At 37.9% G+C, this 67323-nt stretch overlaps 2 protein-coding genes across 3 annotated transcripts in view; both read left to right on the top strand.

The window, feature by feature from the left end:
- Nucleotides 1-6741: 6741 nt before the first annotated feature.
- On the top strand, nt 6742-29147 carry LOC145772140 (uncharacterized). 2 transcript variants are annotated; one of them, XM_082583981.1, is made up of 13 exons: nt 6742-6887; nt 7106-7336; nt 10316-11638; nt 12039-12131; nt 12297-12389; nt 12691-12786; nt 13815-13985; nt 14111-14200; nt 14563-14673; nt 18765-18839; nt 28264-28529; nt 28776-28958; nt 29047-29147. In XM_082583981.1, exons 1-13 carry the CDS (start codon nt 6824-6826, stop codon nt 29095-29097), a joined length of 2847 nt encoding a protein of 948 aa, XP_082440107.1. In that variant the 5' UTR covers nt 6742-6823; the 3' UTR covers nt 29098-29147. The 2 variants fall into 2 exon arrangements, with proteins under 2 accessions (XP_082440107.1, XP_082440108.1); XM_082583982.1 differs by lacking the exon at nt 14563-14673.
- A 23580-nt stretch (nt 29148-52727) lies between these two features.
- The window catches only part of LOC145771531 (uncharacterized), a 16121-nt gene continuing 1525 nt past the window's right edge, over nt 52728-67323 (top strand). The window contains exons 1-14 of the mRNA XM_082583227.1: nt 52728-52853; nt 57590-57683; nt 58155-58249; nt 58580-58713; nt 59104-59217; nt 60423-60560; nt 60909-61067; nt 61554-61667; nt 62854-62982; nt 63591-63695; nt 64398-64556; nt 65324-65428; nt 65589-66111; nt 66377-66435. Coding sequence (XP_082439353.1) covers nt 52781-52853; nt 57590-57683; nt 58155-58249; nt 58580-58713; nt 59104-59217; nt 60423-60560; nt 60909-61067; nt 61554-61667; nt 62854-62982; nt 63591-63695; nt 64398-64556; nt 65324-65428; nt 65589-66111; nt 66377-66435 — 2001 coding nt within the window. The 5' untranslated portion in view covers nt 52728-52780. The remainder of the gene's footprint in view (nt 52854-57589; nt 57684-58154; nt 58250-58579; nt 58714-59103; nt 59218-60422; nt 60561-60908; nt 61068-61553; nt 61668-62853; nt 62983-63590; nt 63696-64397; nt 64557-65323; nt 65429-65588; nt 66112-66376; nt 66436-67323) is intronic.

The following is a 67323-nucleotide window of genomic DNA, read 5'->3' as shown; positions in this document are numbered from 1 at the left end:
CATGTCCACCTTCAGGCATGCCTTTAAGTGTCCTGCCAAAGACACAGCCGCATGCTCTTGAGTGGTGTTGAACCGGAGACCTTTCGATTGCCGTTCCAGGGCTCTCACCACTAGGCTATGCAGCCGACCGAAAATGGTAAGGTTTTATTACAAATGCGTTTATTGGATATTGGGTAAAGTTTTGAATATCATATAGGCCTAGAAACTAGACCAATTATAGCTTTAAAATAAATTTTCGTAATAATGCAATATAGCTTAGACTTTAGGTGAACTATAAATTGTTTTTCTTCTGCACTCAAGCTTCAATTGAATTTCGATTACTGCAGTTTGTCACTTTTGTTGTGCTTTACACTGCTTACACACACAATTATTGCGTTTCCATGCCCAGTTTTTCTTTGCTGTTGCACCCAGGGCCGTAGAAAGGATAATTTGGGCCCGATACCAATGAGGCGCAAATTAAGACACTTAAGAAAAATGCACTATATCCAAATATTACGCAACAATTTCAAAATTTCCGGCTTTTTTAAGGGCACGGGCCCCTAAAATCATCCCGAAACCTGATCCGAAAGCACCTCCTGGACCTCTCTGTCAACACTACTGGTGGCACATTATAATGCAAACGTTGAGCGGTTTTTTTACTGAGTCAGTGGACAAAAGAAAGAAACGAAATGGCCTTTGAGACGATGGAAGAGATTTTAACATTTTGGAATTTTCTATGCATTTTTAAAGTCCAAGAAAAGCTAATTGAAAAACATCAGATCTTCGGAAAAGTACGAGCAAGAGAGTGTATAGGGGATTGTTTAATGTTTATTTATAGCCTAAACTGCATAATGTCCTTGGAGCGTGTTAAAAAATAATTTTTTGCCATTTTTCCTTTTCATCGATGTTAATGCTTAGCTGAAAACTGGCATTTGGTCAAATATGGTAACCGTAGGCTTGAATGTTAAGCAAAGTTAAATGTTAAAATAAATGTAAAAAGGTGTCCCAGCATCAAAAAACGTCATTTCCTTGGTTTTCTATCATATGTGACTTTTGCCAACCTGTAATGCAATTGATAGGTTTTGGCAACTCCTGTCCGGGATATTTTATTGGTTATGAAATATTTCAACAAGTTTTACATTTTTACGAACCCTCAAGTTGTCCGTAAAAGTCTTTGAATTTGCAGCATGATTGATAAATTACCATATTTAAACAACGCTTGTGGTTTAATTTGTATAATAAGTTCGAACGTTTGCTTAAGTACCTGTTGTGATGTGACAATACAGAACATAGGCTACTTCTCAAAGAGAAAGCAATTATGCAGACTTAGACAACCAGAATTTTTTTTAGCTTTTTGAAATTAGATTAGAGTTATAATTACAGCTATTATAATTTTTACAAATTAGATTATACTTAAAATTAGATCTAGCTAAGTTTTCGCAAACCAGAGTAAAATTTAAACTAGATTAGAATTAGTTTGACACAGTTATCACATATCTTTTTTTATTTGGATGAAAACGCTAATATGGAAAATCATGGGCAACTCTGGAAATTAGAACTAGAATTAGAGTAAACAAGTTTTTACCAAATTAGGTTAGAATTACTAACGTTTTGCTCTCATTAGAGCAACTAGAATGATCTAGCTGTCCATTATGACATTGCAGAAGTCTGTTGCGAAAGGCCTCGATCATTCTTTGTATTGTCATCACAAAATGATATTGCAACCGTCTTATCAACGTCAAGCTACAACATTGTAACGTATAAAATAAATAATTGTATGAGAATGCAGCTAGGTACTGTGGTTATAAAGGACAAGATTACAAATTATATTCTACTGCATGGCTCATTATGTTTCCGTTTGGTGATACTATGAAATAAAATCTCAGATAAAAGAAATTGTAAAGAGTCGTGACCATTTTGAGGCTTTCAAAAGGGATCCGCCAAGACAAAAAGTTTAAAAACCACCATGGCCACCTAAAGATACGGCCTGATTTGTCACATTTTGCAGAAATTTCCAGGTTTTTCTAACTTTGGGCGAACGTTTAAATAAATTTTTCTAAAAATTAGATTTTTACGCTTTCTTTATTCTTTTCCCCAGATGACACAATAGGTTTTAACATCCTCACATGTTGAAAAACAAAGAAAATTTGATTTCGAAGATTTTAGTCAGACTGTTAATTTTCAATAACAGTCTGATTCAGCGTTTTTCACCTTACTTTTTCTCATTTGCTACTGCTTCCCCAAGGCAACAAAAAAGTTTTATGTCATTAGGAAACCACTAAAAGTAAAAACATCTCAAAAAATGTCAGTCAAGCACTAGCAGTAGCTGTAATCAAAATCTGCAAAATGTGACAAATCAGGCCACATCTCCAGGTGGCCATGAAACCACTGATTTAGACCACTATCCGCTTAATAAGAAAAACCACAGAAGTGCATTTAGAGACGAAACAATTTTTTTGTCTTAACTTTTTAAAAACATGAAATATTGTTAAAGTTTTCTCCATTGCAATGTCTTTAACTTTTTGGCATGTGTGAGAATGGATATTTAAGTATTTTCGTCAACACAGACGACAGATCACTGTCACAACTCCCTTTACATAACAAAAACAAACGGACTTGCTGTTGTCAATTCGATAGGATCGCTTGGTTTCAATGGCTCTTTGGTAATTTGAACTTCCTCATTGTGTTTAAAATAATGGAGGTCGCACGTTTCCAGTGACCTGATAAGGAAACAACATTGTCAAAGAAAAATTAAAGTTGGAATTGAAAGTTTCGACTCAATTCAATCGTGACATGTTAGCTTGACTTCTATGGGAATCATGGATTCCTAATATAATTAAAGCTGATGTTTGAATCTTTGTTTCTCAGTAATTTAATCTTGCTGTGTGTAGAGTCATGGACTCTTTCATTGTGAGGTCATTCCGCTTATAGTTGGTAGAGTGTCATACAATGCCATACTTTGTGTAAAGAATCCACGCTTTGTATAGGAATCAACGTCGTCGGGTTTGTCAACTTTCCAATAACTTTATAATCCAGGGACAATATAACGTTGCTTTATTGTGTCACAATAAACATGACGCTAACAAACCAAACTTTACTTGGTGGATGCTATGGCTGAACAACTAAACCAGATCATCTTCTCAAGATTATAAATTTGAACTTACCTTCCAAGGTTGATTGTGAGTGCAGAGCAACAATGCAATTAAACAAGAACAATGCATCTAAAGCACTTTCGTCACTACTGACGATTGTTACGGAACAAGTACGAAATATCCCTAGTCCCACCACAGGAAACCTTGTGACACGAGCCAATTATTACGTTTGAGTGATCTTGAATATGGAACCACTTTTATATCTAGTGATGAAATACATCAAACTTAATATAGCTCACATTGATTCTTTTGTCCGACTATTTAATATTTTAGTAACTGAGTAGGAAAATCGTATCCATGCAAAACATAGGGACATAATCGGTCTACCTTAAAGAATTCGATAAGACCAGGCCTGGAATCGAACCATGCTCTAAGCGGCCACTCTCCAGGTCAGCATTTCTTGCTAGAAATCATCGTGGAATTATTTTTGGTGTTGAGTGGATTTTTTTTTAATTTGAAAAGTGCGTCATGTGGAGAGAATCGTTTAAACTTTTATCATTTTCTTTTTTCAAATTGAATTTCGAGTTAAATAACAAGAGCTATTTGTTCAATCTGTTCATCAAAGTCCCAATTCTTTCCTATCGACTTGCACAAATAGAATTTATAAAATTTCCTAGTTGTTTTAAAATATACATTAGTAATAGTATGCTAGGGCTAGACCGAACTCAGTTTTTTGCGTATTAAATCCAAGTGACTTGGAAAGTATGTAAAAATAAATCTACATCAAACATAGTTATTACACTCTAAAACCTCTACAGCTGCGGTTCCCAACCTGGGGTCCGTGAGAAAGCATTTGGGGGTCCATGATTACCTTGATAAATTTTGGGGAAAAAAAAACGAAAAGCGATCTTTTTACTTTCATTTCTCTCTTTAAATGCAAATGTGTCAAGCTCAAGCCCGCGAGAATAAACTTTACCGGTATGCATTAAAATAAATCTATGCTGCTGCCTACAGTGTGTACTGTGTACACTGTACATTGACCTTAAACTACATTTACCACAACGCATGTCGATTACAGGCAAATCAGGATTGGCTCGTCTATTACGTAATAGAAAGCATGCGGTGCAACCAAAGTTTACCTCATAGTGGCGGAAGCAACACCACCGCTTGCAGTTGGAGACGTTGGGTCACCTTAATATTCAAATACTGCTAACATTTCTTGAACAATTCATTCATTTTCTTGTTTGAGCAACTGTTTAACCTGATATGTGCCGCAGGAGTCATAGTGGCAATGCAACATAACACAGTACAGTAGTTGAGTAGCATAATTGTTACAATAGTCAATGGTAGGTTAATTGAGTTTCAGGCAAAATTTTGGTAGGGGTCCGCAGAATTAATAATTTGTCTGATGGGGTCCGTGACAGCAAAAAGGTTGGGAACCACTGCTCTACAGCCTGTTTCACTCTAAAAGAGGATCTTTAGAAGGTCCTTATTAAAACAGAATAATTCTATGTAAAAATTCTAATGATTCCATTTGAATAAAAACCTTCTGATGATCCCCTTTTTAGGGTGGAACAGGCTGTGTAGAGGTTTTAGAAAGTAATAGTTGTATTTGATGTAATTCGCTCTGCTTGGCATTTTGCTTGGCATTGAGCCCTTCTTTGTCATATTAATAGTATTCATTGTTTAAAAGTAAATCAAATTGTATTTATTTATCTTCTGCAGTTGTTCAAGGTTGTATAAGTACGATATGTATTGGTTTAGTGATTTAAGTTTACTTTATGGCAGGAAAAAAATGCATGAAATAGAGATGAAAAACATGTGTACAAAGGTTGTTAAAATCGTTGCACCTTTTTACACGTAGCGTCTTGACTTAACTTAGTGACTTGGTTGTTCAGCATAATATTTTCAAAAATAAGTTACAGTGTTAACAACCCTGAGTTAAACCAACATCGTCATTGGATGAGAAATCATTCTTCGAAGCTCTCGAAACAAATTAAGTTGGGTTGCCCTGATCTACAATTTTGTAACACTTAGTTATAGATGAAGTTGGGTAGTCTTTTTTTAAAACACTCCTTAGCAATAATTAATAGTTTGTAGATGCTTCGACAAAGCGTTTTATATGCAATGCCATGCATTTTATTGTTCAAGGTGCTTTTCGTGCTTTAACATTCCCACGCATTTCGTTCTTGTTTCGATAGAATAACAAAATTAAAATAAAAAAGTAAAAAATTAAAAAATTTTACAATGAAACAACGTGTTGTAAAACTTTGCGATATTATTATGAACCATTTGCATTTGACAAGAATATCCACCATATTCGAATCAACATACTAACAAAATTACACACAAATTAAATGGCATACAGTTTAACACACAGCAGCGAAGCAAAAGTAGCCAGAAGACACTTCAGCACAAACACTGGCAGATACAATGGACTGCGGAAAGCTTAGTAAAACTTAACGGATTTTTCTCATTAAAAAATGAAAGCAATAAGTGAAGAACAAAAAAGTAGCACGTGGCGCATGTCATTGCAGTGTTCAAAAATTCGTTTTGTACAAAGTGCCAGAGGACATTAAAACTTTAAAGTGACGAAGAAAACCAGAGGATAATTATTAAAATATCATATTGCATAATAGAGCATTTAAAAAGGAATTAAAGTTATCAGCTTCAATGAGGTTGGAGTGTGAACGCCAAAAACCTTTTGTTTTTGTTTACGCAAGGAACGTTTGTCAATAATTTTAACTCATTTCAAAACACAGGAGATTTGCACAAGGCGCAGTGGCTTAAGCAGGTTTTTTAAGAAGTGAGTAGTTCAATTTTTTTAAGATAATTATAATTTTTTAATGTAGGTCTATTCTATGTTTTTTAATTTTGATTTTTCTACATCATTTTTGTCATCACTTACTGTATTGTCAGATGTCCGATGTTATTTTTGCAATTTATTTTTCATCTTAAACAAATAGCGGCTCTAAAATTTCAACAAATTAAAGTTTGTTGCTTCTCAACAAATCAAAGAAGAGGCAGTTGGGTCACAATCTACAAATTTTCTTCTTTCGGCTTCCGGCTTTTATTTTGAACTTCCGGCTTTTAAATTTAAACATTTTATTTAAATTTTTATGTTTGTTTGCAATTCAAACCTAAAATTGTAAATAAAATGTTTCAACGTTGACCAACATTACAACTACATAAAGCAGAGTATCATTTTGTTTTTGTCTGTGAGGTAAAACCTTTTCACCAAAAGTATTTCATTTTTTCTATTGTTTGCCTGGCCACGTCTTAATCACGTGACATTCGACTATAAAACGCGAGCTGCTGAGGACTTCTGCGCAGTGGACTAGTTGGTAGCTGCTGAGGGCTTCTGCGCAGTGGACTAGTAGGTAGCTGCTGAGGGCTTCTGCGCAGTGGACTAGTTGTTGGTTTAGCTTCGAATCTACTGGTGGTCAAACCAAAACAGTGCAAGAAAAACAACACATGTTGCTGTTTCTATTGTAAGTAGCGATGATAAGTCAGAGTCGAGTGGTTAGAAGCTTAGCAGCACTACGACCCTAGAAGATTACGCTTAAAAGTTACGAGAGCCTCTCAAAGTTATTATTCAAACAAAGAGTTCATTCTGATGTGCTCAATCAAACTTTATAATTGCTTGTCTTTTTCATGAGGAAAACGGCGTTATAACCATTTAGAATTAAATTTTGTAGCATCAACTACTAAGTTTTAGTATTCTGTTCCGTCGACTTCCACGAATTAAAAACATGTCACATTCTAGCAACGACGAACAAAATTCATACGTTCCAAGTGAGGAAGTGGTGGATGAAGGTGAGTTTGATTTGATGGTTGCTCTAATATGTTAATAATTTTGATAGCATTTTACGTATCTTAGCCTACACATTTTAAAATATGTTGCTTCATTTCATTGAAAGAAAACAAACTTACAACCGCCATGATCCTGACATCAAGTCATCAACATCTTCTTTTGTTAAATTCAAGTCTCACATGTTAATTGTCAAAACAATATTTAATAAGTTTTTTTACAGGACAAGCTCAGCAACAACTGACTGTCCATCAGCATGTTGATCAAGGAGTGGTCCATTTTGATCAGCGACAGCATCTACGATCTTTCCAGGCTGATCAGCGACAGTATCATGCCCATCATCATCATCATCAGCATATAGATCGAGTGATCAAACAGGTTGACAAACGACAGTTTCATACAACGATGATCTACAATTTGCCCGAGCAAAGTTGTGTTCCATCTGGAGATGAAGGTTTGTATTGTTTATATGTGATTGGAATAGTTTTCATAATTACGGTAATAATTTCTCGGTTGTTAAAGCATCAGAGCATTAAGCTCAATGATGATAAACAAAGGAGGTTTTCAAACTGTTGCTATTCTGCCATATTTTAATTGAAAAGTTTTATAAGTAGATTTAATTGTCAAGAAATCTTGCTTCATCATCAACTGTAACTATGCCAAGTTATGTTACAAATCAAATCAAAAGATCTTTTAATCTTCGTATCAACGGAAGCTCAAAAGATGCAGCAAAATGTTATAACAATTAGCAAAATATATCGTTGATTTTATTGCAAGGCTGGAATGATACAAAAAAAACTTTATAAAGTCCCTTAATAGACCTTTCCTGCAGCTCTGTGCAATGAAGCGTGACGTGGAAAACAATCACGCTGGCTGCTTCATTTGCAAGCACTACATTGCTTGTGAATACTTAAAAACTTGTTTTGCAGTTTGTAGAGTCTTTATAAAAACGTGGAATCAACGTTAAAGAAACTAAGAACTAACAGTTGTATTTTATTCAAGTTACTTTTATAAGAAAAACAAGCCAAGTGATATAATGATAAGCCACTTACTTACAGTATTAATAGGCTCTCGTAACTGCGCATAAGCTATGGTGCTTGAAAGAACTGTTGGTAATGTATTACTATGTAGGTGTGAAAGCAAAATGCGGTTGGTTTACAACTCTGATAAACTTGAAGTTCCTTCCTGCGTTACTGTGTCTTTTTAATAATAAGTGAGAATTATTGTCTTATTTGCTATAATAAGTAGCCTAGGCTAAGTAGCCTATAATATTAAACAATATAATATTGTTTAACAATATAATATTGTTTAATATTATAAAATATAATATTGATATAAAATAATATTGGTTTGATTTGGTTATGAATGTTTATCCTCGGACTGACAAGGCCTCAAAGCCTTGATAGGTTATTCCTGGTAGTTTTACATGCTTGTAGAGGCTCTTGACGCAGGGCCGGTTACCGAGATTGGCAGAGTGAAGTTTTTCGATTGTTGAAGTGTTCTTGCCGGGAAATTATTCCATTCACTAGGTGCCGCTGAATGGAGAGCAGTCCTTAGAATGTCTTGCTCAAGCGCACACCCCGAGAGTCGAACTTGCGCCGCGTAATCTTAAGCCGGGCGCGTAACCACTGAGCTGACGGGGAGAACAATTATTATGGCATATTACCGATCGGTAAGAAATTTTCAGTATTTGTTTTGTTACAAATGTATAATTCTTAACTTCTTCTTCTTCTTCGATACTTTGGTGGTGTGGGTTTCTTGCAGGAGTAATGCTGTCACGTTATGCTTTTGTGTGAGATGTTCCAACATGTCGCATTTGGCTTTGGTAAGGCCTTCAACGTTGGCCTTCTAACTAAGGCCTTCAACGTTTCTCTCATTGGACACTGGGGCCGAGGGTTTATCCTTTTACCACCCCAGGTGCCCTGTGAGTTGTGGTCTCTGATTGTTGCCATTCGCTTCATTAATTTGAATTACTAGGACTCACCACGAGGAGGTTGGCAACATGAGTCCCAATTCTTAACTAATAACTTAACAGTCTTTCAATCAAATTGCCACGTGTTCTGCTTTGTTAGTGCTACGTTGTATGTTTGTTTTTTGCTATGTGTATTTGTTTAAAGGGCGGGGAAACCCAAATTAACTTTGCGAGTTTTTTGTTTCAGCGTGATGTCATTGTGTACAACATGAGTTTTAGCAATAAAAAAATCCAAACTTTGTTGCCCTCGTCTCGCTAAGGCCGCTTTTGTTTGATACCCGTTTGCGAGGTCTCGTTGCGCATCAAGCTGTGATTCTGTTCGCTGTGACGTCACAAGGTACATATAGTTGTGGCCAAAAGTTTAAGACCAGACGTGATTTATGACGATTTTTGCATTACTTCAAAATACTGCATCAGATATAAGATGATGCATAAAGATGATGCAACTGAAACAATATATGATGCAGTATTTTGAAGTAATGCAAAAATCGTCATAAATCAAGTCTGGTCTTAAACTTTTGGTCACAACTATATGTACCTTGTGACGTCACAACGAACAGAATCACAGCTTGATGCGCGCGAGACCTCGCAAACGGGTATCAAACAAAAGCGGCCTTAGCGAGACGAGGGCAACAAAATTTGGATTTTTTTTTTTGCTAAAACGCATGTTGTACACAATGATATCACACTGAAACAAAAAACTCGCAAAAAGTGAATTTGGGTTTCCCCGCCCTTTAATGCTTTGTTTGTGTCTAAGATTTGTGCTTCTGTTTATCACTGCTCTTCTGAACATTAGTTCTTTTCTCTTTTAAACACATCTGCACGTTGTGGTACGTAATCTTCCTCAGTTGTCAGTTCACTTGTGTGCAAGATAAACAATTGTTCAGATTAGACTATGTTTTTGTTGTTATGTGGTGTGTTGCTTTAGTACTAATTCGTAAAAAATGTAATATTTTCTTGGCTTGATAAGAGCAATAGGTGTAGCCGACAACGTTCGCTATTTCATTTTAATTTTTGTTTGTTATAATGTTAACTGTTGTGGTGATGCTCAGCTATGTCTATTTATGGTCATAGACGTAACCTCTCTACCCAAATTGAAACACAAACACGATTTAAAGTTTCTCCTCTAAAAGAAACGAAATATTTTTGTTTCGAACAGTCCTGTTTTTAAACGTGGTTGTTTAGTAAAATTGCTAAAAACCGTTTCTTCAGGCTTACAATTTGCAATATCCTTCACAAATGTTTTGAATATTGTATTGAAAAACTGGGAAACGTAAAACACATAACGTGTTGAACAAGCTTATTAAGTCAGAATCGTAACTTTACTTGGCCATATCTGTTTAGAGATTTTACCAAGCTTCCAATATTTGCTGGACCATAACTCACTCAAAGTCTAATCAAAAAGACCAGTCGCCAATTCAAAAGTAATTTTTAAAAATATAATTTTTTTCTGCTTTTTAGGTTCAACAAAAGAATTAAAGAAGCTGCAACAAGCAGCCCGCAAACAATATCATCCCAAATATGACGTCGATCTGTCCAGCTTTGACGTTTCTCCAGAGGGTGTTCCAGAAATTTATTGTGAAATGTATAAAGTTGATTTTTATCAAGGAAGGTTTATTCCTGACGATGACAAGTACAATCCAAAAAGTCAAGGAATTAAATTAAACAAATCCGACCAAGCAGTAACAATCGATCAATTGGTTTATGATATTCAAACCAACAGTTTTGTGTCGGTAATTGGATATCCTGGGTCAGGAAAAACAACCTTATCGAAACGCCTGGCAAGAAGACTTGCTAAAAGCGAAAATGTTCTCGTCCTAAGGAAGCTTTTTATGGACATGAATGACCACAACACACGATTGACATTGAAAGAGTTTCTGTTGGGAGATTGCAACTACAACTTAACCAACCAAGAACAGAATTCTGTTTTTGAATGGATGACAGCCAATCCGGAAAACTGCTTTATTATTTTTGATGGGCTTGATCAGGTAAGTTGGAACTTGAAAGAAAATGTTGAAGAATCCAACTACAATACTCCACTTCAATATTGGAAACTTGTCTCAAATCTGTGTCTGAAAAGATTTCTTCAAAATTGTCACTTGATATTCACTTCTCGACCACACGCCATGCTTCATATTCATCAAACATGCCGGCCCAAACGCACTTACTTTATTCATGATCTGACTCCTGAAAATATGAAAACGTTATTCGACGCCTTAGTCAACGACCAACAACAATCCGAGATGATTTGGAACAATCTTACAGTAAAAACTTCCCATTTGAAGTCCATATGCCACAACCCTCTGATGCTGCAACTCTACGTGAGAGCATCTCTTGGTTCGTCACAGCTCGCTGATATATCCACGATGACCAGAATATTTCATATTGTATTGTTGAATCTTAAAACCTCAGGACACGCTAGGATTTCGATATCAGACGATATTGTCATCAGACTTTCCAAAATCGCGTATGAAGCAACAAAAAAAGGAATCGTCTTAATCACAAAAGACGATCTTGAAACAGAACATCTCTCCAGTCAGGAAGTTCAAGATCTTGTCGTCACTCTATTGGGAGCAAATAGAGAATATGCACTTTTGGAAGGGCAGCAACGGTTATATTTCAGTCACCAGACCTTCCAAGAGTATTTCAGTGCTTTATACATCTGTCGTAAAATGTCATTAACCGATTTTAGGTCTTTTGTTCAAAATAACCTGCTGAAGGGCCACTGGGCTGTTGTTGCACAATTTACATCAGGACTCCTTTTGGATCCGTTTATAAACAAAGGTTAATTTTTATTTCATCTGCAGTTTATTTATCGTACCACTAACAACAAATCTAACCATAGAGTTTTTTTTTTCGTCACACAGGCCAAGTCAAGATATAATTTGTTAACTTTATGGAGAAATCCATTGTAATAATTGATATTTCTTTCTACAAATTAACATTGGCAATTGGACCCTTGATGTTATTTGTGAATGAGCGCTCAGACGATTATGTAATTAATATTTTTTTGATTTTGTCAGTTATATTTTCTCAATCTTGTGTTTTCTTAACTTTATGTTAGAAGAGGCACAAGTGTTACACAGCTAGTACATTGCGGCAATAAAAAATATTTGCTTGTTTGTCTGGTATAACTAAATGATGTCTATTGCACAAACAACAAAATATTTTTTCAAATTTACAGATCAATCGGGCAGTGCAATGAACCAACCGCCTTCAGTCGAGTTTACGTCAGCACTGACGCAACCATCAACTTCGTCTTCACAAATTGCTTCAAGTAGGAATATCGACTAGATAATGGTCACTGTGTGCATAAAATTTTAATCATTGCGAGTTCCGTGGCTGGTGAAGTTTATGGCTGCAACAATCGGCTTAAACGCATAATTCAATGGCAGTAAATTTCGTTAATCTTATATTTTAACATCGTGTTTCATTTTTAAAGATCCATCGAGCACTGCACTGAACAAAATTCCTTTACTGGAATCTTCGTCAGCACTGACGCAACCATTAACTTCGTCTTCACAAACTGCCTCAAGTAGGAATATAAGCTAGATATTTTGTGAATATGTTGTGACAAGGAACAATATACTATACGTGCTTTCTTGTCAGCTACAAGTAGAATAAAATATTTATCACCTTTGGGAACCGCTAGGCTAGACGATCGCTTATATGCATCGATAATCTTTATTTCTAAGCTCTTCCACCACTCAGCTGCTTCAGAGCAGTGTGTTGCATAGTGGGGAATGAATAGTGGACACTGCAGTTTGCAAAATGGGCACTAACATTATTTCAACAATAGTAAATTTATCCATTTTGTTTTTACATTATTGTTTTAGATCTATCGAGCTCAACAGCCAACCAGCAGCTTTCTCCACATGAATCGACGTCAACACTGATGCAATCAACATCTCAGACGTCACAAATCGCTTCAAGTAGGAATATTGTTTAGGTTGCTAGATCAGCGGTTCCAATAGTCTGGCCCAACGTGATTACTTTTATACGTGTTGTATTTTCAATACGTAAAATAGTCTACCCAGACTACCCACCGACGCTGTTAAAATCGCAAACTTGGCCCTGGGCCGAAAAATATTGGTGATCGCTAGCCTACAGAAGACAAAGTCATTATTTGTTTGTATTGTGCCTGGTGGGACTTGTATTAGTGGCAATCTTTTCTTCACAGCGCCTTAGCCACACAGCTGCATTAAGAGCGGTGTAGGCTACTTCAAAGTAGGAGATCATCTGTTGGCTGCCTTGCCGAGTGGTGAGAACATCTGCTCGACGTTCGAAAGGACGTGGGTTCGACACCGCTTCAGAGCACGCGGCTGTGTCTCGGCGAAGACACTTAATGGCAAGCCAAAATAACGGGAGCAGCTGACTCGAAGACTATATGTCACTTCGCTGCTTCCTGTCGTCTGTTGCATCGCATCTGTGATTGCAGTGTACTGTATGTTACCGCAATGGGCGCAAATAAAAACACGATTACTATTATTATATTATTGTTTATGAGCACTGACTGTTTTAATAGCAAGCTGCATTAGATGATGGAATTGTAATCCCTCTAAACGGTAGTTAGTTCCAAATAAAACTTGGCTTTTACTTTAATCATAGCAGAAATTGTCATTGCAAAAAGCCAGACAGATGTTCGATGGTTCAAGATTGAAATTAATGAACGAAAATCTAACAAAGCCGACCTGCGTGCCACGTTCAGACAACGTCATTAATTGCCTTGTCTAAAAATATTTCCTGGATGGGAGTGGAACCGACGTCCTTTTGATCTTTGTGAAGTAAAACTTATTTGAAATATATTTCTCAGGTAGAACAAATTGTGCATCTGACGTTGATCCATCAGTAGACGTTGAATCAATGTAAAAAAACAATTTTGCTATCTGGGTTATTACAGAAAAAGCTTTTCCAAGCAACTGCAGTATAATATAAACATATTACTATATGTTATTTTTAGATCTCCCTCAAAATTCCCTTCAAGAATCTCAACAACTGACTACACCGCCCAAAGCTTCAAATCGGCTTCAATCATCATCTGCTTCTTCATCTTCACCTTCAGCTTCACAAGACTCAAAACCTCAATCGTTGAAGAGCAGATTTACATCTTTGAGGAAAAAAATACTTCCTAGTAAAAAATAAATTAAAAAATTTAATTTTGAATTTTATTTATTTCGCTTAACCAGGAAAGTTTTTTAACCTCATTGTATTCAAATTTATGTTAAAATTAAAGTTAATCATATTGAAATTTTACAGACAACTCAACCTCCAAAACAACCCAACAACCTTTAAGTGCATCTACCTCATCACAAACGCCATCATCTTCCCACCAACCAAGCTCTTCTGGTAATATTATTGTATAACAAATAAATATCACAATAAACATATTGTTGACATAATGTCAGGCTTGGTTGTCGTGTTTAAATATACTTTGATTTACATGTATGCTTTTAGTCTACATGATATGCACGCCTTAAACAGTTTTGCAGCTTTGCCACTTTTTCCTGTTGTTGGTTTTGTTTCCGTATATTATTCCAACATTATCATTAAGCGTTGGATTCTGACAAAGAAGAATAAATTGAATAGGGTGTTTGTGGTGTGGATAAGACTTTGAAGTATTTCAAAGATTGTTTGTAAGCGCTTCTTTCTCTTACAAGTTAAATATTTTTTAAAACATTAATTGTTGAATTGGTCTCAATTCGTTACAGCGACTTCATCTTTCCAAAGTTCTTTTTTCTTTCAACTTAAGTCAAAATCACAAACTTTGAAAGAAACTGTCAGATCTGCAACACAAAAAATATTTTTACGGAAGCCTACGGGTAAGTAACAAATATGCAAATTAAATTAAGAAGCTCAATGGAGACCATAAAATCAATGTCAAAATTTATATCAAATAAAAACAAGCTTTCTGTGTTTTGTAACCGCACGTCGATGAATATAAATAATGGATTCAATATAACCAATTTTGGGACCGATTTGGCCAAAAAAAATTTAAAAATGTTAAATTGCTCTATAGCGCTGTACAAAATATGGCGATGTACACACAAATAAAAAGGAAACAATATATAACACAGTTATAATACCACATGAGAGTAATAATCTGCATCATTATATAGCACGTGCATAATGGTGACTGCTATTGGATTGCACTTGAAATTTCTTCCCAAAAATGTTGATCCTACGATCATTGAAAGCAATAAATTCTTGACAAATTGGGGTGAAATCAACCTGATCGATCAAGTTTTTGTCAATGTGTAAGAACATCCTATGGTTCAAGAATGTTCTTGGGTTAATCTGCTTCTCAAGTAATTTTTCACCAGTCTGAGGCTCGCAAAATACCTTTCTGCAGTAGCATTAGACATTTGGATTGTCAGGTATAGGCTAGCTGTATCAGCTTTGATACATTTATGTAAATGCCTCTCAAAGTAGGATTGGGGGCTTTGCTTACATCAGATAGCGTCACAAAGCTCTCAATCATGGAAGGTGACGTTGCTACATTCTTTAATAGCTTCAGTTTCTTTTTAATTAGATAATTAACATCAATAGATAGCTCAATTGGTTAGCGCGTCACTTCTGGAACGAAGAAGCTTCAAGATCAAGCGGCGCTGGTTCGACTCTCGGGGTGTGCGCTTGAGCTACGCACGTTAAGGACTGCTCTCCATTCAGCGGCATCTAATGGATGGAATAGTTCCCCGGCAACAAGACTTCAACAATCGGAAACTTCACTCTGTCAATCTCGGTGACCGGGCCTGCGTCAGTGATTTAAAGCCTCTACAAGTATGCGAAACTGCCAGGATTAAGCTCTGCAAGAAGCTTTCCCAGTCCGAGGATAAAGATTCAATCAATCAATATCCCCATCCAGCCTGGCCTTAGTGCCTTTTTTAGAGACAAAGTTGCTGAATCTTCTCCCCTTGCTGCAACCAAAATCACCTTCTCTATATCACAAAGAAACTGCAAGGTATCTTGGTCAAATCTTTCATCCAACTTGTTTGTCATCGAGTCAATAACTTCTACGTACTGCATCGTCTGTTGAGGTGACGCAAACCTTGTGTTGGCACAACCACTGTCATATCTTTGCGGAAGTTGACGCCATCGTGGTAGCACAGGAGGGGTCTATTTCATTTTTTTTTTAATTTCAGTAAAAAGTTCATGGGTATTTTCTCTCTTAGTTTGCAAACTTTTTTAAGTCGCCTTTGCACTGCATTGCTTCACGCGCACTCATGTTCTTCTTCTGAAGGCTAGCAGTTGAGCAGCAGAGAAGATTTCTATGCTCACATAAAGACCATAGAAAATATTAAAATTAAACATAGCACTCATCAACAAACCAGGGGCTATTTTTACTCCCTCACTGGACCCCTTTTCCTCTATTATTGCCGCCATGGTTTAATAAGCGGCTCATAATTTCCTAACACAGATAGAATCGCTTTTGCTCTGCCCGTCCATCTTGTAGGGCAAAGAGCTTTGAAAGATGATTGCTTTTTGCTTTCTTGCTACATTAATTTGAAAACAGCCAGTCTTTTCGGGGAACATTTTATCAAATTGCAAATTGTTTGTACAGCTCTCAGACTATCTCTAATGAGAGGTTAATAGCTGCTGCTTTCAGAATTACGAGTTGTAAATTATGGTTAAGACAATGTATGCCAAGTGCGTTGGGTACCTCTCTTCTGATCTGAGCCCCAACTCCATTCAAGGGACCTTGCAACACAGATGCTCCATCATATGTTTGGCCTCTACATTTCGTGATATCAATCCCCTAACTGAGAAGAATGCTTTTGACAATTTTGACTGATGTAGTAGCATCACCTCTAGGCTATCAGCTTGATGCACTCCAATGAAATCTTCATTGATTGTAAAATTCACATCAATCCACCGTATGCAGAATGTTAATTGTTCTTTGCCACTCGTATCTTGAGTTTCATCAACCACAATGGCAATATACATGTTCTGTTTTAATATTGTGTTCAGTCCAGGACAATACTGATTTGAGTATTGTAGGAATTGTTGTAGATTTCCGTCTTCTTCATTCACTTTTTTTAGTGCTATGTCTTGCCTGATCAAAGTCTTGGTTACTTTTAGCTTTTCCAAGAGGCCCTGGCACCTAACAAGTTGTTCTTGATCTTGTTGATTTCTTAATAATGCATCAACTAGTGCTTTATCAGGATCGTCTTTGACTGACAGTTTGTAGTGACAATCTAGGCTATGACACGAACTTGCTTAATGATCTTTTAATCTTTGTACAGCATCTTTCCAGTTATGGAAACCGTCGTCGACAAATGTTGGTTTAGTACAATGGGAAAAAGTTACCAAGTTTTCATGGTTACCCCTCCTGCAGGTGAAGCAAAATGATTTATAGCTGCTTCCACATAGGCCTAAGTACAACCAAGGATGATTCTTTTCCCACTTAGTTTGATAGTGCCTTGTCTTTGAACCATAGGTTTTTGCTGACTTTTGCTGATCTACAGGAACTCAGGTTAATCTTGTTTGGGTGACATCGCAGCAGCGAAGCGTAGGCGCTTGAGATGAAGACGTGGAAGCTGGTAGGCCTACTTCTTCGGTGTTAATTACAAATATACCATATTGAGATGAAAGCAGACAAAAAGAGTTCTCTGATGGATGGAAATACAGCCATAGACTAGTTATTTATTAGTAATTAGTGCAAAACTACTGTACCACCATGATATTCAGCTAATGGCAATATGTCTATTGTACAATCAACTTACCGATTTGAGTGGAAATGTTTGGTCTAAAAGTGGGACAAGACGATGGAGAAGGCTGAGATGCATCTTTTTCATCTACTTCTAATACCTGCTTTTTAGAATGAGGTTGCTTTAAATTTTCTTCGAAACTGGACTTGTTTAAAGACCGTTTGGCGAAAAGCGACGTAATTCTCTTCATTTCAGTTGGCAGATAAATACAAACAATAGCCTACAGTAGGCCTACTGCCCTACTGTATTAATTTCAGTGAGACTAAAAATCACTTCATTAATCTAAATTCTAAACAAGGATATCATTGTTTCAACCATAGAGAAGAATTATATTGATTGATAGATTGCTCCACCAATCACACGCAACCACACCCACACGTGCTGCCCATCAATAGTGGGCTCAACAAAAAAGTTTAAAGATTGGATTTCATTATTGAGCTATCAAAGATAATCAAACTACTGTGTATCAAATGAGTGAAGACCTTTTTTGGAACTCTCTCTCTGATTTACCATTTTTGCTACCTTTTCAAAGAAATTTTGCTTTCAAAGTGGGTGGACCAGGCCTACCCAGAAAATAAAGTAGGTGGGCCCAGGCCCACGTGGTTACTCCATGCCTGTCTCAAAAGCCGCATTATATGATGTAATTGAGTGATTGATTGAATCTTTATCGGCAAACTGAGAAAGCTTTTTTGAGAGCTTAATCCTGGCAGTTTCGCATAGCCTACTAGTAGAGGCTTTGAATCACTGACACATGACCGGTCACCGAGTTTGACAAAAACTATCGTTTGTTAAGTATTCCATCCACTTGGTGACGCTGAATGGAGAGCTGTTCTTGAAATGCGTTGCTCAAGCGCACACCCCGAGAGTCGAACCAGCTTTGATGTTGCAGTTTCCTCGTACACATAGTGGACGCTGAACCAGCTGAGCTATCGAGCTGACAATTTTGCAGCCGTATGTCATACAAACCAGTTCGTCATTATTGAGACCCATTAGAATAAATCATAAAATGCAGAATATTCGCTGATAAATCGTCTGGAAATTTACAGAAACAAACTTTTCTAAAAATGCGCTTGCATTTTGGTAACATTTTTTATTTTAACAACATTTAATTACTTGGTTAAAAGTAAAAATTAGTGCATCCTGCTACCTTATCAAAAAGCGACGCTTACAAATCATAATTTTAATGACAAGTTTTTATATTTTAGAGTTAGATGAAAAAATGAAAAAAAGGCAACTATTTGTTAAGGAATTGCTGAAAGAAACCCGGAAGGTGGCTGCAGGTAAGCAAAGTAGGCTAAAACGAGTTTAAAACTTTAATACAATGAACATTAAAAAAAAATATTTAAAAACATGTAAGTGCAGTAGCGACAAGTTTCCAGAATCCAGAGTTCCTTTTATTAATCATTTTCCATGAGAATTTTCATTCAATCGGTTTCAGCTTCAGTAGCGCACCCAGAAAAAAATTTAGGGGGGGGCTAATTCAGAAATGTCGGCCGAGTGATTTGCGATAATAGTGACAGTAAGCCAATGCCCATCAGTGCCGGTCTTTGGGGTGTGCAAACCGTGCGATCGCACAGGGTCCGCAAATTAGGGGGCCCGCAATCTACTCAGAAAATGCAGTAATTTTGTTATTTCCAATGCATATATAATGCATATATAATGTCCTTCATGAAGCAATTGAAGGACGGAAGGACGAAGTTTGGACGGGATGACCACTCTGGAACCGTAAAGTAGACATCCGTAACAAGTAGAAAGAGAGTCTGCGTACTTACGGAACGGTTCGACCGGGTCTTGTGGAGAAGACTTGGCCGGCCATCCTTGATGAATGAAACGCATTACCGTGGAAATGATAGGATCTTTAGAAGATTCTTTACGCAGTGAGGCGGCATTTGGGGTCTGGACCTGCAAATCCAAAGCATCGATAGCACAGACGATATCAATGTCATCCGCACTTTCCTCTTCATCGAAGACTTTATCCCCTCCTGCTGGTAAGCGACTCAAAGCATCAGCGTTTTGATGATCCTTCGTCTTCCTGTACTCAATAGTGTATGTAAATTGCGACAAAAAGAGTGCCCAACGAGCCAAACGATTTGCTGCCAAAGAAGGTGTCGATTTGGTCGGGCCAAAAAGACTAAGCAATGGTTTATGATCTGTGACCAAAATGAATGATCTACCAAAAAGATATTGATAGAATTTCTTTAGCGCAAAAATTATCGACAAAGCCTCTTTCTGAATTTGACTATAGTTTCTCTGCGAAGCTGTTAATACTTTTGAAACGTTTGCTATAGGCCGTTCTGTGCCATCTGGGTAACGGTGAAACAAAGTAGCACCAATGCCCACACTAGAAGCATCACATGCGATACCTACCGGAAGTGACGCATTGAAATGTGTAAGAACCTCATCAGTAGATAGATGATGCTTCAGCTGAGCAAAAGAGTTTTCCTCTTGTTTTCCCCATCTCCAAGGAATGTCCTTTTTCGTGAGATGGTATAGTGGTTCTGCTACAGTAGAAGTGTTCAACGGTAGAAACTTCGAATAAAATTGTAAGGAACCTAAAAATGAACGAAGAGAAGATACGTCAGTGGGGGCAGACATCTCCAGTACGGCGTTTACCTTGGGACCTTTGGAGATGCCCTGCCTGGACAAAATGTGTCCGAGATACTCTACCTGAGGTTGTGCAAACTTACACTTGTCTTTCCTACACCTCAGGCCTTTTGAGTGAAGTCGATCGAGGAGCCGTCTAAGATTCTGGAGATGCTCCTCAGCAGTAGTGCCACTGACAAGAATGTCGTCTAGGTAGACTGCGACCCCTGGAAGGTCGGCTGTAAGGTCGTCCATGATCTTCTGAACATAACCTGGAGCAGAAGATATGCCAAAAGGTAAAACATTTTGTAAAAGTACGCCACGGTGAGTGCTCAATGCGAGTCGTTTTCGACTGTCAGGACCAAGTCGAATCTGATTGTAGGCATCAGCCAAGTCTATCTTGCTGAAACCATACCCACCACCCAACTTTTGCATTAAGTCTTCTGGTAAGGGTAACGGGTGACGATGGGTCTCCAGGGAAGGGTTCACCGTGACTGAATAATCGCCACATATGCGTAACTTGGCCTTCGCTTCTGAAGAATTTGAACGCTTACGGACTGGAACAACCGGTGTGCCCCAATCGCAAAACTGAACTGGTGTCCATACACCACGTGCAATGCCCGAATCATAGGCTTGTGCTAAGTCCTCCTTTAGCGCGAAAGGTACAGGCCTAGGTTTTAGAAAAACAGGTTTAGCATCAGACTTAAAATCTATGTCTAGTTCATAATCTCGTAAGCACCCGAGTTCAGGCTGAAAAACATCTTTGAACTCGTCACATAAGAGGGAGCATGCCTTCTCCAGACTCTTATCAGGCTTGTCGCATGACTGGATGCTCTGTAAAGTAGAACAGTTAGACAGAAGGAATTTATCGATAGAAATTCCTAAAGACGAGATTGCATCACGACCTAGCAAGTTTAGTCCTTTGACTGTCGTGACTACAAAAGGAATATTATCTGACCTTCCCGTGGAAGGACAAGTTACCTGGGCCGTGAAAGAACCCGTGATTGGTAGTAGATGCTTGGTAGCAGATTGGAACTGCGACACTGGTGCTTGCAATTGAGGTGCGCCTACCCGAGTCCAGACGTCGCTGGAAAGGAAATTTCCATTTGTAGCAGTGTCCAGTTCTAAGTGTGTGGTTACCGAATTAATGGAGATCGGTACTTCCAACTTTGAATTTCGAGGTTTTCTGCAAGAACTAGAAAGCATGTTAATTTCCTCGATACAATTTACCTTAGAAGGTTTAAACTGTCCAGCTTTCTTTCGACAAACACTCTGTAAGTGTCCCGTAATATTGCAGAAATGGCAAGTGGCTTTCTTAAACCTACAGTCATTGGCGTTGTGGTTGGAATTACCACAGCGATAGCATTCTTTATTTTTAGAAGAAAAGAAAGTACCTGTAAGTTGCCTAGTTTTTGGAGGTTTGCTGATGGTCCTTGCTTTCGCAACTGGTACTGGTGGAGTGCCGTAAACAGTTTCTTTGGCCACCTTGGCTGCCTCTTCGGTTTCTGATGCAACCTCCACCGCACGTTTGAAAGTAAGTTCATCAGCTCTGATTTTGAATAACGCCTTAAGCACCGCCTCGTCACCTATTGAACAAATAAAACGAGTACGTAAAGCTTCGTCCAATGGATTTGAGATGGACGAGAAGTCACAGGTGGCAGCTGCCTGGCGTATGCGGATGGCTAGTTCTTGAGCTGTTTCACCGGGCTTGCGCTTCATTTCGCTCCAGAAACGGAATCGCTCCCTCACGATGAAGCGTTTTGGGTCGAATTGTTGAGCCATGTAATTTGTAATTTCCGTCATGGTGAGATCGTTGACTTCTTTTGGGTTTGTTTCCTGCGCAGCCAAATTTGTTAACATTTTGTAGATTGTAGGTGATTGATTGGTGAGAAAAACCTGCGGCATTTTGTCTTGTGCGACTGAATGTGCTGTTACAAAGGTGTTAAACCTCTTCCAATAGTCTGCCCACAGTTCAGTGGTGGCATCGAACGCTACGAACTTAGGTAAAGATACCTGTTGTTGTATTGTTGTTGGCTGTGATCTCGCAGTTTGGGCTCGTATTTCTCGTAGTTGTTCTTGGTGGCGCCTTTCTTGTTCTTCTTGACGTTCCTGGTGACGTTGTTCTTGTCTGGCAATTTGCTCCTTCGTCTGGCGTTCTTGGTTAGCAATTTGTTGTTGCAGGACTTCGATCAGTTTCTCCATGTTTCTAAATCCTGTAGAAATTCTGTAAAGATCCTGCCGACGACGCCAGTTAAATGTCTGTTGTATTTCCAGACGTTTAATATAAAATAAACAATAATAATTGTAGCGATAGCCAACCAAGTGAGAAAACCATTTACCTCTTGTTACTTACTGATTCAGTGTATGAAATCAACGCAATATATAGTAAGAAAGAAACGCAAAGCAATCAACTGAGGAACGTGGTACAGAACGCTCAATTGATTACACGCGCAGTGCGGTGGTAATCAATTCCAACGTCTGTACCAGAAAACGCTGAACGGTGATTATGTAGTGACGCTGGTCACGAGTTACATATATTCAACGTAAATAAAATGACGACTATAACAGAAAAGTTCAAAAAATGAATTCAACAAAGGAATTAACAACAAGAAAACATAGAGACTCAACGGGTGCAACCTATTTCATCCCCTGAACATTTCGTATCCTGAAAAGATCGAGAAAAAAACAACAGAGCCGAAGTCGCTGATCGGAGTTGCCGCAAACATTTCAAAACTTCTCTTGATCTTTTCAAGGGACGAATTAAGTCGAAATTTGATTTTGTTACTCCGATTTCAGGGTACGGAATCGGGGTAAGAATTTTTTAAGGGACGAAATAGGTTGCATCCAAATCAACATAGAGACATAGCTTTATATTTCCGAAAAATGCTGAGGAAAGCATGATCTTAACCTTTTGCTATGCCACCGAACAGCACCATTTTACAGTAATATTCATACCCAAATTTTTGTTGAACATGCTCTCAGAATGCCCCAAATTCAAAGTAATTTTTCAAAATGTTCTAGGGGAAGACCCCCAGACCCCCCGCCACAGGGTGGTCTTCGGCGATGACACCGTCAGGATACGCCCGCCGACCGTAAGACCACCCCCCTCCTTTTTCAAAATATCTAGCTTCGCTACTGAATTGGATCATTGTCATTGGGGCCAGCAAAGTATATTCCGCACAGGGCCCGAAATACCCTAAGACCGGCACTGTGCCCATCCCTTTGATTAATATTTAAAGGCACTCACGGCCCACTACCCACAGGTTTGCCGATACATCAGGATTCGTTCTCTCAAATCAGATTAGAAGTTGGCCTAGTGAACCCCACGCTATTAGAACCATCAACACTCTCATCCCTATACGTCCACTCTCGCAATCTTCTATAGATCTCGACTTTTCATCATCTAGGCCTATGACAAGATAAAATTAGCTTTCCGTTTGCCAACACAGATAAGTGGGAAACCAACAACTAGCACAAAAACAGTTTGAAACAAAACACTAATTTTGTAAACAGTAAATTTGATGTGGACGTTTTTCCTATTTACAAAACATTCAAAATTAGTTCGTATTTTCAATTAAAGTCCCAGACGCCTTCGTCTCTCTGCTCAAATGGCGTAGGCCTATACAGTTTTATATGTCCGTGTGATTCGGCATTGACGTATGACGCTATGGTACATCGGTATGTCCAGTTGTCCACCAGACATTTGACCACGAGAGTACGGGAGCATCTGAGCTTTAGGGAGTTAAAGAAAGGTGCCATCAAAGACCATATCATGGAGTGTTCTTTTTGCACAGATCAAAAATTCTCTGCTGACTTATTTCTAATTTTACGCAAAGGAAAATCCCAATTTGACACCAAAATTCAGGAAGCACTGTTAACGCTATACGCTACAACCCAAATTTAAACAAACAATTATTTGCTGGAGGCGCGTCCATTCTCCTCAACATTTACTTGATATATCACGTTCCCTGTGGTGCACATGTTTTTGTAGTTATTTATGTAGTTGCCTTTTCCTAATGTAGGCTAAATTTAAATTCAAGAAGTTGAAATTTATTGCATTTATTAATTATTTTCTGATTCTTGATTAGGGCTTAAAATTAAGCCGAAAACGTCCGACTGTTAAAACTATTTGTACGGTAATTATGTAAAATATATTGTTATAATGCTCGGGCCTGTTGTATTGTTGTGTCTTATTCGTATCTAACCTGTAAGCAAAAGTTATAGCCTAGCCTGCATAGGGAACATACAAAAACTATATTTTTTGTGGCGAGTTTGGGGGGGGCTTGAGCCCCCTTAGCCCCATGCTGGGTGCGCTACTGTTCAGCTTCATGCTTGCCGAATTTATACTCCGAAATATTTTGAGAAGATTGTTAAGAGCCAAAACCTCGTCAAACAACCTATCTCTGATTGCCATCTATGGATCAATTTTCTTTGCTAATTGTTTAACAAATAAATTGCTTATACTCTTAGAAAGATGCAATTGATGTACTGTACTTTAGCTATATTGAATGCTTCTCAAATTGGTACCATCTATTGATGTAGGATGTAGCCTATTCCAACCTAATGGTATAAAAGTTTTTAAAGCTTGATTACAGAACATTAGCAGGCTCCAAAAATTCTAAATTTTGACACTGCAAAATTTTACACCTGAACGAATCAATTGTACCTCAGCTAGTCTAGAAAATAGAGGATTTGTTTTGTGCAAAAGTAATAGTCCTATCTTGAAATGCTGAAAATAAGATGAAATAAGGACAAAAGTCAAAAATAAGGTGACTTCTTAGAAATGAAGACAGCAATATTTTATAAAATGTAGTTTTTCAAATTAAGGACAAATGTTAGAAATAAGTACACGGAAGCCCTGACTATAGCCCTTGGTTTTTTTAGGCTACGCTGCTTCAGACAAGTGGTTCGCAAATAGGCTACTTGTTGGTGTAACCCAAAAAACAATCGTTCGAAATCTTCGCAACCTAAACGTTTCAGAAGCATATAATTTTGCGCAAAAATAATTTGCAATTTAATATCAATTTCAATGCGGTCGTCCCCACTTATTAAGCCCTCATCGGGACCCACGATTTTGTGGTTATTAAACTGGAGACAATTTTCTACTACTCCTACACCTTCAGTAATTACGGAATGGGTCTAATTGGGCTTAATAAGCGGGTGGACCTATTAACCGTGGGCTTCGCCGTCTTCGTGTAAGCCTCTGGGGCCGAGGGTTTATCTTTTTATCACCCCAGACTCACGATGTTCCCGGACTACACTGGAAGGCTACTGGAGAGCAGCCGGTCTTTGGTTTCATGTTCCATGACGCGCAGACGTTCCATCCGGTTAGGTGGCTTGAAGATGGTACAGTCATGATGTGGTCTGCGGTCTGTTCCTTGGCACCACATTCACAAGAGAAAAAAGAGGCCATTCCCCATTGGTGCATAGTTGAACGGAAAAGCCCGACGCCCGTATGAAGACGGTTAAGGTGCACCCATGCCTGTCTTTGTAGTGTTAGGGGCCAATGAGGCATGTGTCGGCGTCGTAGATGGACGAATAGAGTCTGGTGGTAATTGACTTCAGTGCCGGTCTTTGGGATGTGCAAACCGTGCGATCGCACAGGGCCCGCAAATTAGGGGGCCCGCAATTTACTCAGAAAATGCAGTAATTTTGTCATTTTCAATGGAAAATTTCAACAAGTGAATTCAACAAAGGAATTCGCAACAAGAAAACATAGAGACTCAATGAATTCAACCTATTTCGTCACCTGAACATTTCGTACCCTGAAAAGATCGAGAAAAAAAACGACATAGCCGAAGTCGCTACTCGGAGTTGCCGCAAACATTTCAAAATTTCTCGATCTTTTCAGGAGACGAAATAGGTCGAAATTTAATTTTGTTACACGATTTCAGGGTACGAATTTTTCAGGGGACGAAATAGGTTGCATCCAGACTCAACATAGAGACATAGCTTTATTTCCGAAAAATGCCAAAGAAAGCATGATCTTATCCTTTTGCTATGCCACCGGACAGCACCATTTTACAGTAATATTCATACCTAAATTTTTGTTGAACATGCTCTCAGAATGCCCCAAATTCAAAGTAATTTTTCAAAATTTTCTGGGGGAGGCCCCCAGACCCCTCGCCGCCCGCCGCCATCACCACCCTTCCCCTGTCAAAGTACTTAGCTACGCTACTGAATTGGATTATTGTCATTGGGGCCAGCAAAGCATATTCCGCACAGGGCCCGAAATACCCTAAGACCGGCACTGCTTGACTTCCATTCAGAATTCCATTTATGGGTGCGCTCAATTAGCCGCAGAGATGTCTTGTTCCTCAGCTTTGTTGATAAGAAGTTGAGCAGCTGGCACGAATGGGTGTCTTGATTTCAGTCGACAGGGGTGCTCGTTTGGGGGAGCAGAAATCTTGTGGTGGAAAATATGGTTAGGCTCCAGCAGTGCTCGATCGTCGAGAGACAGTGGGCTTCTTCGCGACAAAGCTCGACAGGTTGGATACCAGCGAGAATAGGGAGATTGTCCAATAGTGTGGGACGCAGGCATCCGGTCACTGTGTCACAGGCTTTTCAGCCTTTGAAGATGCCTGTTAGTGGCAGTGTCGATGTTGTGGCAGTAAACACTGCGGCACCAAACAGGTGCACAGTAGGCTACTCTGCTGAAGAGTATACAAGGGCTAAGGCTGATATACCCAAAGCGTCAGCTCTCGCCCCCCCAGCTGGAGCCTGTCAAACTTGAGTAGCGCAGCGCGGTTTGTCAGTTTCTTGTGCAGTGACACCAAATGGTGGTGGTATGTGAGCGATCTGTCTGGTGTCACCCCAAGATATTTTGGTTCTGTGCAGAAGGACAGAGGTTTTCCGTTGTTCTAAACATGTAGCTCACGACCAGCTTCCCGATTGTGTAGGTGGAAAGCTGCTGCTGCCACAGTTTTGGTTTCTCTGAGTTTGAGTCGCCAGTTTTGGAGATAAGCTAAGAGAGTTTTGATGTCCTGGCTCAAGGTGTCTTCTAGGCTTTATAACCGTGGGCTTAATAAGCAGGGACTACTGTACTACATTCGAAAGTATAAATTTTCTTGTACAAAATTATATGGAACTCAGCACATCAACGATTACATGATTGTATTTATTTTTGCTATACAAGTTATGCTTATAATAAGTTTAAACCGTTTTGCGACCCACTGTGGATGGCCTCCCAACCCAAATTTGGGACGCAACCCACTATTCGCGGACCCTTGCTTTAGAGAACAATGCTTATAACTTTTTTAAGAGCTAAGGCCGGAGAAAGTTAAATTTTTTCTTGGAAACATAAAATTCAATATTTAGGAAATGAAAATTGAAAAAATCGTTCAACTGATGCAAACCTTAAATAAAGCATCGAAACAATAAATTTTGTGACACCAGTTGCTACTTAAATGTAAATACCGTGCTAAGCTGTAGTCTTGCAGATGACAAGTTTTGTTGATTTCTCACAGAGTTGCCAACACTGCAATCCATCCGTAAGCTTAATCTTACCTTTTTTAAGTATGCGAGTATTTTTGGAACCTAACCAGCAAACGACAGCCATTTTGTTTTCAATCGTTGGAGGGAAAGTATCAGTTTAGATTCAGTTACAGAAGGAAATGATTGGTTTCATTTCAACTCTGTCATCATTCTGCTTAGTTCATCAGAAAAGTGCTTTAAAGTTTGTTTCTGTCTGTGTTTTCTGAGTTTGAAGAAAGCATCAGCTTGGATTGAGCTGCAGCAAGAATTGGCTGATTGGAAATTTTTTATCGTCAAGTTCCAAAGTTGCTTCGAAGATTTATCGAAAAAGAAATTAAAGTTTATTTTAATTTGCAAGCTGTGGTTAGCAAGTATTTTATCTTAATTTAATAAAATTTTAAAGCCATTGAAGACAAAATTTGTGATTTTGTAACCAGCTAACAAAAGTCTGCTCAGGTTATTTTCAAATTAGAACTTTGACTCAAACCTGAAAATTTTGTTCAAAATATTTTGTTTATATTTTTGTTTGCAATATAAATGAATTAATGTTTTATTGATTATTTTATGATTGGAACCAAACTGTGGTTTTACAATATACAACCTAGTTAGCCGAGCTTATATTGATTGATATTATTCCTGCATTATTAGACTACAAAGATGGTCGCTCCATCATCGCCATCTCAAAGATCTTGCGGGAAGGCAACGACTTGGAAGTGATCGTCACAGCAGGAAGTCATTTTGATAGAGGGAGGATATGGATGAGACCCTCCGACACTCAAAATGACTGCCATGCGGTGACGTCATTCTTCAAATCGATGCCGACGCGACTTGGAGAGCTTGATCTGTCTGGATGCAGAATGAATTCCAATCAATTCCGTCCTTGGAAGGAGGCGATCAAATCGATGCCTAGATCCGTAAGTCATGGTTAACTCTTATAACCAACGTTTACATTGACTAACGGTTAGTTGTTACATTGATTCAACGTTGCATTACGTTGTTTTAACGTTTGAGTTTCAACAAGTTTTACAACGTAAGTTTGAGTTTCCAATTTTCATCATTTTCTAACAATTCTTGTAAGTATACAGTAAAATAAATAAATAAAAAGTCACAATATAAATAAATTGTTTATGTTTGTTGAATCATGATTAATTTGTATTTAGATTGTTCGGATGTTTCTCTATGACAACCTTTTATCTGTCGATGACGTCATCGATGTGTTGCACAAGATTGAGGAGGAAGTTGAGATGTGGAGATCCTTGGATGATAGAGATGAGGGGTGGAGAGATCCAAACATGGAGGAAAGATCCAAGCTACAAGAAGCACTGGATCGGTTGGACAATAAAGTGAGAGTTGTTTACGATGTATCAACGTTATAACAATTAATTGTGTCAACATTGAATCAACGTCAATTTTTCGCTTTGTCTTTTACAGAAATTGAAGATCGATGTTGGCGATGATTACGTCACGCACAAGGATGGATGATGTTTTTATTTATTTGTTGATGTTTATAATAAAATTATGTTATCCAGTGATTTTGTTTGGTTGAGTTAAAAATACAACAACAAACTGCTTGTTTACATCAGGTGACGTAACATCAACAAAAATGTTTATAATATTATCAAACCAAGGTTTGTTTATGTTCTTCAACTTGAGGTCGATAAACATCACCAAAGTAAGTTTGTTTCTTAAACCTATTAATTTTTATGAAATAATTTCAATCAAGAATTCAAATTAAGTTATTTATGTACAGTATTGCCAGATTAGATAATTATTTTTTAAATTTAAATAAGTCGTATCTAAAAGTAGCCATCGAGATGAACTACATTGAATGTAACGTCGAATCGGTTCATTTGTCAACGGTGTTGCCAGATTAATACTTTTTGAATTGAAAACAGAGACTTTCAAGCGGCATCTCTACATATCTATTGTCAGAGTTGCCAGTTCCAATTGAACTTTTGCCGATTAAGGTGGGGGTAAAGATTATGATCCGATAACCCTTTAAAATGTTTGACAATGCCTGACAAGTTTTAAGTGTTGCCAGTTTTGCGGATATTGCAGCAGAATTGGACTAGTTTTTTGCTTCGTAGACGCGATGAAATTATACTAGTCACGAGTTGTGGTATTGTTAATTTGTTTGGTTTGTTTTTACTTAGAACCGAAGTTTATTAAATAAATACTACTTTTACTTGAAAAGGTCCTGAAATATCAACAATGAGACACAGTACCGGCCCTTGCAAGTAGGTTTTAAGAATTAAGACGTTTATTTTTCTTAAATGTGTAACAAAAGAAAAATAATCAAATCACAATTTCTGTAACAAAACAAGCATCGTAAAGCTAAACTCGCCACCAGAACCAAACAACTTGCTCCTCGCTAAGCTGGCCATGAAGTGAAACGACACAAGTAACATAAAGCAGTGTTTTGCTTCGCAAAGTACACGTAACATAAAGAGAAACTATTAATTGAAAGGAGCACTATAGCTCGATACATTTGTGCACCTTCCAGTTTGCAAGGCGAAACTACACTTAGGGGAGATCGATTAATACACTACAATTAGATGAAAGACTCTGTGTGTGAGCTACTGGTTAAAGATGGGTGCGTCCTGGGTTGACTTTGATGACGATGGCAATCACATTTAACTCAACTACGTTTGAAAGATGTTATTGCTTTGGTTTTGAATCTTTATCCTCGGACTGAAAAAAAACTTGATTGGTTATTCCTGGTAGTTTCGCACATAGCCGTACGAGACCAAACCATTTTGGGGGGGCAGAACGTAAATTTGCCCAAATGTGCACGCTTTTATAGAAATTGCCCAAATATAATGTATGCGGTGCATGATAACAGTAAAAAACTGACATAACAAGATCACCAACAGTGGCGTAGCCAGGAATTTTAAAAGAGGGGGGTTTGATGACGTGTTTCACTTATGGCGACACCCATCGGCGGGGGGTCTGGGGGGCCTCCCCCAGAAAATTTTGAAAAATTACTTTGAATTTGGGGCATTCTGAGAATATTTTCAACAAAAATGTGGGTATGAATATTCCTGTAAAATGGTGCTGTCCGATGGCATAGCCAGGCCCGGATTTAGGGGGGGGTAAAGGGGGCAGGTGCCCCGGGCCCCCCGACTTTTGAAGGCCCCCTACGTGGAAAAAATGTGATTTTGTGTTATTTTTTCTTCCTTTCAGCCTTTGAAGTTTCTGCAAAATGCTGTGCAGTGCTGGATTGATGCTACTGTAGACGCAGAGGTGGTTTTTCGCGCCGTAAGCGCGAAAATTTTTTTTGCAGAGGTGCCCCCCGATCTAAAAGTGCCCCGGGCTCCCCATCAGCTAAATCCGGCCCTGGGCATAGCAAAAGGATAAAATCATGTTTTCTTCGGCATTTTTTGGAAATAAAGCTACAAGTCTCTATGTTTTCTTGTTGCTACTTCCTGGCTGAGATATTTGAATGTTTGATAATGGCAAAACTCGCTCTTTGCATATTTCATTTAAAATTAGGCAAACTTTGTTTTAGAAACATAGACTGAAAGCATCATTCTCAATATCGTGACGTCACACACGTGCCAAAAGGGGGGGTGAAATCAATTAAAGTAGTTTTGATGATACGAATTTTAGTACAAAAAATAAAAAGGTCTGGCAGCACTACTTATAAAAATATAGTTAGGCTAGGTAATTTGATGACAAAAATTAACTAATATATTTTAAGGTTGCATACAGACGGTGACGTAGGATTCAAAGAACCCAATTAGTCTAACAGTTCGTATTTACATTTTCAATGTCTGAATTTTGATTAATATTCAATCGTCGAATTTGCAGAAGGCGTCGTTGGATTTTCAAAAAATCGTCGAATAGTAGCAGACCCTTTTATAAAAGTAACCAAACAAAGCTAAGCTACACCTTAACATTACTTTTAACAGGTAGGCTATAACATTTTTTTGTTAAATGTTGTGGTGTTGCTTAGCTAATAGCTATGTCTGTTTATGGTTGAAAAAGTACTGTAACCTCTCTACCCGAATTGTTTTATAAAAGTGTTCACCAGATTTATATAAATTCATATTTTGTAGTCGCCCAAATCAAGATGATGCATTTATGGATATTATGAAAAAAATTAAAGACTTTGTAAATTTTGATGCGAGGCAACTGTATCATGCCAATTGGGCAGTTTTATAAATAAACTATGATCAGATAATTTCATATTTTTTTGTTGCCCAAATCTAAACGATACAGTTATGTAAATGGGAAAAATTAAGGCAGTGGCTATTTGACTGGCGCCGGCCTTTTAATCTGAAACACTATTTAACCGGTTCCGGTCTTTTAATCTGAAACACTATATGACCGATATCATATATAACCTACATTACTGTGGTTGTTCACGAAAAAGCCACTGCCTTAAATTAATGAATTTGTTCATTTTGGGGAAACTGCCTCACGCTAATTTGGGCAGTTGCATAAACAGACTAATCAGTTTTATCAAATAATTTCATGTTTTGAGCTGCCCAAATCAACACGATGCATTTGTGAAAATTAATAAAATTAGCTATATATATAGCAAATTTTGCATTTTGATTTGGGCAGTTTCACAAAAGTATTAGAGACATATTTTGGTGGCTGCCCAAATTGGCATGATGCTGTTGGTTAAATGCATTTCGTACTACAGTTTGATCACCATGCAATACAATACATCAATATTGTGTGGCCAAATGAAGATTTTGCGGCACATTTCTTGTGCAAATAAGAGGCTGTAGGCCTACTTAGTTTGATAGGTAAAAGATATTAATTTATAGTTTTTCTTAATTCATGCAATTTTGTAGCTTTTCATATAGCAATTTTTGCCCTAATAATTGCAAGATTTTGCCCGAATTTGCGACGTTTTGAAACAACAGGGGGGGCGGCTGCCCCCCCCCCCCCCCCTGGCTCGTACGGCTATGGTTTCGCATACTTGTAGAGGCATTGACACAGGGCTGGTTACCGAGATAGACAGAGTGAAGTTCTTCGATTTCTAAAATGTTGTTGCGGTAAATTATTCCACTAGGTGCCGCTGAATGGAAAGCAGTTATGAAATGAGTTGCTCAAGCGCACACCCCGAGTCGAACCCGCGCCGCTTGATCTTGAGTCAAAAAGGAACCACTGATCTAACGGGGCGTTAATTGTTTCATGTTATTTTATAATAAATTGATGTGATCCGTTTATTGTTTAATAAATAGTTGGCTTGTGTGACGACGACGAAGTATCAACGACAAACGACGTTGTATCAACGTAAACTTCAATGGTGCCGATAATGAAGTTTCAATGTGTTGTGTTGTCAGCTGAGGGTTGTGACGCCAGCTCAGTGGCAGAGTGGTTTCGCCCTCGGCTCTAGTGCTGGTAGATCTGAGATGGATTCCAGGTCGGGTCAAACCGAAGACATGATTTGGTTTTGAATCCTTATCCTCGGACTGACAAAGCCTTGAATAGGTTAATCCTGGTAGTTTTGCATACTTGTAGAGGTTTTGACGCAAAGCCGGTTACCGAGATTGACAGAGTGAAATTTTCCAGAGGTTGTTGAAGTGTTGTTGCTTGGGAAATATTCCATCAACGTATCCTAAAGGACTGCTCTCCATGCAGCGGCATTCAGTGTCGCTGAATGGAGAGCAGTCCTTAGAAAGCGTTGCTCAAGTGCACATCCCGAGAGCCGAACCAGCGCCGCTTGATCTTAAAGCTTCTTTGGTCACCAAGTCACGCGTTAGCCAACTGAGCTATCGGGGCGGACTTTAAAAAGGGTAGCCTACCAATTGTATTTTTTCTTGCATAACGCAGTGAGAATAAGTTGCGTAATAATGTGATGACATCGTAAACCTGAAGTCTCTTCAACGACAGTCTTGTAAATCAACGCCCCTTCTTCATGTTCTTTAGCTCGGGGGGCGTAAGAACATCTACAAAAGTAAAGTTTGTTTTGTAGTTTACGTTACTTTACGTTAATTATCGAACAAAAGGTTGATCAAAGCTGTAGATTATATGAATTTTAAGTCTTCTTTCCTTTACTTATAAATACAGTACTTCACCACATTTAAGTTTATTTAATTCTGACGTCAACTCCTGAAGAGTGTCGGACAAAAAACTGCAGCTTCGAGTTATGAGCAACCTTCTGCTCGTTATTTGCAAGTTATGTACCACTGATCAAGTGTTTACGTTGATTGCGCCTTTGTACTATATAACCATCGTCGCTGCAACAAGGCCTCTGGTGTTTTCTGGTAGCCTACAGACAATGGACTATTACAAGATCCATCAATCACGTGATCGAAACAATTAACATCGCGGCGCCAGAACACAGAAATAATTAGCAATTGTTGGGTAATAAAGTGTTGGGTAGCATACCAAAGAAAGAATACAACAAAAAGTTGAATGAGATCATTAAGTGAGGCAGTGCCGGTCTTAGGGTATTTCGGGCCCTGTGCGGAATATGCTTTGCTGGCCCCAATGACAATAAATGATCCAATTCAGTAGCGTAGCTAGGTATTTTGAAAGGGGAGGGGGGGTGGTTTGACGGTCAGCGATCGCCGAAGGCGACACCCAGCTGTGGGGGCCTCCCCCAGAAAATTTTGAAAAATTACTTTGAATTTGGGGCATTCTGAGAGCACGTTCAACAAAAATTTGGGTATGAGTATTACTGTAAAATGGTGCTGTTCGGTGGCATAGCAAAAGGATGCTTTCTTTGGCATTTTTCGGAAATAAAGCTATGTCTCTATGTTGAGTCTAGAACAGGGGTGGGCAAACTTTTTATCTCGAGGGCCGCATTCAGAATCTGAATTTGTTCGAGGGCCGCAGTATAGTACAATTAAGATTATAAACCAAAACATCAAATCTAAACTAGTCAAAACACAAGCTTTTATTTATTTTTAAAGTGACGAAAGAAAAGGAGATTTTATATACAGATAGCCTACATGTATTACATAAAAGATCTAAAAAAAATGTTTGTCTCAGTTATTTATTTGAATACAACCCACATCAAGATAACACTTCGCCAGACGCACTTTGAGCGAATTAAACAGAATACATCTGTGAGCGAATTTACATAATCAGAAAAACTATCTCAATCGCCGCTTTTCTCTCTACCAGCACCAAGAGTCTTGGCCTTGATCCAAGACTAAAACGACAAAGAAAGTTTCATGATGCGACAGGCTGAAGTCAGAAACTTCGATTGTGACGTAGGCCTCATCGACTGTTTAGCAATGGCTGCTTTGACACTAATAATAGCCATGCATTCATGCAAGATCACTATGTGGCTGGGGAAACAAACCACTACAATGTGACAAAAAGACTATAATTTATCTATCAAGACGAAATTTATAAAGAAAAAGTTTAATTAAGTCATTGTAGTAATTAAAATTTTCAAGCAATTTTAGGATTATTTTTTTATATAATTGCTTCAGGTTTTCGCGGGCCGTACAGAAAGTTGTTGCGGGCCGCATGCGGCCCGCGGGCCGTAGTTTGCCCACCTCTGGTCTAGAATCTGGATGCAACCTATTTCGTCCCTTTAAAAATTCGTACAACAATTTCGTACCCTGAAATCGTGTAACAAAATCAAATTTTGACCTATTTCGTCCCCTGAAAAGATCGAGAAAAATTTTGAAATGTTTGGCGCAATTCCGATCGGCGACTTCGGCTCTGTTGTTTTTTTTTCTCGATCTTTTCAGGGTACGAAATATTCAGTGTACGAAATGTTCAGGGGACGAAATAGGTTGCACCCGTTGAGTCTCTATGTTTTCTTGTTGCGAATTCCTTTGTTGAATTCACTTGTTTAATTTTTCCATTGGAAATGACAAAATTACTGCATTTTCTAAGTAAATTGTGGGCCCCCTAATTTGCGGGCTCTGTGCGATTGCACGGTTTGCACACCCCAAAGACCGGCACTGAGTGAGGATTGACAGAAAACCCGAAACGTGAATATTTAGCACAAGCAACAAGAACACCGACTGGTCATTAACGTGGCGAAAGGTCGATAACGCGCTCAATCTGTTGCGTCATGATCCACCGGACAAGGTGTATCGTGGAACAGATGACAGTCAAGAAAAGTTAAAAACTCTCAGCATCAGGACCTATGGCATCATCCAGCTGAGTCTTCAAGTGTCGATTCGTCGATTCTTCATTCTCCGTTTGGATTTGGAGTTCTTCATACTCGCTCCTGTGATATTAGAAATAGCATCAGATCAACGTAAACTAACGAAACATGTTCATTAGCATCATGAATAACATTCATATCAATGGCGAATTTAATCTGGAACTTGGTAATTCTTCCCCAGAACTAGTCGTTAAATATAAAATCGTTCCAGTTTCGTGACGTAGTACATACGTAGGCCTATACTATATGGCAGTTATTCATATTTCTTCATCTACATCTCTCAAGATAGCTATTAGTGCAGTGGTTCTTCACCTTTACTAACCTGCCGAACCCTTACGCTAATCTGCAAGTTTTCTTTGAACCCCAAATTTTCGCTGAATCACAAAAACCAAAATCTACCACGTTTAATAGTAATGCATTACTGTATCAATGAGACTTCTGTTGTTTTTTTTCTGTGACCAATAGTGAGATTCGAGGCTTTGTCTTGGAAACAGCAATTCTCATGTCATTTTCGCATGCAAGCCGGTTTCGTTTTATCATCCTACCAGAATAGAAAACGCATGCTCGCATAAATAAGTGGTCACGATTGGCATGAGAACTTCAAGGGCAGCTTTTGTAGTTTGAAAATAACTTTCCATTTGTTGGCACCAAAACGATTGAAGATTTGTTGTGTTGAATTTTCTTTTTTGCATCTAAATGCAAAAAAAAGAAACTAAATTTCTCAAAATGAACTAAATTTCCTTAAACTAAGGAAATTTCCTCAAAAGTGAGAGCCCTCTGCTTCTACCGTTCCATGCAAAAAGCAAACGAGAGGAAATTCATGTTTTGAGAAACTGAAGTTTTTTTTACCGATTGTTTTTACGATGTTACGTAACAATTTTTCTTTTTTGCATTCTGTGTTACATGCAGATGGCATCATTACATCACGCGTCAAACACACAGATGTTTATTTACCATCATGTAAGCCGCAATCAAGTTTCGGCTGGACAATATTTTCCAAAAACATTTGCTGATATAGGCTACCATTCAGTAGGCCGTGTGTTAATGTTTCAGAAGACGTTCGCGCCGAACCCCTGAAACAGCTTTGTCGAACCCCAAGGTTTCGATCCAACCCTGGTTAAGAACCACTGTATTAGTGGATAATGTGGTCAATAAAAAATGTATCAGTGTTGAAAATTTTGTTACTAATGTTTGTGATATACTAGTAGTTTGGCATATATTGTTTTTCGTTGTGATGGTCAGAAATACAAACAAACTGAACTGAAGTGGCACTGAAAATGTTAGTCTGTTTTTGTATGGTTTTAAAATCATGCTACCCAGCATCAGCCTCCGTCAGAAGAACATAAGGAAAGCTGTATACCAAAATGCCCCGAAGGTGTGCAAGTTACAAAAATGTTTGTTTAAGAAACAGTTCCATAGCCTAATTTAGTTAGGCTACATTGATTTGCTTAGGGCTTTTAGTCGAGTTCGTTGTCCAAACGTTCTTGAGTTATGATTGCCGTTCTGGCGCTTATATTCTCTGGACAAGACCAACACACATATTAGACTATACCGTAAAATATTTCTGTAATAATAGGCTATAATAAAACAATCTAACGCATTTGAGCCAGCCATAAAAACACTGATGCTTGCCGCGCATCTGAGTTGATCTAGATCAGTGTTTTTCAAACTTTTTTAGTCCATTGCCCCCTTTTCGTTATTGAAATAAAATTTCGCATCCTAATTCTGTCAAGTAAAATAAACATTGATAATAGAGTGATAGACAAATTTAGTTTTGGGAATTTAATCAACGAAATTGGCAGTAACATAATAATGTTCAATTAGATGGATAAGCTTGGCGACTTTTACAAAGTTTTGACATGTTTGGCGATGATTTCGTAAGATAGAGTCGAAGATCACCCCTTTTATGAACTAGCAAGCAATTTCTTTGCTTTGAAAGCATCGATGTCACAGCCGAAAAACCCCTTTTCAACCATATATGAAGTAGGAAACGACAAAATCCACTTTCCAGCTTCTTTCGAAAAGCTCATATGTGCCAGCAACCTGGCACCAAAAGAAATCGTATCGGTCATTATTCATTTCTGAATTTCATTCTTGACCCATCATCTGTTTGCATATCAATGAACTGCTCTTGAAGTTCAACTTTTATGTCTGTGGGTTCAGTAGAAAATGGTTGTACCACCCAGTCTGGAACATGGAAGTCCACGAGATCTGCAAAGCGGAGTTTCATGTCTTTATGAAGCATAATGTCTAAACGTGAGCAGTATTTTTGCCGTTGTTCTTCTGTAATAACATTCTCGCTCAAATTGGGAAACTGAGAGACATTTCCACCCAAATTTTGTTTGAATAAAGATGGGCTACTTCTGTCACAGCTTTTGCCTAATATAAAATTGGAAATAAAGTTCTGAATTCTATCAAAATTATGAAGTCACTTTATTACTTTTCTTTGTCTGCCACTATAACTTATCGACAAGTCTAGCCCCAATTTTTGCTGTTGAACGTTTCTAACTATCAGCAGAGAATGTTTGGTTATTTAAGAAGTCTGTTGAGTGTTGATCCTGTTATAATAGAAACCTGTTATCACTTGCTGACTGGAAATCTATAGGCCACTACATTTACTGTGATCAACTACTAACTACCGTACATGCTGTTTAAGACTGCTTCGCTTGACACTGACCCGAGACTTACTCGTAACTTACGAGGGTGAACCCCAATAATAAAATTCGAATGTCTCTGGCCTTAACCTCGAGCTTGGCTGGTCTCGGCTGGTCAAGCCTTGGCTTCGAGGCTTTTTCCTGGCCTCGGATTGATGAATAACCTAGCTCAGGTGTTGGCGCTGCAGTAGTTGAACGATAGCCTATAAATTGATTCTAAACTACTGAAAATTACAACAGATTTTGCATATCTGTCTCTTGCAATCTGTGTAGGCCTAATACACGCCAAAACAATTGCAATATCTAGGAATATGAAAGAGCACTGTGACGTTTCCACTTTATATTTTGCTAAGAGCACTGTGAAACTACAATAACAGATAATTTTGCAATGAATTGATTAGATTTCAATAGATTCAAGTGACCTTTTTCTCGACCTTTGCTATGTTGACGTGTATTGTTTTGATATGATGGTCAGAAATAAAAAACAACTGAACTGAACTGAACTGATATTGTAGCGATCCATTATTTCATCATGTAAGTTTTCCTGCCTTTTACTATAGTGAACTAGTTTAACGTAAATTTAATTCCTAGTGTTTCTGTAATTTTCCATGTAATCTGCTCCCGAAGTGAATAAGAAAAAGGAAACTGATAGAATAAAATGGTTTGTTCGTCCTTTGACCGGAGCTCACATCAAACCAGCTCAATTTTGACAAACAGCTCAGTTAGACCAGTTCAGCTCTCAGAAAACATTAAATTTATTGTTTAGTTAAAAATGTAATAATTCGTAATAATGTTTCCCTGTTCTGCAATTTCACTAATCTGTAATGTTTAAATTCAATTTGTGTTATAGACCTACAATATTATATGAACACCTTCTGATAACTTAAAATTATAATTCGAGTAGCAATAATTGTGTGGAAATTATTTCATGGAGTCAGATATAGCCAAACTTGATAAATTAGATAGATCGAAAATTCATCAGGCAGTTATAGATAGCCTTAATATTAAAATTTCAACTTATAAACAAACAACAACCATTAACTCAAATATAAATAAAATCGTTATTCACACTTTTATAAGTTACGGTAGGCTACGTAAAATAAAATGTTACCACATTTATATAAGTTAAGTAAAATAAAATGTTACCACAATATCATAAAGTAAATTTTTGCAAGATTGTGAGATGTTTTTACGCTATGTGCATAATTGAATTTGTGGTTTATTAAACTTTATAGTTTAGTTTATAGTAGACTACCATAGTCATAGTGCATAGAACCGATCAGCGCTTTGGACTGTTATTGGGGTTTGATAAATTCGCCCCCTTTGAGTGTTTTCGCACCCGATCGGCCCCTTTGATCTTTGGCACCTGGGGGGCAATTTTGCCCACTTTGAGAAACACTGATCTAGATGCAAAACCCAACTGGATCTTTGTAAGTGGAAACCTACAAGCTGGTCCGGATGGCATCTAACATCGCACCGAACTGGCCAGAACAAAACGGTGTTGTCTTTTCTTTGAGAAGGAGCCTTTCCCGAAGGAAAAAGCTCTAACAAAAAATAAAGCAAGGCGTGAGAGCAATCCATTATGCCTAAAGCCGACAAACAGCTGTGGCACTGCGTTGAGGCAAACGAGCCTGAAGAACAAATAGAATAAACCAGAGTTGGATCAATTGTAATTGGTAATTGTAATTGATGTAATTAATTACAGTTTTTCATGTAATTGTAATGTAGCCTAATTGAGGCATTTTCATTCTGTGTAATTGTAATTTGCTAAAATTTTGGCTCAATTACACTTTCAATTACATTTAGTAGTGTTCCGCCTCAGCTACCACCTTATCCAGTCTTCATCCTTCAAAAAAGCCAAACCTGTTTAACTTTATGGCAGAAAGTTTAAAAAAGAAAAGACCAAGAAACTCAGAAAGTGCAGTAGATAGCTATTTGAGGGAAGAAATTTTGCATTTTGATGAAGACCGATTAATGTATTGGAAGAAGAAATCAGAAGAATTTCCACGCTTGCTTCTTTAGCCAAGGATTATTTGGGACTAACAGCAACATCAGCCCCGTCAGAAAGAGTATTTTCAATTGCGGGTAACTTTTATACGGCAAAAAGAAACTTACTGGGGCTAGAAACTTTTTGCAGCCTAATGTTCATCAAATGCAATCCAACAGATTTTGAGCAAGTGAAAATGTAAATACGAACCAAACTGTTATAATTTGTAATTAATTAATAAAATGTTTTGTTTACGAATAGGCCTAATTGTAATTATTAAATGATTTTTAAACACGTGGCCGTTGGCTTGACTGTAGTGTGTATGTGTAGTCTATGCCATGCCGAAAGGCATTCCTTCATTGAAATTGTAATTGTAGCCTAATTTGACATTTTTAGCACTGAGTAATTGTAATGTAATTGAAACATTCAAGGGAGTAATTGTAGGCTAATTGTAATTGAACTAAATTAATGTAATTGATTCAACTCTGGAATAAACCGATAAACTTATTTTTAACTGAAGATTGAAAAAAATTGTGTTAGTGCGATCAGATGGTGCGATCTAATTTATTTGTGGTACTAAGCTCAGCTATGTAGGCTCATCGAAAAACATTTTTCAAAACCCGCCTCATAAATATTTTCTGTTTTCGCAACTAGGTGTAGGTTTATTTAAGCAGTAGAATAGTATGTAACATAAATTATCGTATTTTTGGATCAAAAAGAAGTAATCCACCACATCATCTGACAATGGCAATTGTTGTTGATTGAAGCTTGAAATAACATTTGACACTTTTCCCCCCAGTTTAGCAAATCATTGTGGTAGATTTGGCTTTTTTTAAATTAATGTCTGGCAACTCTGGCTACAACATGTTTGAGAATTTTTCCACCATATGTACCAATTCCAATAATTGTACCATGTAGTCTAGTGACTAGTGAAGTTTTTCCACCAATGTAAAGTTTGTAAACATATTACAAATATGGCTGTGGCTATATTTATACTACATAGTGTAACTGTAATAATAGCCTCAATAGTGTTGCCAGATAAGGAATTCTGCCCTTATTTGAGAAAAGCTTAAAGCTGTTGAAAACAAAAACTTGTAGGCAGTGGCTATTTGACCGGCTCCGGTCTTTGAATCTGAAACACTATTTGACCGGTCATGACGTCATTACATAAGTACTTTTTTCTTTTTCTCTTTCAAAGCAAAAGACGTGAAGCGCCGATATAAAGTTCTAAATTCAACACGTTCTGTTCAACTCGGTCCGTGGCGCATACGTTGCGTCTCGGGTTGCCATTTTAGAGGGGATGAGTTCGATACTATCCGGAAGCATTGACTTTTTTTTCATTTTTTTTTTTTTTTATTTAAACTTTGAACCGAAGCGCATTTTTGTGATCAATTTTTAATTTGAGTAGCCTACAGCCCATTTTTTTATGTCTTCAAATGTGAGAAATAAAGCTAGAGTTTTTTTAATTTGCTGGAATTTGAGAATTTCTCTTGGTAATTTTCCGATCGTGATAAGTGGTCCAATTTTCCAATCGTCCATTTTTTTTAAAAGAAAATTACATTTTTGCTCTCAAGTTAGTTATAGCCTATACAATACTTCTTTAAAAAATATAACTAACTTGAGAGCAAAAATGTAGGGTCGTTCAGCAAACACGGTCACTTATGACGATCGGAAAATTACCCAGAGAAATTCTCAAATTCCAGCTAATTAAAAAAAGGCAGTGGCTATTTGACCGGCTCCGGTCTTTGAATCTGAAACACTATTTGACCGGTCATGACGTCACTAAATAAGTACCTTTTTCTCTTTCAAAGCAAAAGACGTGAAGCGCCGATATAAACTTCTAAATTCAACACGTTTTGTTCAACTCAGTCCGTGGCGCATACGTTGCGTCTCGGGTTGCCATTCGAGAGGGGATGAGTTCGATACTATCCGGAAGCATCGATTGTTTTTCATTTTTTTTTTTATCTAAATTTTGACCCGAAGCGCATTTTTGTGGTCAATTTTTAATTTGAGTAGCCTAAAGCCCATTTTTTTATGTCTTTTCAAATGTGAGAAATAAAGTTAAAGTTTTTTAATTTGCTGGAATTTGAGAATTTCTCTTGGTAATTTTCCGATCGTGATAAGTGGTCCACTTTTCCGATCGTCCATTTTTTTTAAAAGAAAATTAAATTTTTGCTCTTAAGTTAGTTATAGCCTATACAATACGGTACTTCTTTAAAAAATGGTTTTACCATTACCATTTTTTTAAAAGAAGTATTGTATATAACTAACTTGAGAGCAAAAATGTTGGGTCGTTCGGCAAACACGGTCACTTATGACGATCAGAAAATTACCCAGAGAAATTCTCAAATTCCAGCAAATTAAAAAAACTCTAACTTTATTACTCACATTTGAAAAGACATAAAAAAATGGGCTGTAGGCTACTCAAATTAAAAATTGACCACAAATTGCGCTTCGGTTCAAAGTTTAGATAAAAAAAATGAAAAAAAAATCAATGCTTCCGGATAGTATCGAACTCACCCCCTCTCGAATGGCAACCCGAGACGCAACGTATGCGCCACGGACTGAGTTGAACAAAACGTGTTGAGTTTAGAAGTTTATATCGGCGCTTCACGTCTTTTGCTTTGAAAGAGAAAAAGAAAAAGGTACTTATGTAGTGACGTCATGACCGGTCAAATAGTGTTTCAGATTCAAAGACCGGAGCCGGTCAAATAGCCACTGCCTTAAAAAAACTCTAACTTTATTACTCACATTTGAAAAGACATAAAAAAATGGGCTGTAGGCTACTCAAATTAAAAAAATTGACCACAAAAATGCGCTTCGGTTCAAAGTTTAGATAAAAAAAAATGAAAAAAAAGTCAATGCTTCCGGATAGCATCGAACTCATCCCCTCTAGAATGGCAACCTGAGACGCAACGTATGCGCCACGGACTGAGTTGATGTAAATGTGTTGAATTTAGAACTTTATAACGGCGCTTCACGTCTTTTGCTTTGAAAGAGAAAAAGAAAAAAGTACTTATGTAATGACGTCATGACCGGTCAAATAGTGTTTCAAATTCAAAGACCGGAGCCGGTCAAATAGCCACTGCCAAACTTGTATTATGGAAATTTTTTTTAGACCTGGGCTAAGATCAAAATCAATCAATCACTGGTTTATTTTTTTCTCAAATTATCTCGACAAATACACTGGTACATTACATAGAAGTGAGAGAGGAAGGAAGTGAAAGACTTTATGAGGTCACCAAGTCAGCTTCCACCCCGGCAGCAGTATTTTACAAAAAAATATTACCAATAAAAATTACACTGAAAACACTTAGAGAAAATAATGAAACGTTGAATAAGGTTACAGTTGCAATGTGGCGGTTTGTAAATGCAAGCCAAAACAGGAGAAGATTGTATATGAACATAACATAGAAAACAAAAACAGAGAAATTAAAACGAACACAAATTACATCCCAAAACCTGTCAGACATGTCAGATCAATTCCACTGAAAACTACACAATGGAGTTGCATTTAGTATAAGTAACAATCGACTAAGTACATTTGATATTGCTTTTTGAATGAAAAAAGAGACAAAAATTTAGTTTCTGAAGGAACCCTAATCTTATTCCTAACTCTAACCCTTCCTAACTTTAATCCTAACTCTGGCAACACCTGCTTGTAACCATGGCATTTAGTGTGGAAAAATAGCCACTTCTTACAAATATATGCACCACCCCAAGAACATACCGATGAAGAGATTGAATTATTTTATGAGTCAATAAATATGTAGCCTACTTAAATATACTAAAAGTGGAGAAGTTAATATCGTTATGGGTGATTTTAATGCAATATTGGATGATCATCATGAACTTCCCACAACTGGTCGTTATGGAATTGGGAATTTAAATGAACATGGAAGAAGGTTGCTGCAATTTTGTAAACTTAACGATGTACCGGTAGTAATAGTAAACATTCTTTTTCAACATCTTGCTAGGTGGTTATATACATGGCAAAGTCCAGGTTATCAATTTTGGAATCAAATTGCCTATGTTGTAATAAACCAGAGGTTCAGAAATGCAGCAAAACAAGTTAGAACAGATCCAGAATGTGACATAATATATGACCACAATCCAGTTGTTATGAAAGTCCAAATAAAGCTAAAAAGATTGAAAAGAGCAAATATGTCTGAACATAATGGGTATGAACATAGGCGCCGACTCCAGGGGGGCGGGGGGGCGGCGCCCCCCCGTGAATTTAGCTCGGGGTGGCTGCCCCCCCGCAAATTATTTAAAAAAATCCTAAATCAAATGTTTCTAAGTTCAGATTCGCGTTAGTTTGACCTTCATTGCGGATCGATCTCAATTAAAAGATCTACTTGTTGCAACAAGAGCGCTGCTCCTAAGATAACAAAAGAAAGAGAAGTACGGTAGCTGATAAACGCCAGCATGGTGCCGTTGAAGCATAGTAACAATGATTGAAAAACGTTTTTCTTGATTTCTTTTGCTTTGTTTTTTCTTGGGAGTGTCAATCAGCGCTTCCACTTTTGTGGTAATTACCACAATTGTGGAATTTTCATCGTGCTTGTGGTAAAAATGTGGTAATGAAAAATTTGTGGTAATTTAGTGGTAATATGGAAATTTTGTGTGGAAATGTTATTGTTATATTATCATTATTATGACTGCTCATCCACATCAATATTGGAACTGGCAAATTCAATCCACAACACTTTTCATTAGGCTGTCATTCATTAAGCTACTACATTAGGGTGGCCAAAAAAAATTGAAATTTTTTATTTTTGTTTGCACACCCTCTCATTTGAGGAGGATTCATGAAAAAATGACACTGTGAAAATTTGAAGCGAATCCGACAAGAGGAAGTGCTCTCCCACCGACCTCAAAGTTTGCTTTCTTTGGCATAATTCGTCAAAATTCCTTTAATATGTGACGCAATTATTTTTTGACTTATCTACATTGCAGTTGCAGCATTTTTGTGTTAACCATTGTTTTACTCTGAATTTATGATATAATAAGTGTTTCCACATGCAGAAAAACAGAAATAATGCACAAAATAGATCACATTAACAATCGTTTGGTATGAAATTAAATGCACTAAACTTTAGCAAAAACCGCATAATAGTACGTTCACCAGTCACGATTGCAACGCTTCAGGTGACAATACAATCAACACATTGCCCAGAAAAAGCAAAAGAAATGTTTGTAAAGAGTCAAGCCATTGTTTTTTTTTTGATTTTATTTAATGGAGCTGTTGGCATGTTGGCTTTTACTTGCACTTGTTGGAAGCAGCTTTCTGTGGTGCTCGACCACCTGACAGAGGAGCTGGCGCTGTTGTTCATTTTCCGTAAGGACTGCATTGAAGTCAGTAGCTAATTTGACTGCCCAGTGCTAATTTGACTACCCAGTGCCTGCACAATCATTGACGACTTTGAGATCACGGCATGCAAGAAATAACAGCCTTCGATTAAATGCCTGCTGCACGACAGTGATAGCTCCAGTGTGGATTCTCGCATTGCTTGATGTTGTGTCAAAACAAAGTGCAGCTAAATGCTCTGCTACACCTTCCCACTCATGTATGAATTCCACTACTTTTTGGCCCATTAGTGATCCAGTTCCAACAGGCAGCTTCGGAATGCCAAGCAGTATCTCAACATGCATACCAGAAACTACAATGGCCAAAGAGTCGCACTTTGTGCCAGTGGCATTATTCAAATGTTTACCATGAAAATGAGCAACAAGTGGAACTGTTGGTTTAAATTTTTGCCGCACTGCAGCTGCCAGGCTTTCACGTGAGGTGTTTCGAGCATTCATGACAGAGGAATGTGACATTGTCAATTCATTTATATATCAATTCCAGCTGCAGCAAGAGCAGGAGTGACGATCATCATTGCTTGACGACTTGATGTTATGTATAGTTCTGTTCAGTGCTGCATTTAACAGTGGATTATCGATAATGCAGCGTTTTGGTAATGGCTGCTCCTATTGGGTTTTCTTTTGTTTTGGTGTTATTTGGATTTACGTTGCAAACAGTGGGTCACTGGAAGAATCTTCATCATCTGCTGATCATTTGCAGATGAGAAAGCAGCAGCACTTGATGATACTGCATCAATGCGATTTCTGTTGCGTCTCTGTTCATCATCTATGCGCTTTCTGTACTTTGCAGCAGCTTGCCGATGCATTGGGTCCTCTGTTGTCATCAGTATCTGTAATGCACCACATTGGTCAATCAAAAACTGGCAGTCTTCTGGTATTGTTGTGCGGCATTCCCAGTTAGCATGTGCATTACAATATCAAATAATGCACTTAAGCTCTGGGTGAAGTTAGGTTCTGAGGTCAGCTGGTAAGCTGAATCGCTTCCCTTTGTTCTTTGATTCTCCTATATGCTCTTGATGGATGCGTTTTAGTTTGGTAATAACGTGAGTCTTTGCAGTGGTAGCGATATTAGCTATCACTCACAAGAACTGTACTGCAAGCAAGTGGCAGTGTAACCTTATTGATCTTCATCTTGTCGTAGAGGTGGTGAAGAACCACAACACATACAGGCAGCTGACATGGCCCCTCAAAAGAGTCAACACTAAAGAGTGGGTGTCCATTTGTTGACTCTCTTGAGGGCTATGTCAGCTGCCTGTATGGGGTGTGTTCCTTCGCCGTCTCTACTACGAGATGAAGGTCAATAAGATTACACTGCCACTTGCGTGCAGTACAGTTGCAGATGAAGTAATATTAACTACTACCATCTATACCACTGTTTGGTTTGCAGCACCTTTATCAATATCTGCCCCTACAAATGACCTAGCAATGTTACAGCTCACAGAGGAGTATAAAGAGGTTGACAGTGCAATTTCTCAAGTGGCAGAAAAAAGTTGAGGTTGCGCTTGTGGTACATCAGTTAGGATCTTGCTGCATTGCCTTTATTCAGTGATAACAACACAGATGATGAAAAGAAGGCAATCGTTAATGCTCTTAAGAAAGACCCATTTCCCGAAGATGTTCGTTGTGTTGCCCCAAACAAAATTGTCAAGTTTCAACATCTCTCTTTGGCACAGTTTGTAACACAGCGTTCACTTAACCTTTTCGAGTCACTGCTTCTGTCAACACATGGCGTGATCATGATGATTATAAAAAAGCATGCAACGTTTGGCGTCATCTCAAAGCCGTCAATGATTGTGCAGAGCGGGCAGTCAAATTAGCTACTGACTTCAATGAAGTCCTTACAAAAAATGAACAACAGCGCCAGCTCCTCAATCAAGTGGTCGAGCACCACAGAAAACTGATTCCAACAAGTGCAATAAAGTCAACCAATGGCTTCACTCTTTACAAACATTTCTCTTGCAATTTCTGGGCAATGTATTGACACCTGAAGCGTTGCGATCGTGCCTGGTGAACGTACTTTTATACGGTTTTCGCTAAAGTTAAGTGCATTTAATTTCATACCAAACGATTGTTAATGTGATCTATTTTGTGTATTATTTCTGTTTTTCTGCATGTGGAAACACTTATTGTATCATGAATTCAGAGTAAAACAATGGTTAACACAAAAATGCTGCAACTGCAATGTAGATAAGTCAAAAAAGAATTACGTCACATATTCAAGGAATTTTGACGAATTATGCCAAAGAAAGCAAACTTTGAGGTCGGTGGGAGAGCACTTACTCTTGTCGGATTCACTTCAAATTTTCACAGTGTCATTTTTTCATGAATCCTCCTCAAATGAGAGGGTGTGCAAACAAAAATAAAAAATTTCAATTTTTTTTGGCCACCCTATACTACATGTGTGCTTCTCTGTTTTTGTTTTATTTTTTGCTACTTGTTTTTTTTGGGTTTTGTGGCCGTGCTAACTACTGATATTAAAAAACTACATAATTTTTCATTCAGGCACGTTTTAAACCTTTCAAGGTTTTGCCACCTTTTCCCGTTCGTTAACGTGCTGGTAGGTTTATAATGACGAAAAATAAAATGATTGATTGATTGAAGAGCATTTAAACTGTTGTTTTCCGAAATCGAACAGATATGCAAAAAACTGCTTATAATAGCATGCGACTAGCATGTTCCGCTGTTTTCGGTTTGATTTTGGAATGCATCCTGACTTTTGACTTTGAACGTAGGGTGACCATATTCATAGTCAAGATGTCTTTTAGATTTTAGCTGCTGCTGCTGTGTCAAGTACTGTACAGTAACTTTCTTACTTATTTCGGACGTTTTAATAACTGTTAATAACCGGTACTGTTAATAAACTGAGTAGTTGTTTTAGACCTTATTTTACACTATATAGTGTAAATATAGCCAAATAATAGCGTTGCCAGATAAGAAATTCTGTCCTAATTTGAGAAAAGTTTAAAGCTGTTGAAAACAAAAACTTGCATTTTGGAATTTTTTTTTAGTTCTGGGTAAAGATCAAAACCCTAACCTTATTCCTAAGTCTAACCATTAGCCTACCTTAACCCTTCCTAACTTTAATCCTAACTCTGGCAACACCTGATTGTAACCATGGCAACAAGTGGGTAAAGATAGCCACTTCGTTAATGTAAAAGTAAGTCGAAATACGCTTAAAATCGGGAAGAAAATCACAGCAAAAAATGTGGTAATCTGAGGACAAATGTGGTAATACAAGTGGTAATCTAGCTTTGTAAAAGTGGAAGCACTGGTGTCAATAACGAGGTACGGCTTGCTGTTTGCTCAGTTTAGTATCTAAGCGTATTAAGAGCTAAAGTTCAAAGTGACCAGCATATAATTCGAAGTAGCCTACAGGCCTCGAAATTCGTTTTTTTGACGGCGGACAAACGTGTCCGGTCTGAGCAGCTATCTCGGCGGACAAATTAAGTCTCACGGCTGACACACCAGTTTTAGCCGTCGATCGTCATGCGTAATCACTTAATCTTGATGACAATTCTTCGCCATTTCAGAACTATAACTACGGTTTAGAAGGCTTTTTAAAAATTCAGTAAAGTCACTCTGAAAGGCTTTCATCAGACCAACGACTTGCGCTTGAAGAGTCAAAGCGCCGTGTATAGCTGGTCAATACGTCACAACACTGATTAACTTCCACCGAACGAGGTCGTGTGGCTTATTGCGTCACAATGCTCTGGGCAGGAGTCGGAAAATTTCTACACTAACGCTACTGTTTTCTGCTGTGCAAAGTTTCACAGGCTTTTTTCTTTAAGTGTATTTTTGCGTGTCATGTGAGCGAAAGTGAATTTTCCTTGGGTCTTTTCTTTCTTACTGTAATACCAAAACTTAACAAATTTTGTTGCATCTTGCTGTAATAGCCTACTCGTATAATCTAATTTAGTAACCAACCTTGCCGTATCATTATTACCCGGAGATCAAAGCCAGACATTGTGACGTAAGACTTGAACTAAATTGCGCGTGATTAGTGTAGAGAAGTACCTGTACTCCTATCGATTCTTAGCGAAGGATTCACCTTTGTTACGCTGACTCAATGTCATCAATCGTTGAAGCAATGTAAAAATCGAAAGTTTTCCTCCTTGAATGGAAGTTAAGGGATACAGTATTCACATTTTCTAGATGCGCGCTAGAATGCGCTGGAAATTATATTATAGCAACAATTGTTCGTGCTATGCAATGACGATTTGTATCGCTAGTTCCTGTGTTATTTCTCGGCGGACAAATATGACCGACCTAGATGGTACTTCCCGCGGACATCACATACTGTGACGGCGGACATGTCCGATGTTCGCCGTGAATTTCGAGGCCTGAGCCTACATTATAAAGCTTGGCGATATACAATGGCATATAGACGCTAAAAACATCAATGCTGACAAACAAAGATCAGCATTTTGAATGTAAGCAATCAGTCGGCTAGAAAGTTTGCCCCCCCGGCGATTTTCAAAACCCGGCGCCTATGGGTATGAACATGCTTAAACCTGAACAATATTGAGAGAAATTCAGTACCGTATAATATAGTATATTACAGTAAACAATAAATTTGAATTACTAGGCCTACAGCAAGCAGAAATTCCTCAAGTAATTACACAACAAACTATAGATAGAAGTATGAATGAAATTAAAGAAACTTTAAATGATGCAACTACTAACATTTTATCATCAAAGAGGAAAAGTATTGAACAGCCTTCAGGGTTCGACCTTAACTTTTTTTCGCACTGGCCAACCGGACCACTGGCTCACCATTTACACTGGTCCGGACAAGATCGCACTGGTCCGTCCCGTTTATCGATGAAAACAAGATTGTCGTTAGAAGCACGAGGCCAACCCAGGGAAAACCACCTTAAAACGACAATAATGAATGGTGTCAATAACATGGAAATATACAACATTAGCAATAACAGTAACAACAGTTTATCTAGGCAAGACATTCAATCTACGTTGAGTCTTCAGTCTACTTGGGGCTCTTCTTCAATTTCTGAATTCGATGATGGGTCATAATCTGATGATGGGGCGATCACGGGGTCATAATCGGAATCCGATGTGTGTTTGTCTGGCCTTGTAAACACATAACCAGTGTCGGGCCTTCTTTACCTCACAGATGAATCGTTTGCCATGACAGGTTTGGGGTCGAAATCTTTTATTTCTGCTGACTGTAGCTGGATGGTTAAAAGATCTGTTACGTAGTCAGCCCGGAGCCTTGACCTCAGCTTTGTTTTTCTTACGATTTAACACCGTCATGTGATGTTGCGATTGCTTTTTTCTTACGATTTAACACGTGATGTTGCGATTGCCTTTTTCTTACAGTTTAACACGCACGGATCACATGGTTTGTTGTTTGAAGAGAAGCGCAAACGAGAACCACTCACCTAAACGATCAAACGACATAATACGATGATATTTTCGCACTGGACAGTCAGACCACTGCGAAACAATTTGTACTGGTCCGCAGGAAACTCGCACTAGACATTGGCCAGAGGACCAGTGCTAAGATCGAACCCTGGCCTTAGATTACTGAGGATGCACACAAATTCGTACCCTGAACAATTTGTACCCTTAATTTGTATCCTGAAAAGATCAAGAGAAAAAGTTAAAAAAAGCCGAAGTGGCTGATCGGAGTCAGGGATTCATAGCACAGGGATCGCCAACTCGGCTGGATATCTGACAAGCGGAGTGTAAAAGTGTTGCCAGATATTTTTTAATTTTTAGTAAAAATACCATTTTGACATTTTTAAAGTAGAAGTTGCCCAAAACGTGCTCGTAAATAAACGGACAAGCTTTGGGCGATCACTACTCTTTAAAATTGCCAAGAAATTAGTTTTTCTAAAAATTTGCTGGCAATTATAAATGGTACAAAAAATGCATTTATGTTGAAAGTGGCTATTTAACTAAAATTGAAAATGCTTCTTTCATAATATATATATATTTTGTAAAGCATGTGTAATTGTGTATAAAAACCTTCATATTAGTATGTCAGACTTTTTGACAACACTTTTATATGTTTTGGTTGAAGTTATGGACTAGTGAATGTTTATTTTTTGTATGAACTACTCAGAACTACCAGGCCTTAAAACTCGTGTTTTTTTCCGGCAGCCATCGTGGCCTACCAAGAGCTCCTTCTCGGCGGCCAAATCTGCGTGCTTGGAGGCCAAAATACAATAACGATAGCACAAGTAAATAGCATTAAACTTGCAACAATGTTAAAATGATCACTTAGCGTTGTAGAAGTCTAGGGCGACGTCCTGCAATAGAATCGTTGTACCACGCATTAAATGCTTTATCGGGATTGTAATCCGGTATTGCGGGACCATCTAACGACCCTAAATTGTTTTCACTGCTCGCAGCTCAGTAAATTGTTTCAACTGCATACCGCCTTTCATAAAACCTGACCATTTATTGCGTTATGATGTCACCATTGAGGGTGTGAACAGTGAAGTCACTAACCCACAGCGTTCTCAACTATGAAGACATGTGTTTTACCCAAGGATGTCAACTTTAGAACCTAGTTCTCCTTTTTAACAACGATTCAATGTCCGACAACATTGAATCGATATAAAAATGACAATATTGCCAGTCGATGTAAATTAACACTTCGGATTAACACTTTGTTAAAGTAAACATCGGAAATTGCAAACAAGACTTACAGCGCTGGTGATCGCAGCTAGATATATTCAATACAACAGTAGTGACTATGATGCGCTGACCTAATTCTGCGTCACTCTTTGATACTACATATTTTCGACATTTAATCCCCGATCATTCTATTGCGAAATTTAATAATTGGCTAGAAGAAACCGGCGACCAAACTTGGCCAACGGAGGAGGTAGCACAGGCGGTCATTCAAGCACTACTTAGCGGCCATGGCCGCCGGCTGCTTTAAGGCTTGAACTACTATATGAAGTTTGTAAACAAATGTTCATTTTTATTGTGGATTGGTAGTTATGTGGTGCTGCTTTTTACAACATTGTTTGGTTTTTACAGACATAGTTTTCTTGCTGTATTAGATTTTAGCTTATTTGATAGAATCAAAAGATGGCAAAAATTAAACCATCACGAGTGAAGAAACGACACACTATAAGCAAATCTGCTTCCAGTACCAATCCAGGTAAACATTTTTTTCAGTATTATTAATATCTACCCTTTGACAGGTCTGCAACAGGTTTGTATTTGTAAAAGAATAATGGACAAGCTATGTAATGTAGCGATCGACACAGGCCTTGCCAGCTTGCAAACCTATAATATTGACTGGAGGCCTTTTGAACTCTTGGCTAATTGTGCTTCATATCTTTTTAAAGTGATAGTTTAGAGCAGGAGTTCACTTTTCATGGCTTGTGGGCCCCTCACTTTTGTGGCCCCTGTTCAATTGTTTATCAATAAAAAGACATTTAGTGCAGGCTTCTACACTCCTTTATTTTTTTGCGACCAAGCATGGCCTATCAGAGCTTCTTCCTGGTGACCAAGTTATCATGCTGTGCACCCAAAATGAAAAATATGTGTTTTTAAAATTTTTTATTTCATTCAGGTAAGAACAATGCAAACAAGGTCCTGAACCATATTTGCAGTTGTATGTAAATGCACTGTGTTGGCTTGTCAAAGCCAACGAACAAATTTTGGCCTACCGGCGCAGTAGTTTCGCAGGCTATTTAACGACTTCCTGCCGGTGATTGTTGCCAGGAGCTTGAAGGCCTGTAGTGTCCATGTGCTTATTTGCAAATATTGATGTAATTGCGTCCATTTCACAAATTTGCAAATATTTTGCAACTGAAAATAATTTGACAGAAAAAAATATACCAGTTTAATTATCAATAATGTTATCAAAACTTGTGTAAGTTTCATAATTTTACACCAACTATGTAACTTGCTTTTTTGATTTTTACATTTTTAGGAATTTCATTTTTACAAAAACTTTGATTTTTTAAAAACAAAATAAAAAATGACATCCTGAATTTCAAGCGGCATAAAAATAAATATTTCAAAGAGAAGTGCTTCTATCAGGGTCTGCATGTTGTTGCTGTCGCCGCATTATTTACTGCTTTTGTTTATGGATTGTTTTATTAGGCAGGTCATGCAGAATTATTCTGTCAAAATGACAGTGGTGTTTTGGACCCATTTTGCCATTTAAATAGCAATCACAAAATGTGCTGAGGTATTGTAATTTTGATACACACAACAATACTACCAAATTTGTTACACGCTTAAGAGTGTAAACATACATTTCTAATAAAAAAGAGTATAAAACTTTTTAAGTTAATAAGTTCTACAATTTTCAGATGTGCTTGAAAAAATTGTTGCAAATTTGCACATGGACTATATCAGCTTTGCTTTTAAAGTATTTCCAATTGTTATTTAAATTTCCATGTCAATAATAAACAAATTCAAAGAATTAAACAAATCACAATTCACAATCGATTTTACTTTAAGTTAACGTAGCCAGTGCGCAGTAGGGTGATGACTAAAAAAAAAATTTTTTGCCTGCTATGGGAATCGATGAACTTTTTTATGTGTATCAAGAATGTGAAATTTTTTTTGGAAAGTTTTTCAAAAACTTCCCCCACCAATTGATATTTCTGACGTCACTTGAGTACATTTTTCTCCTTTTTTATTCCCCATGCATTGTTTAAACTTGTTACAGACTCCTTACTACACTAAAAAGGTGGCCCACAGTATGGTAAAGATTTTGAAAAAAAAATTGTTGAAAAAAGTCAAGGGGGTTCTGAGATTTTACCCTTTTTGTCATTATTTTTCTCAACAGCGCCTCTAGCGGAAAATTTTTAATTAGTGCAACTTCATGAATTCTTAAGCGATTTCGGTAAATTTTTTTGTCAATAAGCTTATTTTGAATGCTGAGGAGGTTTATTGTTACTTTATTTTGATATATTTTTGTCACTAGAGGGCACTAGTGCTTTATATTTGAACTGATAGCCTATAAAGCTAGACCAGACAAGAGTTTTTAATAGCATTGGAAGTTGCTAATAATTTAAAAGAATAATTGAAATCATTTGATCTATTAATTATTAGCAGCTTGTTGTACTGTACATAAAATCTTGAAAGTGTAGCCTTGTCTATTTAATGGGCCTATATCATGCAATTTATCATGCAATTGAGTTCAAGTTAGCCTAGTTATCGGGTTAGTTTTTTAGTTACCGGTATTGGATTTTGGAGTTGGGGGTGCTTAACTGGTTGTTTTGGATTGCATATCATGAGTCCAGCAAAGATGGCGATTCTGAAAGTGACAGGGCCTCCATTTATTCCGAGAGCACAATATCAGAAGAAGAAGATGGGTTTGAAAAGAAGATGAGATCGTCAACATTGTCAGCAACAAAAATGGTGGTTCGCCATTCTTTGTCTACGCACAAAGCATCAGGTGTGTGCTCCACTCTGAATGAAGGGGTTACTCTCCCTACTCCATCGCAGTCTGGCGTGTGGCGTAGTGTTATAAGAGCTGGAAACAACGAAAAGGATAAAATAAAGTTGCTGTTGAAAGAAGGAAAATATTACTGTCTCCATTTTGATGGAAAAAGGTTGTCTGGGGAGGAGTTTCAGATGGTTTGCCTCCAAAGAGAAACAAATGAGTTCAAACTTGGAATACTAAAGTGCAAAAGTGGATCTGCTCAAGATATTTATAATGAATTGGAACGAATTTTGAATGAATATGAAGCCTGGTCCAGTATCAAAATGATTATTTGTGACACAACCGCTGTGAATACTGGTCGACTAAATGGTACAGTGGTGAAATTACAAACAAAAATGGTTGAGATGAGACTGGATCGACCACAATATATTGGTTGTCAACATCATATACTGGACAGAATTCTGAAGCATGTCTTGGATTTCTTTGTCAGCAAACATTCCACCAAACCAACTCTAAGTTACAAGTTTATTGATGATATCTCCGAAAGATATGAAGAATTGCAGAGATATTACAGTGGAGAAGTTTATGTCAACATCAATGAAAATCCTGGTTTGAAAGATGACTTCAAATTCTTATATGAGCTGTGTCGTTCTTTTCAATTTTATAAGGTGAGCTAAAATTTGAACATGCTGTGCTGTAAGGTTACTAAAGATACATCTTCTAATAAATCAATTTAAAATTCATAATTTTACAGTTGCATCATCTTTTTCCTCAAATAAATTGGAGAAAACTACCTTCTTTGCACAATTCTAGATGGAATTCACGAGCAATTTATACTTTAATTGCGTACTTCTTGATCCCGCAATGGATAGAAAAATTAGAAATCCCATGTCACTTTATTGCTAATGGATGGCAAGAGCAATGGTTTTCTGACCAAAGATACTCAGAGGAGGCATACCCAAAATTGTTATTGGCTTTTGAAGGAATCAAAGTAAGTAAAACTAGTGTTTAACCACAGTGAACCGTGATATTTTGAAGTAACTTTATGGTACCGGTACTATTTATATCATAAAAGCATCATCCTCATCAAATTTGTACTCTTGAATAGCCAAAACAATGTTTATGAAATAGTTCAAGGTTATACAGGACTACCAATACCAACAGTAAATTAGGCTTTAACAAATATGTTTTATGTTAAGTGTGACGGTGCACTGAAATGCTTGAAAACACATTGGAACCAGGATTGCTCTGTTCTCGACATCCCTCGCTCGAATATGATTGCTGAAAGAGCTGTTAAGCTGATGGAAGAAGTGCATCAAAGAAAAATATTTGAGTGTGAAATTTGTTGCATGCAGCAAATTGTGAAGCTGTTAAGGACAAAGTATTGTGTGTATTAATACTTTGTGCTGCATCTAAATGATTTTGTCACAATAATACAATTTGCCATTCATATTACTGAGTAACTAATTGTGAGTCATGTGAAGTACATTAGGAAAATAAGTAGAGCAATTTTTACTGATTATATTGAAACATTGCAAAAGAACATGGAAATATACGATAAATTTGGGTATCATGCAGTCGATTAGAGGATTTTGCAAGTTTTACACTAAAAAAAACAAATTACTGCCATCTAGTGGTAAAAATGTAACAACTAACAAACTACCAAGTCACACAGTATCAAAAATAAACCATCTGACAAAAAAATATGTCGAAATCGCTGAAGAATTCTTGAAGATACACTAATTAAAATTTTTTCGCTAAAGGCGCTGTTGAAAAAAATAATGACAAAAAGGGTAAAATCTCTGGACCCCCTTGACTTTTTTCGAAATTTTTTTTTTTAAATCTGCACCATACTGTGCGCCACCTTTTTAGTATGGTAAGGAGTCTGTAACAAGTTTATACAATGTATGAGGAGTAAAAAAGGAGAAAATGTACTTAGGTGACATCAGAAATATCGATTGGTGGGGGAGGTTTTTAAAAATTTTCCAAAAAAAATTTCACATTCTTGATACACATAAAAAAGTTCATCGTTTGCCATAGCAGGCGTTTTCGATTTCCTCAAAAAAAAATTTAGTCATCACCCTAGTGCGCAGCTTGTTTTTGTACCGGATTTTCAATATTTGACTAGTGTTTTAGAGTGAGTCAGGCAAATGTCATTGCATACATCGAGACAATCTCTAGTTTTTGTTTTCATAGACGCCCTCAGATCCAGCTTTCAAATCGATCGAACTAACATCGCACTGAAATCGATCTTAAAAATAACTTATCAATGAAAAAAATTAAGTTAGTAGTCGTCTACACTGTACAGTGCGTCCTCTGGTAATGGACAAAACTTCAATGAAATGAAGATCAATATGTTAAAACTAAGCAAAAAGTAGCACTACGTAATTACAAAACATTTGAGAATTTACTTTGTTTCTTAGAATGTCCCATTATACATATATAGGCTACATCTTCTTTTTAATGATTTTGTATTAAAAAAAAAACAGATCGCATGAAAGAGCATGGAAAAGGGGGAAATAATATGCGGACGCAGGCAACAATCAAACGATTGAATATGTATCGCTTTGGTAAGCCAATCAGGTAAGCAATATGCAATTAAGCATGTTCATGGTAATAATGTCTTGCTTGCATTTGTGATGATTGCATGTTTTGTTTGATAACGATTTTGTATGATGATTAGATATAAATTGTTCCACCTTGATAATCTCAGTTGTGCCGTTAAAGAGGATCAGAAATATTTCTGCTAATAGCTTTGAGCATCTTGCAAAAGCCAAGCCTACAGTAACAAGACCACGCATAAAAGTTCATAGTTAGTTGCCTGGTGAGCAGTGTCATTCAATATTTGAATGTTTTTTGGTTAATTGGGTAAAGAACTGCAGTTATCGACTTTAGGTATATTTACGGTTTATATATCTCTTTTATTTAATCTTCCTGCATTGTCATTATGGATGAGCACACATGTACTTATAGCAAGGTGGAGGCGTCATGATTTTATAGGCTTAGCATTGTGATACTCGCTCTTGAACTTAACCCTTTACCACTATGTGTCAGAAATCGGCAAGGACAAGTTATAAAAGCTGCTGCTTTCCAGTCAGAGTTGCCATCCGGGACGCGAGCTCGAGTTCAGGCCAACCGACGTTGGTTTGGTAAGCTATGAGGGACTGATAGTTTAGATTTAGAAAATGTTGTGTTTTAGTTCGCTTTTCTACTAAATGTTGGTGATGATTGCGAAAATATGAAAGATCAAGTTGCATGTGTTACTTTTCCTAACTTGGAATTGGTCATTTACTTTACTAGTCTACCATGCTTAATTGTCGGTTTCGTTTGCAGACATCTAGAAAGTTTTTCCTGAGAACTTGCATCAATGAAAGATTTCTAGCAATACTTAATAATCATTGAATCGGTAAAAAAGAATTTATTAAGTTAGTTGAAAAATTGCTGCAATTTAAATAATTGTTTTTTTTAATTCACTTCAGGAAACACAAAAGTAATATCTCAAGCCAGTTTACAAAAGTTCCAAACCGAAATAGGGAACGTGATGAAGGACCCATATCAAGTTGTGCTTCGTCCAAGTAAACTCCCGATGTCCTTGCTGCATGACCGAGCCAAGGTGATGTAACATTTGTGCCGTGACAATTGTTGAAAAATGGAATTAGCAAAAATTTATGTATGGTTGGTCGACTGAATACATACAATACCGGATATGCTTTTATTGTAATTATATTAGTTTAGTTTTAATTATGCTGCATTAGATTTTCAAATCACTAAACGAACTGTTTTTATCATTTATTCGAACTGGCCTTTGTTGAAATTTTTAAAAAGGATTTTTTTAGATTATGGGCAAATATAACTCAAACTGCAACCCATTAATTCATGAATCTCTGCCTGACATATCAATTGCAGAATAACCCTTTTTCCGCTATGTAATGAAAAAGGTTTGTTGAACACACTGTGCTTATCAGACAGTATTTGAACTTTATTTGTCGTTCTTTGTTTATAGACCGCCCGTGTACATATTCTCGACACCGAAAGTTTTGAATCGACTTTTGGCAAGAAATCCACTCGAAAGCGACCCAATATTTCAGTCACTGACCTTCATGAGATGAACAGCAAGGTAAGAGAGGTTTCGCCATGTATTCAGTTTTTTTATCGTTAATAAATCAGCTGCTGATTAATTTTAATCCTCACTCACTCGAACCACAGTTTTCAACAAACACATGTAAACTGTACATGACAGGCGATTGCATATGACCATCGAACGCTTAGTGATGCTATGGCCGAATCTGCAGGCGAATGTCATATCTCAGAGGTCGGCAACCTTTAGCAATAAAAGAGCCAATGTTCTCAAGTTTCTTCAAATTAAGACATATTCGGAGCCATAACATGTAACTGTCGAGTTGGCCACTAAAACCAAAGGTAATTATAGCCTACACTTCATGTAGAATTTCTTTCAAATTTTGCTTTGTACATGCGAATATTCTAGAATTTCAACAAACAAAGCCTGACTATTAAACACAACCCTTTTTAGTAGGCTACCTACGGGCACAGTATTGGGTAAAAACATACATTTTCAAATAATCATTTATTTCACCCAGCTAATGCGATATTTGCTCCTGAATTTTGCTCCTGCTCTAGACTACGGAAACTAGGCTTACTAGTAAAGATAACGCTGGTATACTGGCAATAATTTGGCAAATTTGCCAAAGTTACTGATTAATAACTAATGGCGATTTACATATTTAACAAAGAGTATTTGACACTTTTAACTCCTTACAAAATACTACAGGCTACTACAAACTGCACTGTGACACTGCCAGGTATAAGATAATGCTAGCATTAATTGTGCGGTAAATCACGTAACAATATACTCTTTAACGTTTCACAGACGGGGTGGGCAAATCAGAATCTGTCCGCATACAATACATGCATTGTAAGCCGTGAGGAGCCGCCATTATTCCTAACAGTCCTAAATGTTTTTTCCTTAGCAAGATAAAAGCATTAAATCTTGGTGAAAAAAAAACATACTAAACGGATTTGTAAGTCATAATTTTCAACAAAACTAGTTTAAACTATAGCCTAGAGCAGTTATTAAGTTACAACAAAATTTTTTTGTATTGCCCAAGCTCGCAGTGTTTAAAGTCACGGGAGCCAGAGCAGAGGGCTGAAAGAGCCGCATGTGGCTCCGGAGCCGCAGGTTGCCGACCTCTGTCATATCTGATGAAGCATCAGGCTCTATAAAGTGTTGACTACAAAATTGATGTAAACTAACTTCCCATTGTCTCGACTTCTTTGAACAACGGTCATGTAATTGCCTTGTAGATAGAGAAGTCGGCTGAGTCCTACGACGTCACCAAAGACAACGACCTGGTAAAGATATGGGATGGAACGTATGACGTTGCTCTAGCAAACTTCTTCAACGCCGGCCAGTCAAGGAGAATATGGAATGAATTGTACAAGGTCTTTTTACTTTCAGTTCAAACTTGTTTTAATCATAACAAGCGCAGTTGGTGCTTGCCGATTCGATTCGGTCAATGAGTTAGTTCTTCATCGAAGAATCGTTTCGACCACGCATGGATCCTTTTACCAGCAATTCTCACTTGAGCATTTCAAAGGCAGAACTAGCAAGAAAAGTACCGTAATAGATTTTTATCACGTTTTCACGATTCAGTGAAGTGAGAAGGCTGTCGAGTGTCGACCCTCCTGTTGTTCATTTCAAATTATTGCATGATTGTTGTTAAAGAATAAGACCGTACTACCATTCTTAAATTGAATATTTGTAAATTCATCTCGAGCCATGATATCCAGGTGCTGGATTGCTCTGATGTGGTCATTCAAGTATTAGATGCGCGCGATCCGATGGGCACGAGATGCACAAGGGTAGAGAAGTACCTCGCCAAGGAAAAACCTCATAAACATCTCATATTTGTTCTTAATAAAGTGGATCTTTGTCCCACGTGGATCACGGTGAGAAAGCGTCGTGCTAGCTGTAACGAAGTTCAACGACTTCTTGCAAATGCCTTCAGCATAATAATAATGCTTGTGTTTAAGCGCTGTATCCATCGCAGAAAGCGTTGCTCCTCAGCCCTTTACAAAGCAAACAGTGTCAACGCAGTCGTATAGAGAGGCACATTGGCACAACTGAGTACATTATTACCCGAATCCATTCCATTGCTCAGTGCCAAACAGGAATTTGATTCACTACCATTTTTTAAAGTCTTTGGTATGACCCGACTGGGTATCGAACTCATGTCTACCGATTCAGAGGCGGAGGCAGTAACCACTAAGCCACCAAGCCGGTTTAGCACTTCCAAGCACAATGTATATGGAAGTTCATCACTTTGCAGATAAGTAATAGCTATTGACATTTTTTTTTATTTTGAAAACACTGATTCTTTTTGCTTAATACTTTGCACGCAACAACTCTCTATGTAAAAACAATCACTTTTCCAGAAAGCGTGGGTAGCCACGTTATCAAAAGAACGACCTACCATTGCATTCCATGCTTCCATAACTAATCCGTTCGGTAAAGGAGCTCTCATCAACTTACTGAGGCAATTCGGAAAGGTGAGATGTTGTCAACAGCCACTCGTACCTATAGCTTTCCTTCTCTTCGGTTCATACTATTTTACCTTTTGGTCACATAGTGGCACTATAACTGTAAAAGGTAAAGGTAGTTCCATACTTGATTCAAGTGTTGGGTATGAGAAGATAAGGTTCTCATTGTACTAAGCCGTTGGCAGTACGGAAAGTAGGGTGGTCAGTTCCTTTCTCTCGGCCGCCTTTCCTACACCAATTATGCTCACCCAATTTATTACGCCCTAGGTAGAGGTGAGCGGTGTTTTCAACAACCACCTGAAGCCGAGAATCGAACCAGGATTGCATATTTGGAAAGCCATATATACATGAATCATATACATAGCGACCTATATACATGAACCATGCTTGTGTGTTAGCTTCAAACTTAACTGGAGGCCAATCTGTTACGTTTGATAGCCGTCGGAATCTCTAGTACAGTGGTTCCCAACCTGGGGTCCGTTGGAAGGCATTTGAGGGTCCGTGATTACCTTGATGAATTTTGGAAGAGAAAAAAAACGAAAAGCGATTTTTTTACTTTCATTTTTCTCATTAAATTTGCTTACGTTGAAAAATTTTCGGCATGGCACTTTGGGTCACCTAATATTCAAATACTGCTGACATTTCTTGAACAATTCATTCATTTTCTTATTTGAACAACTGTTTAACCTGATATTTGCCGCAGGAGTCATAGCGGCAATGCAATATGACACAGTACAGTAGTTGAGTAGCATAATTATTACAATAGTCAATAGTATGTTAATTGAGTTTCAGGCAAAATTTAGTTAGGGGTCCGCAGAATTAATAATTTGTCTAAAGGGGTCCGTGATAGCAAAAAGGTTGGGAATCACCGCTCTAGTATAAGCTGATAGTTTTAGTAGTGGTTGTCTGGTTGATGAACGTAGTGTGTGTTTGTGTATATTTGTATGATTTTGAGCTGTTGTTACCACACACATCATAAACTAGATTTTGGCACTTATGCTAGAAATCCGAAGAGCATCTGGCAACACTGCTAAAAGAAAAATACTTGTGTTTTTTTAACGTAAAATTGGGAGTTTTGCATTGATTTGATTTAGTGATGGGTTGGACCATGTTAGGCCTATCTTGTAGCACGGAATATTGTAAATTGTTCGTTACTCAGTTGAACCTTCAACTTTATTAACGACCACTCTTACAGCTCCACTCGGAAAAGAAAAACATAAGTTGCGGATTCATCGGCTACCCGAACGTCGGGAAGAGTTCCATCATTAACACCTTGCGGAAGAAGAAAGTGTGCAAGGTAGCCCCTCTGGCTGGGGAGACCAAAGTAAGTTCCAGAGAAATTCATTAAATGGCGACGTTTACCGTGGAATCAGTGAAGGGCAAGAACTTGATAAACTGGACCTTACTGCACTTAACACGCAGAATTTATCATTAGGCTACTATCTAGCTTTCCATTCGTTCAAGAAGAGAAGTGTTGCGGTGAGATCAAAGATTTCACCAGAAATTCGTTATCACGAGCGGAATCATTTGGTAATATCCTACAAGGCGTCAGATCGTCTTGGCATGCCCTTTTACATTGTATTCGACTCGTTTCATGCAGTGGCGGACGTGGTAGAAAGCGGCTTGGCCGGTAGGTCGTGTTGCTTAGTGCTTTATGAGGTGCAGTAAGTCAGACCTGTAACACAAACCCTTGATGAATAGAAGTTTGTTACAACCACAACCAAGGAGATGGTCAGTATTTTGTAGAACATTTTGTTGAAGAATCTCACTCGTCAGTAAATTACGCCTGGAGCATTGTGTGGTTTATTGACTAGGAGATTTCTATTACCAACTTTCAATGTTATGAGATCCTGTTATAAAATGGTTGCTATCTAATGTTCATTGATGAACCTGTCAGCTTTATTGTATTTCATCATCATTATTTTGTTTCAGGTGTGGCAATACATCACTTTGATGAGGAGGATATTCCTGGTGGACTGCCCGGGCATCGTGCAACCGACCGGAGCTACTGAAACCGAGATTATCTTGAAAGGAGTGGTGAGTACTCCGTCACCCGGGGATAGAGGAGTCAGCCAATTCCGATCGAGTCACCATATTATAACTTTAAATGGCCGAAGCAGTCCTAGGCTAACTCGAACCTAAATTTCAAATAAATTCAATGCTTTGGCCAGTCGTGTTTTCCAAGGCGACACTGAACATAGGTTTAAATATTTGATTCGCAGCTAGGCATCACTCACTATCGTGTCATCGTTTACTTTTGTACCTGCACCTTGTATATGTGACATGTGTACAACTGTACATTTTACACAGCCTCATAGCAATCTCTTATATATTGGTCGATAAAGCAAGGTTGACTCATATGATAGGCTATATATAATTATATATTCACCAAGCACCCAATAAACACACTTTAATAGGAATAGTATATAAATTTTCCAACGCCCATCATTCATGTACACACTCCATTATCATGATCCTAAAGGCTTGCACCACAAATCAAAGGTTTTTTAACGAAAAGTATTACAAATGGCTTCATACCCTACTTACGATTTCAATTTATTTTTCACTGTGGGATTTCCTAAAAGAAACAAACAATGTCATAATAATCGCACAGGAAAAAATGACAAAACCACAAGGGGTGGAACCGAAATTGTCGTAATAGAAACACGCACGTTTAAAGCTTTGTTTCTTTGTTGTGTAATGTGTAATTGACGTAACAACTCCCACTTGGCTTTGCAGGTTCGTGTCGAATACGTGCAAGATCCTGACCAGCACATCGGCGAGGTACTCAACCGTGTCAAGCCGGAGTACTTGCAACGACAGTACGGGATTTATGATTGGAAAGATTCCGAGGACTTCCTGACTAAGATGGCCCACAAGACTGGAAAGCTGCTCAAAGTATGTTTTGATACGCAGTGTGGAGGCACATATTGTTCACAGCTAGGCACACCTTCCAAACAAGGAAGATTAAAGTTATCTACATATATTTAAGTGATAACGCTTTGGTAGAGAGTTTGCATTTTTGAACCATAGACAAGCAAAACAAAGTAACCTTAGCGGGTTTAACGTAATTTTAACATAACATAACATGATGAGGACACACGTACGTGTCGAAAACGTTTGAGTCATTATGTTATATACAGTATTTTGTTTTGTATGTAATACATTATGCCAAACCCGCTAAGGTTACTTTGTTTTGCTTGTCTATATATTTAGGTTATCTATCTACATAATATTCAAATTCAACTTTAGCCTTGATTTTCGGAAACAACAAAACATTTAAAGAGCTGGTTAGTGGTTAGTACTGGTTACTCCAATCAAAAAATAAAGAGCCCAAGATGTATTTTAGATACTAAACTCATGTTCAACAAACAAATAAACAAACATTTATAGCACTGAAGATGAAGACAGTATAAGTTTCGAAACGTTTGCTGAACATGAGTTTAGTATCTACATTTTGGGATCTTTATTTTTTGATTGGATTGACCAGACGTTCCAACCATTTTGATTCTATGGCCTCTGGTATAATTTTTTGAAATTTGTATCCTTTTCCACAAATTTGCTGTCACGTGTATGGGGCGAACAGCCATGTCTCTAAATTGTCGCTTATAATTGCAAATAATTGACATCCCATCAAACACATAATCATGCCATACCCACCGTAGGGAGGGATTCCTGACCTCAGCACGGTGGCGAAGATGGTACTCAACGACTGGCAGAGAGGAAGAATCCCTTATTTCGTGAGACCACCCGCATTCAACGATGGCAAGGTAAGACCGCATGAAGACATCTTGCGGTTAAGTGAAAACTAGTTGGTTGATGTAATCCTTCACCCCACGCGTTGAAACAAGATTACAAAACTTAATTTATTCCACATACGGGCAACCAAAGTCAATTCATATCTATATTAAATTGTTTGATATAATTCAGGAAAAAACCACGCCCACCACTCCAACAACCAATGAGAGAGCTCCAGATGTCGCTGTGGCAGGAGCGGAACAAAATGATTTAGGAACAGCAACTGCGCAAGAATTAGAGAAGCAGCTGGAACCAGTAGACCAAGATCTAACAGAGGTCAAAGTTGGTTTACCTTTTCTTGAAGACGCGAATGATGATGTTCAAGAAGCGGCGGATCCTGCTTCAAATCTTGTCCCTGACCGACCTGATGATAGTTTAAAAAACTGTGGAAACAAAATTGTTGCAGACGATGACGTGGAAATGACACCCATTGTCGAAACAAGTGACGTGTCTGATCATGATGACGTTTCGTCCAAGTCAAATGCAGAAAAGTATGAAGAATTAAATACAAAAATTAAAAAAATGAAGAAGTATTTATCAGGAACGTTCAAGAAACGCAATGAGGTCGCTACGAAAGTGAGAGAGGCGTCAGAGAAACCACCAACTCTACAAAACATCAACTCATCAAAAAAGAAGAAAAAAAAAGCTACTGAAGGTACTTGGCGTATTGATACTAACAAAGACAAATTCATAACAATAATTCAATCAAATGTAGTTATTACTATGTAACTAAACCAGCCTGTTTTAGCCTGTTTTACCCTAAAAGGGAGATCATGAGAAGGCTCTTATTCAAATAGATTCTATAATTCTATATTCAATAAACAATAACAATAATTCTGTTCTTATTTTACAATACACGCAAACGTTGTGTTCAGTGATTGTTTACTAGATCCGTACTGATCTTGCTTTGTCACTTTCAGATGATGAAGATCTTGATGTTGTGGAGGAGACCATCACTCCGAAGCTCACCTCAAAACAGGTAACTGGCTTCTACATCTCTCGGGATTAAGACGAGTAGTTGCAGCAACCGGCTGCTTGCCAGGCATTGCGTAACTGCTATTCACGTCTGTCGCATTTAACATAATAGCGTCAGAGAAACGGGTTAAACCAGGGTTGTGGAGCAGTGGCGGATTCAGAACGTAATTTATGGGTGGGCCTTCACCAATAATGCCACGGCGGGCCAGCATACAAAAACTTAGTGCTACCGGAGCTTCTACAACCTACACAAGGCGGAGTCTCCTAGGTTTCGAGTTTAAAAAGTTGATTATGTCATCATAATCCGAACTGTCAATGAGTCAGATGTCTTTCGTTATGTCGTTAGAATACGTCATGAAACTAAACTAAAAAAAATGAAAACTAAGCACAGCAGTTTACTGAAACTAAGTAAACTGCTGTACTGGCATAGGTAGGCGCGTAGGCCTACTGGTATCCAAAATTTATAAATATGCTGACTAGTGACTAGGATGCTAACTGAACGTTCGAAATTCAAAACCACGGAATACAAATTTCGATTGAGCAAAAACTGACTGAAATGGAACATTATAGGCTACACAAAAACTGTTTTTATGAATGAAAAGGAATGAACAAGCCGTTCGTGAAACAATTTCGTCTATGATGTGTACTGTGTAGGCTAACAATGCATGGCAATTAAGCTATAGCGCAAGACGGACTATAACTACATAGTCCGTCTTGAGCTAGCATGATAAAGATGTGACAAGTTTGTGAATGTTTATGGGCTGTTAATATCGTGCTGTGAAATAGTGATGCCACAGACAATTTAGTGCCACTTGGTTGTTCTAGTGTTAAACATTAATACGGTATGTTTTTTTTCATGAATCTGATTTTGGGTAGGCCCACTGTCAATCTG

The sequence above is a fragment of the Aplidium turbinatum genome, chromosome 6 (genome assembly GCF_918807975.1).
Source record: "Aplidium turbinatum chromosome 6, kaAplTurb1.1, whole genome shotgun sequence".
NCBI lineage: Eukaryota > Metazoa > Chordata > Ascidiacea > Aplousobranchia > Polyclinidae > Aplidium > Aplidium turbinatum.
The sequence above is the reverse complement of the archived record's forward strand: the minus strand, read 5'-3'. Positions and strand labels throughout refer to the sequence as shown.

What these genes read in the sequence shown, in the direction of transcription:
- LOC145772140 (XM_082583981.1), top strand. Translation starts at nt 6,824, where the DNA reads ATGTCACATTCTAGCAACGACGAACAAAATTCATACGTTCCAAGTGAG. An exon ending in GGATCCGTTTATAAACAAAG is followed by an intron (nt 11,639 to 12,038) that starts GTTAATTTTTAT and finishes TCAAATTTACAG; the next exon opens with ATCAATCGGGCAGTGCAATG. An exon ending in AACCCGGAAGGTGGCTGCAG is followed by an intron (nt 18,840 to 28,263) that starts GTAAGCAAAGTA and finishes CTGCATTATTAG; the next exon opens with ACTACAAAGATGGTCGCTCC.